General features: G+C 40.7%; 2 protein-coding genes across 3 annotated transcripts in view; both read right to left on the reverse strand.

Moving 5' to 3' along the window:
* Positions 1 to 4,874: 4,874 nt before the first annotated feature.
* On the reverse strand, positions 4,875 to 35,707 carry tagapb (T cell activation RhoGTPase activating protein b). Of its 2 annotated transcripts, none has more exons than XM_017695662.1 (14): positions 35,578 to 35,707; positions 27,593 to 27,678; positions 27,039 to 27,209; positions 21,524 to 21,688; positions 14,857 to 14,898; positions 13,438 to 13,522; positions 13,247 to 13,300; positions 12,986 to 13,052; positions 11,813 to 11,970; positions 9,798 to 9,959; positions 9,456 to 9,565; positions 8,072 to 8,252; positions 7,328 to 7,436; positions 4,875 to 6,533 (listed from the first exon to the last, which is right to left on the reverse strand). In XM_017695662.1, the coding sequence occupies exons 1-14, from the start codon at positions 35,620 to 35,622 to the stop codon at positions 5,386 to 5,388; spliced, it is 2,583 nt and encodes an 860-aa protein (XP_017551151.1). In that variant the 5' UTR covers positions 35,623 to 35,707; the 3' UTR covers positions 4,875 to 5,385. The 2 variants fall into 2 exon arrangements, with proteins under 2 accessions (XP_017551151.1, XP_017551150.1); XM_017695661.1 differs by having other exon boundaries at positions 11,813 to 11,973.
* A 12,432-nt stretch (positions 35,708 to 48,139) lies between these two features.
* Positions 48,140 to 72,089, reverse strand: part of ppp2r5a (protein phosphatase 2, regulatory subunit B', alpha isoform) — a 63,672-nt gene continuing 39,722 nt past the window's right edge. The window contains exons 5-13 of the mRNA XM_017695659.2: positions 70,928 to 71,058; positions 69,122 to 69,181; positions 64,531 to 64,639; positions 59,410 to 59,463; positions 58,582 to 58,632; positions 57,407 to 57,526; positions 56,874 to 57,001; positions 55,664 to 55,765; positions 48,140 to 52,695 (exon numbers count right to left, since the gene is read on the reverse strand). Of these exons, the coding sequence (XP_017551148.2) occupies positions 52,470 to 52,695; positions 55,664 to 55,765; positions 56,874 to 57,001; positions 57,407 to 57,526; positions 58,582 to 58,632; positions 59,410 to 59,463; positions 64,531 to 64,639; positions 69,122 to 69,181; positions 70,928 to 71,058 (981 nt within the window). The 3' untranslated portion in view covers positions 48,140 to 52,469. The remainder of the gene's footprint in view (positions 52,696 to 55,663; positions 55,766 to 56,873; positions 57,002 to 57,406; positions 57,527 to 58,581; positions 58,633 to 59,409; positions 59,464 to 64,530; positions 64,640 to 69,121; positions 69,182 to 70,927; positions 71,059 to 72,089) is intronic.

Below are 72,089 nucleotides of genomic sequence, written 5' to 3' on the forward strand. Positions count from 1 at the left end.
CAAGAGTCTGGGAGTGACCTTCCTCAAATCCTGTAGGGCCATTCCAAAATCTGCCACGTGGACCAAGAGGTTGCCAAGGTAGATAATGCATAAGGTGGGAGGCCAATACCACTGGCTAGGCCCAAGGACTGTTGGATGGACAGATCACTCCTCTGTCCACCATCTCCTGCACTTTATCCTAAACCTCCCACTGGAGCGATGCGGGAGTTGGCGGGATCACTGGCATATAGGAGTAGCTTCCCCTGTGACATGTCAGGGTGAGTATAATCTCTATCCCAGGATCCTCTCAAGCATGCTACCCCTTAGGAAGGTCACCTTGACCCCTCCCATGTAACCCCACTGGAGTGCTATCCACCAGCAGCCCAAGGCCCCTTCTACTGCAGTTTTATGGCATCTGGGTGCCTGCTGACCACCTCCTCTGCAGGCACTGGACCATTTGGTGCCCCATCCATCCATCCATCCATCCATCCATCCATCCATCCATCCATCCATCCATCCATCCATCCATCCATCCATCCAGTGTTTTTAATATATGGCAAAGCTACTATAACTGTAATATACTGCTTTGTCTATACAGCCCTGTTGGTGCTCTGAGGGTTAAGCTCTTGCATTTGGTCACATTGCAGTTACACAATGTTGCTAAATGTGCTTTACATAGGAGAACCCAAAATATACTCTCTTTAAACTCTCCTTTGTGCTATATTTGGGCCGTCCTCTTCTTTCATTCAGTGACAAAAAGCCACGATGGACAGAAGAACCTTAGAAAACAGTGAGGGACAACATTTGTTGCTATAATTTCTCACAGAATTTTTGAATGTTTAGAGTTTCTGCCGCCTGTCTAACATCATTAATGAAGAATAAAGGATAAAATATCCATCCAAACATTGCAGCTTGTTAGTGTTCATTACCAAATAATCAACAGCTTACGGAGCCAGTGCTGCTGACTTACATAACTCAGAGACATGCGTGCAAAAGTTACATAACTTTTTCTAACAAAGCCGGCACAATAACACCATCAGCTGGTTTCAGAGGCCCAGATCAAGCCTAAACCCAGACTAAAAAGGACTTTTAGTGGTGAATTGCCATTGACACTGCAATCCAGCGTCATATACAAATGAAAAAGGGCTCTTCTTATAGGTGAAATATTTTAGTATGATTTGAGTTGGATAGTTATTGCCTTGTTTTGCTATTTTTTTTTCAGACTCAGACCAGCTGACAGCAGGTAAAATGAATGTAAATGTTATTCATTACTGACTTGAACGTATCTTACAATCTGCTACTGTTATGGATTTATTTTTGATATCCAAACAAATGAAATTTATTCAAACCTGTTCATGCAGAATTAGAATGCATGTATGTAAGTGCACCTCAGTAATAATATGAGATATTTTAAATACATAGCAAAATTACAGCACATCTAGACTTCTAAAGAATAACACAAAGAACTCGCCAGTATAAATAAGCATTCTGACTACACAGTTTTTATACACTGTGCAAAACTAGCGCGCTCTTTGTGCATCTATTCTGAGGTGATATTTTTCACAGGAACATGACCACCACAGACCAGAGCCGCAACTTTTAGCACTCTCACTGAATGTCTTAAGTAGCTGCATGGCCAATCAGATAACAGCAAAGAAGAGTAATGAGCTCTTGTCTGTATGATTAGTGAGAAGAGTGACAGTATATATATATATAATAGAATGTATGTATGTAAGTGCACCTCAGTAATAATATAACATATTTTAAATATATATATATATATATATATATATATATATATATACATATATGCCAACCACAATCGAGCTATGAAGTCAGCAATGAAAATGACTGCAGTGCAGTGGCCTACAGTAGCCCAAAAAAGTATTGGATGTTTGCGTCGTGAATGTATTAAGTTTACTGTTAATCCAGCCATTCTAAGACTGCGATTATTTCTAAGCAGGTTTCTGCAGGTTTGCATCTAAAATATCTTAATACCTTCCTGTGTTCATGATCTCATCGATGACACAAACTCAACACCATTGTCCATAAAACAGCCTCAGACTTTGGGCATTTTTCAAATTCTGATTTTTCTTCCACTTGCTTGAGCGACTATAACTGCCAACCACCGTTAACATTTTAATTGTTTTAGGTCATTTTAAAGACACTTTAAACCATTTCATTCAGCTAATAAGCTACACTGCTTGGACACGTGTTCTGTGGGAGCTAGCGTTTAATGCTAACAGCGTTAGCCAGTGCGCTAACTAGCTTATGCTAGTGATCTTGTAGAGAGAATTTAAAGTCTTCTTTGTTATTTTTAGTGAAATACATCATTCTACTTTGTAAAATTAAAGTTCTGGGCGAGTGATTAGATTTAGCTTTTCGCTTGTAGCCGTTGAGCTCCATTTACTCCCATTCATTGAGGACTCACTCCCCGGCGCCCCCTGCTGCTTAGCAGTCCTGTATTTGATGTAACGGGAGGAATAGGGAGTGGCCAGGTGCCTCATAAACCGGCTCTGCTTATGCCACCTTTGTGAACTCCTTACAGAATACAACACACCGTTCAAATTTGCTTTTATTAGTGAAAACAGTGCTTAGAGACTTAGAGGACTGAGGAACAGCTTCTTCCCTGAAGCCGTAAGACTCTTAAATTGCAATTAGACGTCACTGCAATGGCACTTCACGTCCATTTATTTATCTCTGCTGCTGTATTGAACCAGTGCCCCCACTATATCACCCCTCCACTATATCACCCGTATACATGTCACCAGTATTAAGATGTACAGCTTCTACCTCGTACTCATGCTGCTGTGGTCCATGCTGCTGTTATTTGCACCTTCTATTTATTGTTTGTTACTTTGGGACTTAACTGGACCGTGAGTACAATGTTCCGTTCCACCTCATGTACCACATGTGATGGGAATGACAATAAAGCCTTATCTTATCTTATCTTAGAGACTCCTCACCTGGAAGAATTTACTAAATTTTCATCAGCCTCAGCTGAAAGTACCAGCAACGCCCTCAAGTAGCATTAATAGCAACAACCACTGGATATATATCCAATGGAGACAACACAGTTTCAGTTTTCATTTGTCAAAGGTTTTGGTACTTTCTGTGGGGGGAAAAATACCCTTTGACGTTTCCTCCTTTGCACTAGAGATGTCTAATAGGAGTCTGGCTGGAATTCCACTATGTTCACACAAAGACTTTTCACTGAAACAAGTTAAACATTTTATACAGTTGCCTGAACTTCATTACATTTTAACCAATAGTAAGGTGCCCAGATACTTTTTGAGTCCACTACTTATATTTCAATCAAACAAAGCAATAAATTCAGCATTTTTGTGCTACATTATTGCCGAAAAGGTTCCAACAGAAGCCTAACCTCTCATTTCGCACATTGTCATTGCTGCTCTCATCTAAGCAGGAGGAAATGGTGGCAGAGAGAGGCAGCAGACCGAATTCAGCGTAAAACCAAATCTGTCCTCATGATCACAGCAGACTTCCTCTCTCTCTCTCTCTCTCTCTCTCTCTCTCTCTCTCTCTCTCTATCTATCTATCTCTTGCCCCTCAACAGAACACAGTGTTCTCAATGAAGCTTTGTCAGCTTTGTTATGCAATGCACAGAGAAAAAGAGAACAGGGTGCCTAGACTGGCTTATACAAGAGCACTGCCTCTTTAGGCTGATTCTAATACTGTGTGCAAACCAAATGTAAGCAATTTTCACCTTTTCCCAAATGTAGTTGATCAGCTGTTACACCATTTGGTGTTTGACATTTGCTCTTTTAGTTTTGCAGTGGGGCTACAAAGCTCATATAGCTGACCAGTAATGGAAGTTAACATGATAGCTGCTGATAGCTGGGCATTGTACTTTTTCCCTTGTTTATAGAAAACAATATCTCACGGCGGAAATGAGCGTTCTTCGTCAGGTGGTGGGCTACACGTTATGCGATAGAGTGAGGAGCTCGGTCATCCGGGAGGAGCTCAGAGTAGAGCCGCTACTCCTCTGCATTGAGAGGAGCCAGCTGAGGTGGTTCGGGCATCTGATCTGGATGCCCCCTGGACGCCTCCCGGTGGGGGTGTTCAAGGCCCCGGGTCGTCCTGGGACCCGCTTGAGGGATTATATCTCCAAGTTGGCCTGGGAGCGGCTTGGGGTCCCCGGGAATGAGCTGGAGGAAGTTGCAGGGGACAGGGTCATCTGGGATTCTCTGCTCTCCCAACTGCTACCGCAACCCTATCTGGACTAGCGGTCAACGATGATGATGATGATGATGTCACACAGTGTCAGAAAACACATAGGCGCATCTAATAAGAGATTCAACATGGTTTGAGGCCGGTGTGATGATTTAGGCCTGCAGTTAGCAATTTTAGGTTTGCTTCATTGGCACTGGAGCTGTGGGGCTAATACCCAACAAGTAAGCTTATTCCTGTGATTATTGCCTTGAAGCTCTAACTGAAAAAGAAAAACCAAACATGTGGAACTGCTGGTCTAAGCTGGTCTATGCTGGTTTATGATGGTCTAGTGCTGTTTTAGCTGATCACCCAGCGTCGACATGCAGATTGACCAGCATACCAACTTTCAAAACACAACATATACTTGTACTGCTGGTGACCAGGAATGCTGGTCTACATTAGTTTTTTCTAGCAAGGACATTAGCCTCATAGCTCCAGTGCAAAAACAAATAAAGAAACTAATTTTAGCATCAATGTCTTGGTTGATTGATGACCTTCAGTTAGGGAAAAAATTACGGTTATTTTTATATTTTTGATGCTTAACCAAACTGTTGCTCTAAGAGCTCTGAGGCTTCAAAGAAAAGAGCACCCGATGATCTTTGTATGATCTTTCTGTGGGTGGAGGTGAGGTGTGAACAAACTCCCAAAGAAGACCTCAAAAATGAAGGCAATGATGTTTATTGTAGTGAAGGAAAGTGGGAGGAGAACATATAAAAACCACAGACAACTCTAATAATTATTGTACAAGTGCTATCATACAAGTGTCCAAAAAGGCCAGTAAAGAAAAAAAAACTAAGTACAAACAATTTAATTTGTATTAGATCTATTTACATAGCTTCACACTGGCAGCATCTCAAAAAAAATTATTATTATTTTTACATTAGCATATTAAATAGCTTTTTCGAAGAACACTGCACTATATCAAAAGGTGCCAACTTGATAGATGTGCATTGTGGAGAAATAATGTAACGCTATGTGCACACAATGTAAAGCTCTATTGGAGCTGGACGAGTTTGATTAGGGAGGTACTGCAGCTTTAGTGATTAACAACGAGACCCGCGATTTTAATTCCAGTATTAACGTGTTGTGCGTTATATATCCACAGTATATTACAAAACCTCCTCCAGGGAAACTAATTCAACTCCAACAGGGTTTTAGAAAAACACGCAGTTTTTACACGTAAGACTCCTTTGCATAGGAAAACTCCTCGAACACGGGTTGACTGCATCTACGGTTCACTTTTTCGAACCTTGAGCGGGCTACTGACTCAGACATAGCTCTCTGCCTGAATGACCCCTGCTGAACCACATTACTGTCTGAAAGCTCAAATGAGTCCAAGTCTGTAAACTGGGCAGCAGGGCAAGAGCTCAAGATGCAATCGTTCATGGAGATGGGACGAGACTTCCTGGCTTCATGCACAGTCATTTTTCGGTACTGGGGTGGGGCCGGCAAGGATCCAGAAAGCATGGCCTGCGTGTAGGACGGTGGGCAGTTAGGAATTCGACTGTCCACGTGCTGGAAAACCTCGATGGCAGAGAGTGGGCGCTGGCGCCTCACGAGCTCCTCCGGACCCTCAGCTTCGTTCTGCGAATCTTCCTGAAGAGTCTCGCATGAAAACCCAACATCTTTCTGACAGTCGGCTTTCTTAGCGCTTCCCCTAGTGGTGGAGAAGCTTCCCAGGCTTTTCGCTCTCTTGAAAGGAGAAGAGTGGCGCCTCAAGTCCAGATCTGCTTTATTTGTGTCTGCTCTGGCCTTGGACGAGGCTTGGCTCTTTCTTGCAGTGCCTGGGGATGGCACAGGGGAGCTAGCCACCATGAACACGGAGGTTTCGGACACATTCGAGGCCGCGCTTTCCAGAGAGCAAGAGGAAGAGCAAGAACAGGCCTTGGAAATTGGCGCCGACCTGGTGCCATTAATCATGGCATCCATGTTGAGGCTGCCGGCCAGCTTCCTTGTCAGTAGCCTATGGCAGCTGTGTGGGTGCAAGAAAGAGTCGTCTGAGATTTGCTTCTTCAGCGGCTGGTCCTCGTACTCCTCCCTGGCAGAGGAGCAGTCGTCTTGGCTACGTGCCAGGCCTCGGAGGCTCTTAATAGATGTTGGAGGGAAGATGGTGGGCTCCGAGCTGCGTCGGTTGAAGGGTTTGGGGTGGAATATGGTGTCTGAGGAGCAGGAGGGTACCGGAGTGCACTCTATCCTGATCTGGCAGTTACCCAGAGCCCCCTCTTCCTCCTCCTGTGGCCCCAGCGCCTCTCCGCTCTCTCCATCCCCATCAGGGTCAGTGCTGTCGTAAGCTGAGTCATGTTGGTGTGAAGACATGGAGTCTGCGTGAAAACAAAAGTCAAAATATAATTAATTTTTTTCTCCTCAGTTAAAAGTCTAAATATATTTCTGCAGATAAACGTTTGGACATCGGAACTGTTCACAGTGGTGGTGGTGGGAACCAGACATCCACCTTTAAAAGCTCTCTCACGGGACGTTATCACACAAGTACTTATGAATACATTGCCCATGTCTGAGACACTGTTTTAAAACAAAATGTATTCTTTCTGAAAATCCATTCATGGCAAGAGATACTGTATTTATAGGGTGTTTAAGGCAAAATAGTACTGCAAAGTCTCTACAATGAACCATTTCACATCAGACCACTCTAAATGACTTTGTTCGACATTTCAACGTCTGAATTATGCAGTTTAATTCCTCTTTATTTTCACAATTCCGTAGACTTTCTGATTTCTGATTTCTTAAAAACGTTTTTTTTAAATACTAAAAGATCTCGCACTGCTCTTCTGCTTTTATTTTTAAAAATCCCCACTGTTAATTATGTTGTTTACAAGTAAACAGCCAAAAAAAGTGCACTTATTTTGAAATGTACACATCCGTCATGATGTGACTGTGAGGGCGGACTCTAACGTTCAGAAACCTGTTAAAAACACCCAAGAGCAATCATTTAAAATTGTTCCACTGGGTTTTAAATGGACAAATCTTATGAGCAGGACCTTGAAGATCCTTTGTGTTTGTCTTTTTTTTTTTTTTTTTTTTTTTTTTTTTTTTTTTTTTAATTCAGGCCTGTGATTGAGTAAGACATCATGAAGTGGCTCCCAAGTGGCCAAGTTACCTGAGTTATCTCCCATCTCTTCTTCCTCTGGGTCCCCGAGAAGAGTCAGGATCTTTTCTCCAAAGAGTTCCACACAGTTTTCAATCAGGAACTGGGTTAACTTGGTCACCTAAAATAGAGAAAGGCAGAGTACCTTTAGGATAGTAATAGAGCTGCTGTATATGGTACACACTATATACAGTGCATCTGGGTGTAGTGGGGGGTTTTCCTGCTCTAGCACACCTGACATTCACAAAGAGCTGGAGGGAAAGCACTAAAATAAACCAGTCCCTGGAACTGAAACTGAAAACCGCTGCTGTAAATAGCACAGTACTGAACAGGCAGCGGGCCTGAAAGGCTGTTGGACTTTATTGTGTGAAAAGGGGCTGAATATTTCCACTGATGTGCTGAACATACAATCCTGAGGAGAGTTCAGAAGCATTTCACCCAGACAGGTGCCCGACTGTTTCCTGTCACGGTGAAAGTGTGCCATCTTTTAGTATTCTGTCTCAATTGTTCTCACAGCACACTTTCTCAGTATTTTTCGTGTTTTTGTCCACATACAGAGCGCTCATACCCGAGCAAACAAAAACAACCTTGTGCCATTTCTGAAAACAAGAATGCTGTGGGTTTTCATGCATCAGAAACCACTGCAGGCGCACTGCGCTCTCAGGCTTTGATCTGAACAGCTTAGTAATACTGAGACTTTGAGACTTCAGGTGATGTGAAATGCTTTAGTAATACTGAAACTTCAGGTCGTCTAACCTTTTCAACCTTGACGACGTCCAAAAGCTGGCTGTTGTCCTGCAAGAGGTTCGGGGCGATGCACACCGCCAGGTTCCTGATGTCCATTTTGTTTCTCTCTGAATGCTGGGCGATGTGGTGGAGCACACAGAGCAGATACTGCAGCAGGACGCTGTTGGCTTCAGGGAGCTTGCCGATCATTCTGGACAGATAGACAGATATGTAGATACATTTGTCCACATCTGGAAATTCGAGCACGTGCTATGATTTGAAGCTTTAATTTCCTGTGTTCTGTGTGATGGACAGGTGGATGCGCTGTATCCAAATCCACTAAGACATGTAAATGAAAGAGGAACTCCACTTAGGTTTAAGAAATGTGTGCATTACAACATCATCGAGTTGGAAAGTCATTCAGAGTCCTTTGGTGTGAAACTTTAAAGTTTGCAATGCAGATTTAGTCCATTTATTTACTAATTCGCTAAATTCGCCAAACCACCAGCGAACCTATATGTGTGTTTTATATTGAACGCTGATGATCGTAAAAATCTGATAGTGAATCTGAAAAAAAGCCCTTTTTGGACTATTTTGCTTCATGTACCACTGTGAAAGTATTTTAAAAATAGGCCTAAACTTTCATCAAACAGCATCTCAGACATCAGGCAGTGTATTCATAACCATTTCATGTAATAACTTTCTGTGAAAGAGCTTTTAGAGGTGGCTGTCTGCTTCCCATCACCACCATTGTGAACAACCCAGACTCTGTTAGACTCTAGAACAGAGCACTTCACACCAAAGCACTCTGAATCACTCTGTTTACATCTTAACCACTTAATTATGAAGAAATTATGTATTTCCTCTTTTAAGATTTAGTCAACAAAACTGCCTGTAGGAAAAAAAAAACTGACATGCTTTTCTTTAAAACATCTGATCTGGTTAAAGATTAAAGGCTAAAAAGCAGTAGTGGCTATTTGGTTCTTCCCTAATTTACTCTCTTTGAAAAAAAAGTCCACTTGAATGCCCCTCTTTCTGTTCTCCTTTTTGAATGTAGTGAAGTTAGGGGCTTTCTTGAAGTGTTTTGGCAGCTCACTAACTGCCATGTTTGCTGTGTCAGTATAGTTTCATTATGCGCCCTGGCCTCTTTATCGGAAACCCCTCTCTTGTAGCTCCACCTTGCTGGTGTACAGTTAGAGGCTGTAGCTCATCTGTTCATGTACAGTTTGCGTTGTCCGTGCATTGTCCGTTTTTGATCGCAGAGCCGCTCTTATGGGGTAGAGAGGCCTGATGAACTGCGCAGCAACAGTCAGACTTCAGTCTGTAACTGTACACCTACATAGTGGAGCTATAAGATAGATGCTTCTGATAAAGGTGAGAAGGTGAGTTCGGTAAGCGGATATTAACTGCCTACCTTCTCAGCTCATTCTGCTTCTCCTCTGGCTCCTCTTTCTCCAGAGCCTCCACCCACTCATCGGAGTGCTCAACCACCAGCAGGCTGCCTGGAAGTTCTTTCAGGAACGTCTGCCATTTAAGGAAGATCAGATGTAACTGGGGACTTTACTTACCCAGTAGTAGAACAGAGACAATAAAAACAATACTCCTAGCTAGTTTCTTCTTTTTTTGAGGGTTTTTATAAGAGAAATTTTATTCTGGTCAAACAATGAGTGAACATTATTAGCATCCATATTAACATCACAAAATCGATTCAGTTGAATTCAGCGTTTTAAGATCACAGCGCAGTTCTATCGCTTACCTTCAACAGCCCGACCAGCAGAGCCACAGGCAGTGCCTCCATGTCCACTTCAGCCCCAGAGTCCAGCTGTTCCCGGACTGCGCTGAGGTTCCTACTGTTACAGGCCTTTCTGAATATGCCCTCAGTGGCCGGACCCTTCCTCCACAGCAGCACGAGGAGCTCCTGAGGGAAAGCAGAGGGCGAAGAATGAATGAGAATGAAGTGATGTGTGAGCACGAGAACATAAATGGGTAAAGGTCATGTTTTCAAGATTCAGCATGGTTGCACTTTAGTCCAGGGGTCAATATAACGCCCTTATAATGCCCTTATTATGACTCATCAGCTCCGCAGTCACTAATTAACAGGCCACTCAGTGCTACTTCATTAAGCAGTGACTAGACTGAATTAAGAGCGCTTTTATTTCTGTATCATTCATCATCATTGATTCATATGAAGACATCCATTTAGTACTCGGGTGAGACTAAGAACCGTAAAGTTCTGATAATAATACAGGTCCAATGTTCAAATAAGTTTTATGCTACAGAAATTGTCTTCATATGGAGCTAAGTTTTAATAGGAATCAAAAGAAAATGGTTGTAAACCACGACTTAAAGGTTGTACACAAGTATTGCATAATACACATATAAGTGCCCTGAGAAATGGGAAATGCTTACTTCATTCTATTTATTGCTTGTGTAGTAATGCTATAATTGGCAGCTACTTAATTACACACTACTGGCTTCACAAAGCTGCAGGCCAATGCTTTGTGTTGAGCTGCTAACGAGCAATGAGGGGTGACACCCCCCCCCCCTGCTGTAAAACCAGACAACACAGCTGTAGTTTTCTTCACACCAAACAATCCTGTACAGCTGCCATAAACAAACAGCATTCCAACACATTAAAAACGCTTCCTCACCTACAAATGGAAAGGTTTTTTTTGTTTTTTTTTACAGTGAAATATAATCGGTCAGTGTGACTGCATTAAAAAAATGCCCAGTTCAACTGCGGGACATCCACAACACATGCACTCCTATACAGAGCTACTCAACATTCATTACTGCTGTTTAACAATGTTGGTGCTCTGTTCAGCTCAGCGCATGTATGTCAACCAGAAACAACAAACACAAGACAAATAATAGGAGCAAACCACAAAGCCATTACAAACATTACGTCATACAGTAGTGAGCAGGTTTGGGCACACCTTGTCAAAATCCAGGTCTTTGTTGATGTTCTACATGAAAACAGGCGAATACTATGTGGTCGACTGTCTGTCCATCTCTCTTTACTATTATTCTGTCTTCTTGCTTTCTTACTCTCTCTCCTCCTTCTGTCTCTCATCGTCAACCTCTCTCACCATCTCTTTTTTTCACCTTCTCTCACATTCTCTCTCGTTCCTAAACCATTCTCTTTCTGTTTCTCTCCTTCTCCTTTATCCTCTCCTCTACAGAGACTTCACAGTTTACAGTTCATTTGCTGAAATGTAAAATGTGGCCTGCGAAAAAAATGATGGCACATTTTACATCTTATGTTTTTCCATGAAGTAAAAACAGAAAGTGAGCACTGAAATGCAGAAAAACGCAGGTTTGCGCCCTGTAGAGCGCAGACAGCCTATCAAATGGAAAATCTCTCCTGTCGATTAGATCTGCGGTGAAGCTCCTGCTTATATTGGCAGCGCAAGAGACGCTCTGGCCTGACGACCCTTATCAGGCATCTCATCTCGAGTCATACGCAGACTAATTCAGTATTTCAGTTCAAAACATAAGCTTTTAGCGCTGAGAGTAAATGAAAGAGATCTAATCATCTCCTGACTCTCTTGCTGAACCTGAATCAGAGCCGTCAGTGCTAATGGGATGACTCTGTTTGAGGTTAGATGATACCAGAGGTCAGAATGTGGAAGATAGATGACTGCTTGATGCTCAGCTGGCCATGCTAGACGTGAAATGAGGAAATGGCTCAGGCCTACATTTCAGCATGAATGAGAAGAGAGGAACTAAAAGAGAGAAAAAAAAGGGTCTATAAAAGGCAGGCGGACGTACAGTGATGGGTTTGGGCGGCGTGGCGTGTCTGGCCAGTGGCTGGCCGAACAGCAGGCTCTTCCTGTTCTCTGAACGGGTGGGCAGGCCGCTGTGCGTGGAGCTCCGCTTCAGCTTGAAGGAGAATAAGCTCCTCTTAGATCCAGTGCTGCGTTCATGATCTGCTGGAGGAGGAATGAAAGGGCAGACGGATTCATTAGTGCTTCGGTACTGACGGGGAGAGAATCAGGTGAGCAGACGAGGCTGATGGTGAAGATTAAGTGTGAATTTTCTATCAGCCACAAGATGCTAATCACCTGGTTTAGAGCTTCAAAGCACAAAAACGCATCTTTGCACTTCAAAAAAAGACATGAACTTTTCTTTCTGATGAGCCTCTTCACTCTCTCTCTCTCTCTCTCTCTCTCTCTCCTTTATTCTCTTTCTCTCACACTGTTATTTCTTTTCTCTTTCTCTCCCATTTCTGTTTCTCTCCCTCTCTCTTTCTCTCTCACCCATACCTCTCTTATTACCTTTCACTCTTTTGCTCTCTCTCTACTTGTTTCTCTTTCATTCTCTCTATTTAGTGCACTATTTCACCCTCTTTCTCTTTTCTCTCTCCCTCTCTACTCACTTATCTGTTTCTCTCTCTCTCTCTACTTGTTTCTCTTTCATTCTCTCTATTAATGCACTAAAGTCTTGTTCTCCATCTTCATCTCTCTTTTCATCTTGTTCTATTTTTTCTCTTTTACCATCTCACTTTCTCTCCATCTCCCTCATTCTCTCTCTCTCCATCTCCTTCACCCCTCTCACTTTTTCTTTCTCTCCATCTCTCTTCTCTTATTCCCCGTTTCAGCTTTCTCCCTTTCTCCCTTTCCCTCTTTCTCACTCTCTGCTCCTTCTCTCTCGCTTATTGTCCATCTCTCTCCCTATCCCTCTTTCCTTTGTCACTCTATTCATCTCACTTGCTCTCTCTGTCTTGTCCCTCTACCCTTTTCCTTGCCATCTCCGTTTCTCTCCTTCTCCTCCTTTATTCTCTCTCATTCCCTCTATCTTTCCTCTCCTGTCCTCTTTGTAACTCTTTCTCTGCGTTCACCTTTCTCTCTCTTCTCTCCCACTCAGTTTCACTGCTGCTCTCTGGAGGGCCCCTAACCACAGGTATGGTTTCTAACAGCCGTGTTGAAACTGGTTCAAACTCACCCGTACTCGGCTCAGTGTGGGCCTCCTGCTTGCAGAGCTCCTTGGGCAGGGCGGAGATCTTGTTGCCCTGGAGAAGATTGAGTGGTGAGTATGTGGGCAAAGTGGGTGTGTGTATGTGCCATGTGACTAAAGAACACACACACACATAACCGCATTCACGTTGTTCCACACGCTGCACACGAAGGCATTGAAACACACGACTTAAACTCAAACAAACTGAACACAACTAACAAACAGAAAGAACACAAGCCTAGTACTCACATGAAGCGGCAACTCAATGACAGAGTCCATTCCACCTCCACTTAGAGTTTTATTCTAGAAAAGACAAACATAGAAGGGAAATATAAGCCGTGTGTGATGTAGATGCTGATAGCTATAACATCTACAGGTGACATGCAGACACAAAAGCTGAGAGACGAGTCTGTAAGTGTTGTGAAAGTCCCGGGACTTACAGTGGTGGTGCTGCTCAGGACCTTCATGAGGACACTGGGGGGTGGAGAAGTGCAGCCTGTCCTCTTTCTCACTTCTCTGACTTTCCTGTTATGATATGCAAGGTTTTACATGTAAACAAAGTGGTTTTACACGGGCGACGCTTGGAGTTTTGGTCAAATGTGACAAAACATCAAAACAACTCTCTTGCTTTCCCTCCCTTGTTTTCCTTGTCACCTTCTGTTGCTCTTTCTTTCTCTTACTCAGTCTCTCATTCTCTCTCCCTCCCCTTCTATTTATCTCAACATCTCTCTCTCTCTCTCTCTCTCTCTCTCTCTCTCTCTCTCTCTCCACTCTGACTTGCAGTCCAGTGATTGAATTATGCAGAATGTACAATTAACCCCTTAACAATTCAGGTTTATCTCATACTAAGGCTTATTATTCAGTAACTACAGGGACTTCAATGCAAACTTATGGAGTTATCCTTAGGTTATAGAAGTGTGTAATAAAACTTTGGGCTTGCCAGGAGTCCCATGGCTTGTTAAAGGGTTAAACAAAAATAAAGGCAAAATATGCATTGAAAGTTAAACATGTAAACACACACATAAGTATATGACCAGCTAAAAAATGTATATAATCTCCATATACAGAGCAGACTGAGGTGAGCCAACATGTCCAGTAATAAAGATCAACAATGACAACAGCAAGAGAAAATGAAAACTCTTTGGCTACTTTAAATTCAGGTTCTAATAAAAGTTTGTGCTGTTTCATAAAAGTTTGTGTTGTTTTAATGAATATGACATGGACATTGGGAAGCTGTGGAATCTGTCAGTCACAGCTACGGTGAACGGTGAACACTGTAAATGCTAAAATATCAAAACAGTGCTATAAATCTTTAATTTGGTAAACCGTATATGTTGGCTTCATGCATATCAAAACGTCATATCAAAATCATCTATCGCTGTTCTTTTTTTTTCCTCAAAGCTCTTTATATGGTGTTAAGATTTCATAATGAATGGAAATGAGAAATGTTTCAGAATGACCTGGAATAAAATATTTTACACTCATTTATATGAAAAGTTGAGAAAAAAACCCATTTTGCCTTCTTCTGTAAGGTTAGTTATACAGGAATATACCAGAAATCATATTCACTACTGCTTACACAATTAACCAAGTGAATACAGTCCTGAAGCCCTAGTCAAAGGACCACATGGTGCAGCCACAAACTTTCCAGCACTTCTCGATGATTTTAGCTGTTGTTTAACTCACGTTTATACTTTACATTAATCTGTGTGTTCGAATTTTCGCTCATGTTTAACTTTTATACTGATCTACACTGATCAGTTACTTTTGTTTGTTAATATATCACTTTAAAGTAGATTAAAACCCAAAATGTGCGAAAAAGCTGTGTAATCAATGAAGTATCGTAGATCAGTGCTTACCTGTGAAGAGTATCTAACCAGCGTTCTTTGACCTCAGGCAAACTGTAGGTAAAATAACAGCATGGTATGAGTTACTAGTCCACACGGCGACACGAAGCAGAAGTCACACCTCTGGGCCCTGGCGGCCCTCGCCCTCTTTTTAAACAAGAGGAAACTTCACCAAGTCGCAGGCACAGGAAGCAGCGTCATGGCAACACCACCACTTCCTCTTTTCAGAGAGAAACTCTGTCGACAAGTGGAAATTCTCCCTCTGTGATGCTGCCGCACCTGAGAGGTTTGAGGTTTTAATAAGGGCAGGAGGAAGGACACTCGATGATGGATGGTGAGGAGTGGGTGTGCAGATTTTGGAGATTTTCATCACGGTCAGTGTTTACTGGGGTCACTGTGTCTTTTGGCAAGAAAATAAAGGACATTTAGGGCTCCATAAAGCACTTGTGGTGCCTTTCACAACATTTTATACATACAAGCAGTCGATTGGCCGAGCATATAGGGATAGACTAAGTGGAGGACAGCAGAGTAAAACTCCAAACGGGAGGAAGGTGCATTATTAAGTGAGGAGAATAAAAAACAGGCTAAAAAATATGGTGAGCATGCGCTGCCGTCAGCCGCCTGTTCAGCCTGAAATAATCGTTTAGAAGTCAGAGGTGTTGGGAGTTTTTCACACCGCGTCATACGTCTATATTATATATGTCATATATTAACATCACACACTCAAAACGAAGGTCCGATCGATGTTTAGGCCTCAAGTGATCTCAAAATCAACACTATATTGATATTATTTATAGATTACATTATATAGATATACATTATTACATTACAAATATACATTATATAGATAATTCATTCAGATAATTCCTCGGAGGATGCGTTCTTCACCAAGTTTTGACTAAGTTCTCTTTGAACTCTCTTTCAATTATCAGATCAATCTGCTCAGGGAAGGGGGCCAAAGCACAAGCCATTCTACAAATATTCTTCTGCGCTTTGCATGCAATTACACATTTCTACCAGAGAGGTCCAAATCCCCAAAATTTTACAAGCAATTATAATATAATAATTATAAAATATATATGTATCCTCTCTGTGTGGAGTTTGCATGTTCTCCCCGTGTCTGCGTGGGTTTCCTCCAGGTTCTCCGGTTTCCTCCCACAGTCCAAAGACATGCAGTCAGGCCAACTGGACATGCTAAATTGCCCGAGTGAGTGTGAGTGACTGTCAGTGTCTGTCTGTCTGCCCTGTGATGGACTGGCGACCTTGTTCAGGGTGTATCCTGCCTTCCCGATGACTACTGGGATAGGTTCCAGCAGCACCCCCCCCCATATAAACAATACATATATATATGTTCTACCATATAAAGAAACATGCCATCATTCTACCATATAAACAAAGTTATTGGCATCATTCCACAAAAAAAAGGAACTCACAATTTCCTCTGAAACAACTTCAAACTGACAAAGTAACTGGTATCCATCATTGTTTATTCCATATTTAATAGAAATCAGACTTTGGAGGCTTCTATTTCTGATTCAACAGAATATTTTAAACTATAAATCAAATGAAAATGGCATGGACAAAAATGATTGGCCCTTAACCTAATATTTTGTGCACAACCTTAAGAGGCAATCACTGCAAACTAGCGATTTCTGCACCTGTCAACAGGTAGTTTGTCCCTTTCTTCTTGAGCAAACTGTTCCAGCTGTCTCAGGTTTGAAGGATGCCCTTCTCTAGACTGCATGATTCAGCTCTTTTCATAGATCCTCAACACAAATTGAACGTTTTGGTCTTATCCATTCTTAGGAGCTTTTATCTTTGTGTTTCGTGGTCATTATTCCTTTGGAGGACCCATAACTTGTGATTGAGACACAGATTTCTGGTAGTCTCTCCAGAATGCCTTGATAATCTTAGGATTTCATTGTGCCCTGCACAGATTTAACGCATTCAGTGCCAGATGCAGCAACGCAGGCCCAAATGATATCCGAGCCTCCTCAGTATGTTCACAGTAGGTGCTCTTTTCTTTGAAAGCTTTTCATCTGTGAACATAGAGCTGACGTGACTTTCCAAAAAGCTCCAGTTTTGCAGAAGCACTGTGGCTTGTCAATGTGCATTTTGACAAATTCCAGTTTGGATTTTGGATTTTCTTCTTTCAACAGTGGAGTCCTCCTGGGTCTTCACTGATAGAGCCTGATGTAGCTACGAAAAATGGACCTTGGAGTTCAGCTTGTATATCTTTGGAAGTTTTTCTTGACTCTTTATCTACCAGTTACATTATCCTTCTGCTCAATTCAGAGTCAATTTTCCTCTTGCTGCTGTGTCCAGGGAGATTGGCTACACTCGAATAGGCCTTAAACGTCCTTGGATATGGTCTTATAGCCTTTACATTTCACATGCTTGTCTATAATGCATAAATGTGTACATGAGACAACTGCTATTGTTTTCATCACTTGTCAGAAGGAATGGAGCGTTGTTTCATTGAGCTGTAAGGGTGCCAACAAATTTGTCCACATCTGTATCCAGACTCGTGTCTGAAGTTAGTTTCAGTACTGGAGCTACGAGACTAATGTGGCAGGTAATGGAAGCTCATACCCCAGCAATTAGCATCAGAATGAGTTCTCAAATATATCTCACAGACTTGACTATATGATTTCTGATACTGTATGACTCACTGTAATCTATAAACATGTAAACATATGTACCATAGCTAAAAACAGCAACAGCCAGAATGAAGCCTGAACTGTGTCTGTTAGGAGCAACCTAACACAGAGCGAAACGTAAGAGAAATTATTTTTATGTAGTTAAGCAGATTTAACAATAAGAGGAAGCTGTTGGTCATCTTATGTTCCCATAACAAAGCCACACCTGTATTAATTTAGTCACCCTTGTGGTGGCTGTAATGTAGCACCATTTTAAGGAATATAAACTTGCAGTGAGAACTAGCCAGGCCAAAGTACAGGGTAAAGTACGTCACCGTGCGGATGTTCACGTCAGTGTTTCAAAACCATAACATGCTGTGGGGATAGTATGTATACATACAGGGTGATTCAAAGAGATTCATCCAATATCAAGGCGTCATATTTTTATAACCGTGTTGCGCCTAGGACCCAATCACCATACCAAGCGAAAGACGGAGTCAAAGAGTTTCTGTCACTAGTAGATGGTTCTCTTCAGTCTGCGAGGGGACAGTGACCCCTGAGTAGAAAGCGCTCTGTGTTCTCAACTTCAATAAGAGTGAATCTGTCACAACTGTACAAGAAGATTTTCATTGCCAGTGAGCCTCTAACAGCTCAGAGCATTCGCCTTTGTTTCCACAGCACTGGATGTTCAGTGTCAAATCCAGAGGTTGGCTTCAAAAAAATAGATGCACAAGTGCTGCCAGCATTGCTGCAGAGGCTGAAGAAGTGGGAGGTCAGCCTGTCAGTGCTCAGACCATACACTGCACAATGCATCAACTCAGTCTGCATGGCTGTCGTCCCAGAAGGAAGCCTCTTCTGAAGCTGATGCACAAGAAAGCCCAGAAACAGTTTGCTGAAGACAAGTAGTCCAAGAACATGGATTACTGGTACCATGCTCTGTGGTCTGACGAGAACAAGATAAACTTGTTTGGCTCAGATGGTGTCCAGCATGTGTGGTGGTGCCCTGGTGAGGAGCACCAAGACAACAGTCTCTTGCCTACAGGAGCTGCACGAGTGCTGCCGGCACTGGGGAGCTGTGGTTCATTGATGGAAACATGAATTCCAACATGTACTGTGACCTTCTGAAGCAGAGCATGATCCCCTCCCTTCAGAAACTGGGCCGCATGGCAGTTTTCCAACACGACAGTGACCCCAAACACACCTCCAAGAAGACAACTGCCTTGCTGAAGGTAAAGGTGATGGACAGGCCAAGGATGTCTCTAGAACTAACCCCAATAGAGCACCTTTGGGGCATCCTCAAGCAGAAGGAGGATGAGTGCAAGGTGTCACACCCACCAGCTTCATGATGTCATCATGGAGGAGTGGAAGAGGATTCCAGTAGCAACCTGTGCAGCTCTGGTGAATTCCATGCCCAAGAGGGTTCAGGCAGTGCTAGATAATAATGATGGTCACACAAAATATTGACACTTTGAGCACAATTTGGACACGTTCACTGTGAGGTGGACTCACTTGTGTTGCCAGCTATTTAGACATTAATGGTGAGTTCTTTTCAGAGGACAGTAAATCTGCACTGCTGTATAAGCTGCACACTGACCACTTTAAGTTATATCCAAGTTTCATTTCTATAGTGTCGTCCCATGAAAAGATAAAATAAAATATTTGCAGAAATTTGAGGGGTGCACTCACTTTTCTGAGATACTGTATACATGGGGTCAACTCATATTTTCACTTTTTGGCGAATAATATGTCACCCCTACCCTGTAGCACTCTGCCTTATCCCTCCCTTTTGCTCGTTCATATCTAGGGGTAGGGTGTCCCAATTTTGTTGAGATGGAGGTTTAGGGCGAAGTATTAGGGCCCACCAAACAGAGGTATTTTAGAAATACACTCCGAACAGATTCTTATGACAAAAAAAAGAAAAACTGGCATAATGGCTGCGCAAGTGACCAAAGAAAATTTTTATCAAGGAAATGTTCACTATTAAAAAATGATGGTAACCATTGTATCATCTTAGTTTAACGTAATTTTAGTGTATTTGGGTCCTTATCTTCATAACAAGCATAAATAATTGCTAATGGTATATTAATGTCTCGTCAGCTAGCCAGCTAAATTTCCTGTTCCACCTTAAACAGTCCAGCAGTTCTGGTGCCTGAAATGCCAGGATGTAACTGCTGCTTCATTTAAGGCGGAGCAAGAAATTCGATTGAGGGGATGGCAAATATCTGACTTCAGCTTCATATCACTGAAGGATTAGGGGTGAGTGATGATGAATGATCATCACATCCAACCTCTTTAAAAGCATATGATGGATATGATGGCCAAGTGTAACTGAAGCCTAGCAGTGAGGTTGCTGCACTTTACCCTCCCCTCTTCCATCACTGCAGACTGGCAGGGTCACCAACAGAGCACTGCAAGTAGTCTGTTAATGAAGCAATGTTTTTGTTATTTGACAGTCCCATTTCATAGGGGAAGTTTTCAACCACTACCCCTTGTAACTCAGTTCCAAAGGGCAAGGTGACACTGGAAAACAGGGGGTAGGGGTAAAAATAAGAAATAAGAGCAGACCTACATTTGAATTTGTAGTAAATGTGTGTATATTGTTTGTGTAAATATATTACAAAGCAAAAACCAGTGCTTTGCCCAACTTTCCTCTACTACTGTTTATTTTCATAGATAGAAACGTCGGACCATAACTGACCATAGCCTGATCCAGTCAGTGTGAAAATCAGAGGTAAATGAAAATGAAAGTAAAAGAATTAGTATAAATATTCAATGTTTGGACAGAAAATGTAAATAACACAGATGAAACTAAACTAAACTGAACTCTGACCTTAACTTTTACGTGACATTTTGGTGGCATCTGGCAGAAAGTCCCCGTTTGTTTTCCTATACAAGGCTGATTTTACGCTAAGAGCCCTCATGTGATGTGGAATATCCCTTTATGGTTGGTTGGCATGTGACCTGTCCAGCATTTGGCTTCCTGTGGCAGAAATTTCAAATGTCTACTTCTTCTTTTTATTAACCGCCTTTCTGAAACTACCCTTTTACAATACGAGTAGATGCAATCAGGCTCTCCAGCTGGACGTAAATCAACAGCGATCTTATCTGAACCACAACAGTGCTCAGCGCTGTGCTGCGTATGGACTGAAAAACACTGTTTCCTGAAATCGGCTGAGAAAAGGAACGCTATGGAAAGTAGAATGTGGTTTCAGATCAATGACAAAGATCAAGCAGCTACCGAGTTACACAGTTACATAGTTATCCTACTGAATGTTTCAGTTCACAAAAACAGTTATAAACTCTTAAAAACATAAAACCTCTTTGTGTGATGCCGTAAAAGAACTACTTTGGATCCTGGATAAATCTTTCAACTGGTGAACGGTTTTTGTAAAAGGGATGTTGGAGTGTGAGGAACCTCCTATAGCAGACATGAGTGATGAGTGAATCAGGCTCTATATATAGAGGTAGTGTTGTAGACACCACTCACTAAAAAAATCGTTCTTCAAGGGTTCTTTAGTAAAGAAAATGGTTCTATATAGCACCATAAACACTCAAAGAACCCATTTGCATTATTAAAGGGTTCTTTGCTTTGGTTTTATAGCACCACAAAGATGTCAAGCTTGCAACAATAGAAGAACCCTTTTGGTGCTACATAGAACCCTTTGAAAAGGTTCTACATAAAACCATACACAACACATTCATCATCAATCTTAAGAACCCTTTCATGATGCAAAGAACTCTTTAATGGTGCAAATCTTCGATTTCTATATAGAACCATTTTCTTTACTTAAGAACCCTTGAAAAAACATCTGTGCATTTGGGATTAAAGGGGAAAGCTGGGAAGAACTGGGACTTCTTTAGGGCGCATTCCTTTAAAGGCTTTCCTTTCTGAGACTGGTTTGTTATAAATGGGGTTAATCTGTACATTTCTAAATATACTGGTGAATATAATGTGTTACTTTTTGTGTCTTCTTCTTCACATGGATGCATTTCTGCATCTTTCATTCTCCCAACACATGGACTTTTAGCTCCAGGCTCACCTGAAAGACACCAGACAGAGAGAGAGAGACCAGGCCAGAAGGACGGTCGTCTTTAGGTCAATTTCTCCATCTTCATCATCTACTTCATCGTCCTCACTTTTGAATCCAAAGACCCAGAGGTCCTCCAGGTTGACTCTATGCTTCAGTCTGTAACTAGCACAGGACCTGAGGAGGGAAAACATGAAGAAATTTATTAATCTCTTCTGCACCAATGTTACTATTGCCTTGCTATGTATTATACCCTGATTGTGAGAAAATGGGACTCTTGCGCCGCATTACGTGTGATGGTAAGATGATGCAGCCACAAAGAACGGTTTGGAGAACATATGGTGTCAGGTGTGGGTGAGGAAGGCTGACTAAGGTCAGAGACAGGTGTATGTCTAGGTCATGCACAGGATGTGAGCGGTTACGGTTGGCTGTTTACGTACAGGTGTGGGCAATCATTGATTTAGGTTAGCTTTAGGTTTTGAGGAGCTTTTTAGATGATAAATAAACTTCATGGTTTGTTGATTGAAGTGAAAATAGGTTCACATACTCTACAGGGATTACGTTTTGTGTGTTCGTTGTAGAGGATGTGTGTTCTTCTCCCAAACATTTGCATACAGAATGTAGAATGTAACTCAGAGTCATCAGCTCTCACCGTTTGGGTCTTTTCTAAAGCTCTTATGTCAGAGAAGATCTAATTATTCCTGGGAATAAAAAAAAATATATACATGCAATTTTAAGTTGATTGACTCAATAGAATTACAGCTCTACTCTTGTTTTGCTGTAACATTTTGGATGAAACAGAAGGGCTGAATTCTTGAAATGCCATCAGAAAATTGGCCCATCAGAAATACTTCTTCAGTAGGGTGTCTAAGTAGATGTAGCTAAGCGAGTTGTCATACTGGTGAGGACTTCAGGAGCTGAAGAGAAAGCCATGACAGGCATAAGCGATGTTAATGAAATGTTCCAGCTAAAGATTTTTAGGTTACAAAATTATGCTCTGCTGATCTTAGTAGGTTTATGCTGGTCTGATGCTGTTTAGCTAGTCATCCAGCATATTTTTAAATAGAGTCTTTCACCTACTGCAAGTTTGATTTGACTGTACTACAGTGCTTGAGAATGTTATGTCATGATGCAGTGTCTTATTTAGTTAATTAGTCCAGGCTGGTTCAGAATAGTTTAATGAATTTTCCTTTCCCACTTGCTTTCATAGTTTTGCCCAGTGGTGGACAGTAACTGAGTAAATGTAATTAGTTTCTGTACTTAAGTAGTTTTTTCGTGTGTCTGTACTTTACTTAAGTTTTTCCGTTCTGGGCGACTTTTTCCTTTCAGCCCATTACATTTCAGAGTCTAATATCTGACTTTTTCCTCCTACATTTTGAGAAATCTGTCGCTCCTTTTGGTTTCTGTGTGTATAAAAACGTAACATGTCAAAACGAAAGAAGCGCAAAGCCAGAGCACCAATCAGGGCCCAGCGGTCACTTTGTTTAGAGCTGGTTTTGACCTGTTGGTCATACCGACCCAGTGCAGCACGCGGTTCAACGTCAGCGCAGCAGCGTAAAACTTTGGGAGAGTCTGTTCAACATAAATGATGAACTAACCTAACTTTGTGTAAATAGAGCTCAATATAGAAATATGTCCACATATGCAGTCGAGACTGACGCGGCTTTTTTCTGAATTTCTACAAACACCATTTCATTTTATAGTAAATGAGTTTGGGCTGGTTTATGTTTATGAACAGACGCCTACAGATCAACATAGTAAAGGAGCTCATCTGTGATCCTGAGTTTAAAGCCAGTTTTTATTCAACTTAAACTTGGAACTAAGTTGTAAATAAATCTGAAACTGAAACTTTGCTTGTGTGTAAAAAGTGATTTCAGAGCCACTCGGTTCTCCCTGATGGAAACTGTTTACCTTCAGTGTTTTGTGCTTCTGATCATTTTAATAGACGTCAGCGTCACTAATTAATGACGTTCTATTAAAAGACTGGTTTACCAAGAGAGACGCTGGAGGACTTTCACCTGAAATGAGTTCATGAAGCCAGTCTGGTTATAAAAATGATAACAGGACATCAGAGCCAGAATTACTCTTTTAGTACTTTTACTTTATACTTAAGTACATTTGAAGGGAAATACTTTAGTACTTTTACTCAAGTGGAGTTCTAAAGGGAGGAACTTCTACTTTCACTGGAGGAATATTTTACCTTGGGTGTCTCTACTTTAACTCAAGTACATGATTTGTGTACTTGGTCCACCTCTGGTTTTGCCTGATCTGAAATCCCATGGACTCACCAAATATTGCTGTGTCTGCCATGGGCCGCATTGTGCCTATGACACAATACATTGGCAGAGCTGACTAGCATGTGGATCGAAAAATGTTTAAGAATGTGCCGTTTTCCAGCTAAACGTTACTAGGTGAAGGTTCGCTGTGGTTAGGCTAGTAAAGTTAGCAGAGGAGTCAAATGAATAGAATTTATCTTAAAGATTTTGTTTGCATATGATGTCTGCACATTCACACTTTGTGCTTTGTGTTCCTTGTTGCTCCGTGCTGCTCCTGGAGGAACGTAATTTCACTCCACTGTGTACTTGTACAGAGATGGAATGGCAATAAAAGCCTCTTGACCTTGAGATTTCAGTTTGACTGACTGCCCCTCGAGTGTAAACATATAGATGTTTGTGGAGTTTAGTATTGCATACTACAGTAATATTATCATTATTCTGCTAAATATCTGGGCAAGCAGTGTCTGCTAAAAGGTGACTACTATGAAATATGCAGGACAATGTCAAAAATGAATGAAATACTCCAGTAACTGCGTAAAAATCAAAGATGGTATGAATGCTTTCTGGTTAAATCTGCAGAGGCTATGCGAACTAACTAAAGTATGAAGTATGTGAAATACATGAAGTAACTGGGATGACGTAGCTGAATAAAATGTCAGTAAGTTAAGGCAGTTAAATATGCAGTAGCTGAGTGAAATATACAGTAAATGAACAAGGTTAAATCTTCCCAGGAATGTCAGTTTGTAAACTGTGAATGAGCAACTGCTCAAAATAACAGGCAGTTAAACACACCAGTAAGGAAAAAGTCAGTGAAAGAAAAAGGAGGTAATGTTTGCATATTGAGGGCTGCGCTGCTGTGAGGAGGGCTCCTGAGGGTCACTTTGTATGGCCATGCTCCTGGCTTACAGAGGGACTGTTATTATTGCTGTTGTTGCTGATGCTCATGTTGTTATTAGTGTAGTTGTGTTGCTTGGTGTAAATTGTATCAGAGGAGGGTGCAGCTAACTTGTGGTTAGAAATGTGTAGCCACCTCGAATGTTGTGTCCTCCCACGTTACCACTTCCCTGCATTATGTATTGGGTGAGCAGTGGACTGGGCATTTCTCACTGCTGTGGAAGTGCCTGTTTAAAATAAAAGAGCATTTGCATGTATGCACAATATTTTATGCATATGCTGACTCTACAATGTCATCGCTGGCAAAATAAAAATCATATATATATATATATATATATATATATATATATATATATATATATATATATATATATATAAATATAAAGTGTGTGTTAAGATAGATTCTTTTCATTTGATTCCCTTTTTAACATAAAAAGACTAAAAAAGGGTTGCCATTCAGTCCTGTACACATCCTGGAGTCAGTCAGCTTTTATTTATTTTTTTACTAAATTAAGCTGATAGGTCACTGTGTTCACCAGGCAGACGAAGGCAGATAAATAACGATCCAAATCTCCGCAGTTATCATGTTGATGTGCTGCCTAGGGCCTAAATGTGACCAACAGCGCACCTTTGACAAACAAATGTCCCTATGTTGAGAGTGGACATATCAAACCCACTGTTTCTGTAGAGGTGGCCTGACTGGGCAAAAAGAAACAGTTTAATCATCAAAAGAAATGCTAACATGCTAAAATGTTGTAGCACCTTCAACCCATTTTGCATGTCAGCTTTACAGTATTCGTTTTGCAGCATTTATTAGCTGGGTTGTTCTGAGAAGGACTTGTATTATGAAGGCAGGGATAGCTGTGTTCTGTTAGTTTAGGAAGTACTGAGTAAGTCTAACACTGAAGGTTGGAAAAGCAAGACACAGTTAGGCTCAGAGCGAATTGTTAGACAAAACTCTCCTTATGTATGGTGTAGATGTGGCCGGCGAACAATCGGAAACAGACAATCGAGGGAAATTCTACTGAATAGCATCATAAAACTGTGATCTCTTTGACGTCTTGGAGTGTATGTGAGTATCGGCAGTTTGTAAACAATGAAGCATGAGCCCTGCCAATGGTCAAACAATCCTACAATCCAGTGCAATGTGACATCAGTTCCCAAGCATGTGGCAAGACATAAACCCACTAAAGGCCAATGCAGCGAATTTTCCTGTGCTCTGCTGAATAGAAACAGACAGTAAAAGTTGATATAGCACAAGACATTTCACTGCATGAGCAAACAGTGAAATTACCAGCCTGAATCATCAGCTCAGCAGTCGAGAGAGAATGGAAGAAAAACGCACACTTCGGCACTGTATACACTCTCACACACCGCTGAGAGCGCCACACCGAGAGCTGAAATACAGTCTTACACTCTGATCAGATGAGAAGCGTTTTGGTTTGAGACGCATTTCCTGCATCTGAACGGGCTAAAGACATTCTGAGCAAATGTGAGAGACATGAGATGCTCACAGCTCAGTGAGCTCCAGGAAGAGACAGTGCAACTATTATTAAGATAAAAAGAGTCTCAGAGGGCTCCTGTCTGTACAGTGCCAGTTCAGGGGCACAGCTTTCAAAAATGTTTTTCACACAAATGAGCTTGTTTTTGAATTTTTGTAACTCAACATATCAAGTGCTAAGCAAAAATGGATTATTTGCTGTTTAATCCACTCTTCTTTAAAATTGTGAGTTCTTTCGCCTGTTTGTTATTAACATGGATATAACAAAGCTGTAAATATGTACTTCATGGTTCAGTGGCCGGTTGTCACCTTGATGATGCAAATCAATAATAAGCATTTCTATAGCAACGTGAATTGAACTTGAATATGTGATACTACCTCAGAGCATCCAACAATAAAGGCAGCACAACACTTCTTTTATACAGTGATGGGAAACACGAAAGCACACAGAAAGCTCCAATTACAGATACTGATCCATTTCACTGACCAGCATACACATGAATCAGTTAAAAGGGCCAAGGAACAAGGAGGTACAAGGTAGATGTTTCCAATAAAGTGGCCAGTAGTAGAAGTACAAAGTAGGTGTTTCTAATAAAGTGGCCAGTTAGTGGAGGTACAACGCAGTTGTTTCTAATAAAGTGACCAGTGAGTGGAAGTACAAGGTAGGTATTTCTATAGAGTGGCCAGACAGTGGAGGTACAAGTCAGGTGTTTCTAATAAAGTGGACAGATTATGGAAGTACAGGCACCGTGTTTCTAAAAAAGTGCCCAAACAGAGGAAGCACAAGGTAGGGGTTTCTAATAAGGTGATTTTGGAATAAAGTAAGTGAGGTACATCATTAAAGGGGGTAGCTTACTTCAGCTTAGCGATGACCAGCACATCACTGAGAAGAAACAGATGTCTCTCTCTGGTCTTCAGTCCTTCAGTCAGCTGAACAGTGTCATCCAGAAGCAGCTCAGAGTCCTCAGTGGCCAAACCGAGCACAAATGGGCTCTGCTCCACAGCCATGGGGAACGGGGCCTCCTCCCTGTACAGCACAGCAGCAACACGAGCCTTCATTCTCAGTTAAAAGCAAACCAATTAGGGCCACTTGTCTCACCCAGCACCGGGTCACTATTTCTCAAATGTATATCAAACGAAGAAGCTGCTGGTGTTCTCAGAACAATGGACCGACCACCCCAGAGTCCAGACCTCAACATTACTGAATGTGTTTCAATGGGAAAACGCTAAATCAACTTCTAAGACTGATCTTTGGAAGAGTGAAACTGAAAGTATCCTGGAAAAATGGAAGCTAGAGGACACGCTGAGCACAACTGACTCAGAACATAAAATGGAAACTGAAATTAGTCCTTTACAACGACTCGCCCTTAATCAGACTTCATAAAGACATTAAAGTGTTATGGTTCATACCTTATAGGGGACCAGGACATTCCCAACGCCTTTCCAAACATCAGGTTGGGCGCTGACCGTCTCCTCTGGGCCAGACTGCGCAGGTGCTAAATTAAAACAATAGCACACTGTGTTTATACTTCAGCAGCATTATAAAAGAGTTCATAACAGACTAAAAGGGTATCAGCCTTATACATATGCAGTGACTAACAGCTGTTACAAGCAGCTATAGTCAAGTCAAATCAAAGGAGATCTTGGGGTCTAAAAACCGTCTAGAGAAAGAAGAGAACGTAAAATATAAAATGTGCCATACCTGTTGCATATTTTTTCAAACAAACAGTAATTTAGTATTAAAATGTGCAGATGTGTGCTCTCTGTGGAGGATGCGTTAACTTACTTTCACTTAGAAAATCAACACGACATGTAGTTTGAGCAGGGGCACCCAGACGTTCGCATACGGCTGTAATGATTCACTGTAATTACTCATAGTAAAAGTTTTATCAACAACCTTCACAGTCCGATGTACTCACTTCAGTTGTCACGTCAGTAAAGCAGGCATTTTCTCTGAATTCTGAACTTCGAAACTCTCTGACAAGATTTGAAACACAGAATTTTGTGACATAAATGCCTATTTCACCGCAGCCAGCAGGCACCCAGTGTGTAAACAATGAGAATGGCCTTTAACTGGGCCGAAGTTTTCCAATTTCCCCAATTACCCACACTCGGGCATTTCTAACACATTACTGCCCACTTCTGGCTAAAGGGCTGATTTCTGTTTCACCAACTAAACAGCTAAACAAACAAAACTGTCTGCTTGTATTTGTGTTTGTAAGTGACAAACAAGCCCATTGAGTCTCATATCACTGCCAAATAATTACACTGGATGTGGATCAGCTGCTGATTGCAAAAGACTGTCGCACAGCTTAATTACAGCACATCCTGGACGGGGACCCCTCGTCCGCACCGTTGCATTCTGGGACAGTCATTCAACCCAAAACAATGAGCACTTGTTCCAGCACCGCCGTGAAAAACAATATGCCGTCGTTTGCATGGATTACAGCCAACTGAACACCAAGACAAAAGAGGCTTATAAAAGCAGACAATAGTATTTTATTCAGGATGTACTACATTAAATGGTATCAACAAAAGAAATGAACTGTATAAAATCTGTTGTTTGACATCATCACTGGATGGAGAAATTAGGTTTTCCTAAAAATGTTGTTCAAGGATTCTTTAGTGGTTCTTTTACAGAACCATGAATTAGACTTGATGGTTCGTCAAGGCTACAAAGTTCCTTGCACCAAGAAAGTGGTTTTCAGATTGATGGAGAATGTGTTGTAGAGCCTTTTTAAAAAATGGTTCTATGTAGCACAAAAAAGGGTTCTTCTACTGTGGCAAGTTTGACATCGTAACAATGGAAGAACCCCTTTGGGTGCTACATAGAACCATTTTCAAAAAGATGCTATGTAGAGCCATTTACAGCACATTCAGTAGAGCCCACAAGGGAGTGAGCTGTGAATAACGTCACGGCTGTGGTTCAGCTGCAGACACAAGTACCTCTAACATCTCATCACAGCTGCGATGTTATTCACAATAACACATGATCTGCAAAACAGTGGCTCACATGAACTTCACTACTGGCGACTCCCTCCGCCAAAAAAAGTAGTCCCTCTTTGCATAACAGATAGAGCCATGAACCTGTCACAATATCAGGTTCAGCTCAGCCTTTTTAGAGTTTGATGAACCTGAACTTAATTTTGTTCCAGTCAGTCTATAAAATATTCTGCAGCTGATCCTGTTTGCTGGATTATAATTTGTTTCTGGCCAATTCTAGTTTGTTTAGTTATTCATAGCTGCTGAGAAAAGATTGTTTAAGGGTAATGACTCGTTCAGAGTTTAAAGGGCAGTCGTGGGCTGGAGGTTAGGGAACTGTATCCGGAAGGTCGCTGGTTCGATCCCCACAGCCGACAGCACATGATTGAGGTGTCGTTGAGCAAGACACCTAACCCTCCAACTGCTCCCAGGGCGCCGTGGATAGGGCTGCCCACCACTCCGGGCAAGTGTGCTCACTGCCCCCTAGTGTGTGTGTATTCACTAGTGTGTATGTGGTCTTTCACTTCACAGATGGGTTAAATGCGGAGGTGAAATCTAAAATGACCATTTTCTGTTTTTGCATGTGTTAAAGCAACAGCAGCAGCGTCTACCGTATTTTTCGCATGACCACTTTATTTTGAGATTATGGCTGAACTATCTAGCTGGAGAAAAGACGCGTCATTCAATTCAATGTTTAGCTAAGCCAATTGATGGCTTAGTGAAGCTGTGTGAAGCTGAAAGTACAGAAAGCACATGAATATTATGAGCATTAACCTTTCAAGAAAGTGCAGAGCTTCAAATGACAATGTAGCCTCATAATTACCACTTGAAAATGCCCAGTTGTTATTGTTGAAATCTGTGCCTATAAAATCCAACCAAATGAATAATTGCCAGTTGAACATCCCCGGTTACTGCTAACAGACTCAATTAACTAGTTTAGACTTTCTTTATAAGTATATTTCTATATTATTTATGCATTTTACTATCTTATGTACGTGCTTCGCCCTGACTGGAGTTGGCTGAGCAGGTCAGCAGAAAACAAGCTAACGCTCCAATAATAAAAACAGAGTTCAATTTTCAAGTCTTAGAGGAAATTCTTAAAAAACAGAGAAAAAATAGCTCAGACCAGCAAGCAATCCACACTGGTTTAAGCTGGTTAGTGCTGGATTAGACCCAACATGGTCATGCTGGTTGGCCTGCATACCAGCATCCAAAATATATATAAAACATATGCTGGTTTTGCTGGTCTATGTGGTTTTTTCTAGTAGTGAAGGTAAAGAATATGGTACTTGCGTGTCTGTTACGATTAAAATATTTTATTTAAACTGAAGCTGACATCAAAATTCAACATAACACTAGCCAACTAATTTCTACAGTCTTTCTTCTATTTTTTTTTTTAATGTATTGCATCATAGGTACAGGCATGCTGTAACACAACAAATGTTGAAAACACCAAAGAATAAAGATGAGCAATGGAACCAAACAGGGTTATATGCCATAAAAGAATCACTTTTGGTTCTCTTTCAAAGGAAAGATGCAGATGAAGTAGCCAAAAGGAACATTCTAGGGGCCCCATATCATGGAAAACTGATTTCGATGTCTACAAGAGATTCAAATAGCCTATATGTGGAAACTAAGCTGCAAAATGTCCCATTCAGAGTTTGTTTTTGTGATTTCAGTTCATTTACATACACTGTATCCTACAGCAGTTTAGCTCCAACCTTTCACACTGAAGCTATAATGAGAGTTTCAGGACTGCTTTTTGAATCAGTCACAATACAGGGCCAATCAGAACTGCACTCATTTACATTTATCAGTCTTAATGGCACATTAACAAGAACAGACTGTTTAATACTAAGATATAATGATGTATTAGAAAATGGTCAATCAGAATTGTCCAGGCTGAGGTCTTCTCTGTGGTTCTTTATAGATGTAAAAACTGGACAGTAAACAAGTGAGACAGGAAAAATGTAGATGCCTTTGAACTCGGGTGTGAAGAGGACCTTTGAGAGAACCTTGGCAATAAAATGAATAGATCCTCAAACAAATCAAGCCTCGTCTCTCACTCAAAGCTCAGATACCCAAACTAAAGGTCTCATTGTAGAAGAACCGAGAAGATATATACTGAGAAGATCTTTCTGCTTGGAAGAGTTGGAGGTGAAAGAGGAAGAGAGACATTTAGAAACAATCAGAAAACAGGAAATTCTGGAGAAAAACTCCAAAGTCCATAGAAACTACTTGATGCTATTTAATAATTATAATAATAAAAATGATAACAACCAAATGTTACAATGTGTCTAATGACCCCTCACAAAAAGCTCAATAGATAAAAAAAATTAATCTTGAAGGAATTTTAATAAAATGCATTTTTGTAATTTGTAATAAAATACATTTTGTTATTGTTTTGTTATTAGACCTGTAATTAGGCTGTATGTTTTGGGGCTCTTTCACATCAAGAAAGGTAAGTACTAAAACATGGCTTATATTTCTGATGGCTGCTCATATTCACAAATGATTTGAGGAAATTATAAATCAATTACTTCACAGCACAGCTTCAAAGTTTTCTTTTTTACTGCCTACATTTACTATGTCTTAAGTTGCTCTACAGTGCCCTGCACCACTACAGTTCTTTCTCTTAGCATAATACAATGATAGCATTAAAAAAACTATTTACATAATTCTGCCCATTAACCAAATACAGTTAACCAGCCAAAGCATTGTTCCTCCAGCCATCATGGACACAGAACATAAAAAACACTTCTTCTTCTTCTTCTTCCGGCTGCTCCCTTTAGGGCTCGCCACAGCGGATCATCTGCCTCCATCTTGCCCTATCCACTGCCTCCTCTACTTTCACACCAACCATCTCCATGTCTACCTTCACTACATCCATAAACCTTCTCTGAGGTCTACCTCTTCTCCTTCTACCCGGCAGCTCCATCTCCAACATTCTTTGACCAATATATCCACTATTCCTCCTCAACACATGTCCAAACCATCTCAACCTGGCCTCTCTGGCTTTATCTCCAAACTGCTCCACCTTCACTGTCCCTCTGATCTGCTCATTTCTAATCTTGTCCAGCCTCGTCACTCTCAACGAAAATCTCAGCATCTTCATCTCCGCCACCTCCAGCTCAGCCTCCTGTCTTTTAGACAGAGCCACAGTCTCCAAACCATACAGAACTTAAAAACACTGATATGACAAATTTCTGTAATTCGGTCACGTCTGCTTGGCTTTAGTTTTATGCTACTCTACTCGTGCTGTTTTGTGCCTGGACAATTTCTAATAAAGACAGACAGGCGGTCGTGTGAGAGCTTGCCACTCCTTCAGTGAGCAAGCATGGGAAGCCATACAGTTTCAGAGTAAATATAGTTAGATATGTACAATTTAAAGCCCTTTTCCAACAACAATTTGAGTTTGTGCTTTTTCAAGATGGCAAACTACTTCTTATTTTTGCCAACTCCTTAAAGAATTGTGTATATAAAAGAGCCATAATCAATATATTTGTAAGGCTAACATTAATGCTACACTAAGTGGTTTTATTCTTATTTAACTCATTAAAAGTACTTCATTAGTGTTGGTGTTCCACAGGTGTCCATGTTTGGTTCTCTTCTGTTCCCTCTGTGTGTCGCTATTTGGTCAATCTATTAACAAATATGGTGTCATGTTTCGTAGCTATGTAGAAGATATCCAGCTTTTTATCTGTTGAGACAGATAGCACTGTCCTAAACACTTTGATTTATTGAATAGCCAATACGGATGAATAAAATTCTTAAATGTAATTTAAGGCTAAAACAGAAATCAGAACTTCTTGCTGGTCGGACCAATGCAGACAGAGAGAAAATTACGAGAGAAATTGTAGTGAGGAAATTGTGTGTACTTTTTGATTTTGAAGTCTTAAAGTACAAATCAACAATATTACTTGATATGTCCTCCTTTACCTGAGAAACATTGTTCAAATAAGACCATATATTAGTTCCCATGATGCTAAGAAGCTGTTGCTGTTTATTAGGTTGCCAAAAACTGACTGAACGACTGACTGAGATGAGTGATAATAGCAAAATTAATATTTTACCCATTCTTGTAAGAAGTGTTCAGTTAAAATCTAATTAAACATCACTAACACAGACTTATAATTCTAATATGTCAGTAATATTGTATGGCTAAGCTGCAAGCTACATTTTACATATATTAAGTTAATGAGACTCATGGGTGAAACAAGCTTACTAACCAGGACTGATCTACTGTCAGTTGATATGATGGCACCAGTCATGTTAACCAACTTGTTCTCTATGCTAGTATTAATACATCCCAAAGGAGATACATGACCTTCTCCCCATTTGAAAATAGGTTTGACTGTTAGGAAATGTTCTTAAAGTTATGTTCTTAAATAGTTTTAAATTCATAGAATGCCCCGACATTCCTTATGGTGTTCCACAGGGGTCCATCCTTGGTCCCCTTATGTTTTCTCCATTTATTGCCACTGTCCAAAGAAAAGCATGCATCTCCATTTTGCAGATTGTCATTTTTCTTCATTCAATCATTTGAGCGCAATGGATGTCATTTACACTGTTTCATCGTTTACATTAGCTTATATTACAAGTTTGAAAAGTTTGTGCCTTCCCCTATAAATTTACTTTTTTGGAGATACATGACAACAACAGTATATAACCACTTGGTCAAATAATTAATAAGGTATGAACTTCCATAGCTATGCAGACAACACCCACCTTTACATAGTACACTCTGACATACTTCAAAGCTACTGCCATGGCACCAAACATGGTAATTAACTTGATCTCTATGCCAATCTATGAAAATAACCTAGGCTGTTTGGAACATTCCTAAATTGCTTTATTCTTATTTAATTCATAGAAATCATGACATTGCTTATGGTGTTCCACAAGGGTCCATTCTAGGTCCCCTTCTATTCTCTCGTTATATGTTTTCAGATTATTAATAAATATGGCTTCAACTACCATAACCAGGCAAATGGCACACAGCTTTATATCTGTTGATCTGAACAGCACTACTGTCATAAATGACTGGCTGCATAACTTATGTTTTAAACAGATTAAAGTAATCGCACCCATGGATGAAGCAAGCTTACAAACTAGGACTGATATAATCTCTGTTGGTATTATGGCACCAAACATGGTAATGAATTTGATCTCTATGCCAATATCAATACGGTCTTAAAGAGATGTAATGCTCTCTCTCTATTTGAGCTTTAAGCATAAACATTGGGTGTTGTGACGGACTTTAGCAAAATAAAAGTGGATAAAGATCCTGTCAGAAGAAACTCAATCATACTAAGTATGGTACATAGGCCAATCTAAACACTGAAACCACTGCTGGTATTGTTTCTCTCAGAGGAAAGTTAGTGGATTTCACAACTTTTGCTATGTAGGCACGTAACTACGATTGTGCAAATTAGTCACTTCAACATCACATGCTCAGACTTCTAGATACATTTCTTCATACTACCTTTGAGATTCACATATTACACAAAAGATTTTGAGAAATATTAAACTTTTTGAAGAATCAGATACAGTTATTTTCCACGTAGCCTACTTGTTTAGAGCTTTTACAGCTTACAATTAAAGGGGGAATTCCATCAGTTTTTCAACTTGTAAATATAAAAAAAATAGGCATTAAATTTAATGGTTGAGATGTAAACAGAGGCATTCAGAGTGGTTTGGTGTGAAATGCTTTGTTTTAGATAAACTTACAAAATCCAAACTGTGGTGATAGGAACCAGACGATCACCTCTAAAAGCAGAAAGCTATTATTTGAAATGGTAATGAATACACTGCCTGATGTCTGGCACATCGTTTTTACGATAGTTTTGTAAAAAAATGTTTGACCTAAAACACTTTTTAAAACTCCACTCATAGTGAAGAACCATGTAGGGCAAACAGGCCCACAGAGCAAACGTATTTTTTCACATTTTCCACTATTTCACCATCATCATCAAGTATAAACCATATATAAACTCAGAAGACATGTTTCGGTTCACTGGTGCTTTTGGATAGTAACTAAAATGGTTGTAGTCATGGTGACCCCTGCTTCCTAACACCTCGGTTTCTCCACAATGAATCATTTCACATCAAACCGCAGTTTCCCCTTTAAGATTCCCATTTAAGTCAGGCAGATTCAACAATGTTTCTCAAAAAATCAATTACGTGAATCTTAAATATAGTTACTATGAAGTTATCCAGACTATTTAGATAAGAGGTATTTAGACAATAGGCCCAAACCTTGCATGTTGAATTCCCCTAACCTGTAAGCTGTAAATTAGAAGTTACAAAATATAAAATAAATCCAAAACTTTCATATTAATTGGACTGAATTCAAAAAGTGCTGATTGATTCTTCGTCTACCATTCGAAAATTAGCATATTAAAGCTACTCACTGGTCGTATTGGTGCAGCAGCATCATCGTAACTTCCCCTCCTCATTGTAACAAACAGATTGGCATAGCACACCAGAGCACAGCTCAGTACAGTCCGGCAGCACTAGAGCTTCTCAACACGCCAGTGACCAGAACGCTTCAGACTGAGCTCCTACTCTCCCCGGACTCCTCCAAGAGCTGCTAATGAGGCTGGAAACAATGGAGGCCCGGGGGGGGGCAGAAAGAGGAGGGGGTTCCGCTTGACCTGGTGAAAAATAATCTGGCTTTGAATGGGAGCAAAGTATGCAACATTTTTACAACATCTTATGTCAAAAGCCACTAGAGTTAGATTTTAAGCGCTGGCAGACATAAGCAGCTCAGGATGCTGGTTTAGAGGGTCAGTTTATTTAAAGTCAGGGTCATGGAAAGTCCTGGCTTCCTCAAGTTTTTGAAATGAGAGAGTTTGATGGTCAGTAAACACTGTTAGAGTTTAAAAACCTGCCAATCACTGCCCAGTCTGGAGAGTCTATGTGCTAAATTGATGCTGTAAAAAAACAATCTTTGGGTCAAATTCCACGTTATTGTTTTCTAAGTGAAAGTAAGTTACATGCTCTCACACTTCTGCACATCTTAATGCACAACTGCAGTTTATTTGCCGAGTTTAACATACTGGAAAGCAAAATAAAGCATAACGTGTGGCAACTTATGGCACATATTACACTGCATGTTTTTTTTTTCCCTGATATGTTAAACACAGCAAATGAACAGGAATTGTGCGCTAAAATCTGCAGATATTAACTTTCATTTTCGCTCAGAAAATCAATATTAGAAGGAATTTGATGCAAACCTTTGCGGGTGGCTGTATAACATCAGGAGCGATTCACTCTGAAATGCACTGCTCTGGTTTCCAGGCTGCCATTGATTCCATTATCGAGGGACAATGCAGAAAACAGGAAAGGATCACAACAGGGACAGGGCACAACATCATGTCAGAACAAGACATACAAGCTCCCCCAAACCACATAAACTGCAGGGGTTTTTTTCCTTTTCCATCTTCAGACTATTCAGTAACTACACTATAAAAACGGTTGGTCAGTTTAACATGTGGGTACAGGCAATTTAATCCTATCATTCAACTCAAATAAACACTTTCAACAAATATATACAAAGCAGAATTTTAGTTTGGATGAAAAAGTAATATTTTTATCAGTTTCATACTGTCTGTTGACTGCAGATACAGGAATAAATGATCATTTCTTTATATTCTAATGAATTTGATAAAAGCAGAATTATTTAAAAGTCTCACACAACAGCAGACTTAATAAAATTCAAATATATGAGAATAACAAAAAACAGCAGTTACACTGAAATGAAGAGGAATGTAGAGGACAATGCTGTGGGCATTAAAGTCGTGGCATTAAATCCATCCATCAATACTCCTCTAACAAATGCGCCCCATTAAACTCACCTCCCCACTGAGCACAGTAGAACCAGCACATTCACCACTCTGGCACAGAAAAATTACCTTGCAAATTTTCTTTGATGTGTGTCTGACGGAAGCACATTGACGTTGGTGCTACACCCACACACACTTAAATGATTCATGGCAGGTGCAAGTGGAGTTATTGTTGTATATCGTAAAGACTTACAGCTGTTTATTTGGACAGTAAGTCTGTTTTGGTTGTAAGACAATTATAATGAATACAAATGAACACGAATTCAGTAGAAAAGGGAGCAGACTGTATTAATGCTTGCCGTGGTCATGAAATCAGAGGCTTAATTCCAGCTCCAGTTGTTGCAGGATGGGATCAATTCCATCAGCAACACAACTGACCTAACTCGATGAAGGATGATTAAACTGAATTAACTCTGTGAAGGATTGATTAAACTAACTTGCCTAATGAAGGATTGATTAAACTGGTTTAACTCAAAGACGGTTTAAACTGATGTACCTAATGAAGGGCTGATTAACCCGATTTAACTCAATGTCAATTAAAGTTAATTAAACGGATTTAAAATTAAACGGATTTAACTCAATTAAGGATTGATTAAACAGATTTAACTCAGTGATGGATCGATTAACATGATTTAATTTAAGTAAGGATTGATTAAACTCAAATAAAGATTGTTCAAACTGATTTGCCTAATGAAGGGCTGATTAACCCGATTTAATTCAATGTCAAAAAAAGATGCATTAAATGGATTTAACTCAATTAAGGATTGATTAAATGGATTTAACTCAAATAAAGATTGTTCAAGCTGATGCACTTAATGAAGGGCTGATTAACACAATTTAATTAAATGTCAAAAAAACATGCATTAAATGGATTTAACTCAATTAAGGATGGATTAAATGGATTTAACTCAATGATGGATCGATTAACATGATTTAATTTAAGTAAGGATTGATTAAACTCAAATAAAGATTGTTCAAACTGATTTGCCTAATGAAGGGCTGATTAACCCGATTTAACTCAATGTCAAAAAAAGATGCATTAAATGGATTTAACTCAATTAAGGATGGATTAAATGGATTTAACTCAATGATGGATCGATTAACATGATTTAACTTAAGTAAGGATTGATTAAACTCAAATAAAGATTGTTCAAGCTGATGCACTTAATGAAGGGCTGATTAATCCAATTTAACTCAATATCAATAAAAGATGCATTAAACGGATTTAACTCAATTAAGGATTGATTAAATGGATTTAACTCAATGATGGATCGATTAACATGATTTAACTTAAGTAAGGATTGATTAAATGGATTTAACTCAATGATGGATCGATTAACATGATTTAACTTAAGTAAGGATTGATTAAACTGATTTAATTCAATCAAGATTTGATTAAATTGACTGAACTCAGTGTATGATTGATTCCATTGGTTTACTAAATGAAGGACTGAGTAAACTGATTTAATCTATTAAAGGAAGTAAATCATTTCCAAAAATGTCTGCACAGCACTATGAATGGCATTTAACTCAGAACAGCACTGCAGTCTTTCTTTCTTCCCTCCTGTGCCCTCTGCTAGCCAGAGTCTTCTGCTCTTTTGTGACCATACACATGCCCTCTGGTGTGGTTTTGTTATGAGATGTTTTGGCAAATTTTGCAGATTTAATCGTAATGAACAAAAGGCCATCTCCCAAGAAAGCAAGAGCAAAACAGCGACTCTGGCTTTCGTGAGTTTGAGATCATACCATCTGCGTAAACAAGTGCTCTGACCATCATACGTATCTGGCTTGGCTGTGAAGATTTCCTTTGATTTGTTGATAATATAGGCAATGGCTTTATGAAAAGCCCTGTACCCTGTTGGAAAAAAGTACAGTGCAGTATATTGTTCTTTCATCAAGTTAACAACGTCAATGCATCTTCCAATCGTTCATCTTAAATGAAGTGTATTCGGTGGAGAGGCAGATATTTATACCTTTTAATAACCTAATGTTTTAAAACCAAGCAATAAAATACAAAGCCTGGAGATCTCATCAGGTGTGCAGTGTCAATGCAATAATAAAGCAAAGGAAAGATGCAACACAAACCATTTATTAATATTAATAATAACAACAACTTGTCCGTGTTGTCTCAGACATTCACATGTTGGATTAAAATTTAAACAAGTTTTTCTATTCGATCATAAATCTAACAAGCTCGAAATGGACAAAGAAGAAAATCTCATATTTGATTAATACACACACACACAAACCCTCCTAAGCCACTTCTCCTTCTGGGTCATGGATATCTGGTTAATAATTGAATATATTTATTATTTATAAACATGATTTGTTATATTTATTAATATTTTGATTAAGTAACTGACCAATGAATTGACTAAGATTGACCATATTCTTATTAAAAGCCGGTCCTTTTGCCAGTGTTTTGTTTTGTCAGTCTATAGTTCTTTACATCCTTTTCCTGTATGAGTCATCTTACAATCAGAAGTAGCTTAACCCATTTACCTGGAAGTCTCCCCCTTTAAAGATGAAAGAAAAAACCCAAAAGAGTTTATTTTTCTCTGAATAAAGTTTGGCTTTACCAGAAGTGGAAACTTGCAAATGAGATATGTTTTGCTTGCTTCACACTTAGAGACTGTTTCTCTTTTTCACCTCATTTACATCATAACTAAAGCAGCAACAACCACTGTCTGAGCCCCGTTCCAGCTAAAGTCAGAGCAGTGCAGTAAACAATAAGCGAAGTTAAACCACCAGAGCAGAAAGCTCACTCTGACCAGGACAGACTGGGGGCTGGCACTATGTGTCTGAGCCAGTAAAAACAACAGCCATGACGCTGCACAATATGATTGGCTGTGATTTTCATGTTGTGGTGGTCAAAGGGAGTCAAAAAGCATTCATTGAAGTGATTAAGTGATACTTTTTTTGATCGCACAACCAGGGAAATTCCACCTCCGCATTTAACCCATCCGTGAAGTGAAACACCACATATACACTAGTGAACACACACACTAGGGGGCAGTGAGCACACTTGCCCGGAGCGGTGGGCAGCCCTATCCACGGCGCCTGGGGAACAATTGGGGGTTAGGCGTCTTGCTCAAGGACACCTCAGTCATGGACTGTCGGCCCTGGGGATCGAGCCGTCGACCTTCCAGTCACAGGGCCAGATCCCTAACCTCCAGCCCATGACTGCCCCCGTTATAGATTATATAACTAATGGTGCAAAATGGTCTTGTATGAAGAGACCTGTGATTTTGTAATCAGCAACACGCCTGAATAAGGAATTCTGGGAATTCTTCTTGGAAATTGCTGCTGTTGGACCACGCAGTAAACAAAAATGTTCTAAACCAAATACCTTTTGTTCTGTGTACACTTTCCCTCAAATATTACAGGGTCCTGATACCGAGTGTGGCATCATCTCAACCAAACACACAAGTCTATCTCTACCAAACTGTTAATAAGACAAAATCCAGCCAAATGTATGTTGATTTCTCATGTTATTGTGATATGTGATATGCTATCAGTGCTAGTTATCAGTGAATTTTGGTATGCTGGCAGTATGTTATGCATAAATAACACAACTTTAATTTCTCATCTAATCACTAATGTAGCCAACCACTGAGCTTATAGCCTAAACTGAGCAGCCACTGGAACTAGACTAAACCATAGTGATTTAGCTAGTATTTATGCCAAGAGTGGATCGAAATAAAAATAAATAAATAAATAAATAAATCGGTTAATTACCCTCAAAACTCTTCCATTTATATAGTAGTCAGGTCTTCTAGGCTATGTACTACATACTTGAACATCTAAAGAAGTTAAAATCGCTCTGGAGTCTCTCGCACAGGGATAAACACAGCGGGAAGTTAAGTCTATGGCTGAACCAGTCATTGCTGGTCCTTTCGTCGCCGTTTCCTGCGATTCCACCTCTGACTTGCAGCCCAGAAACTTTAGACAAGAATCTGGACTCTGACGTGCGCCTCAAAGCTTTTAGATTAGAATCTGGACTCTGATTCAGAATCAACCCTCAGAATGAAAACTTGACTTCTATTCTGACGCCATAGACATGAAACTTGACTCAGACTCATGCCACAGATGCAAAACTCAAATCAGATTGTTGATTCAACTTGGACTTGCACCCCAGAGACTTTGGACTAGAATCTCGACTGTGACCTGCAACCGCATTTGACAGAGTCAAAGCTTCACTTAGACTTGCACCCCAATAGACTAAAAACTCAGACTCATGCCAGAGACACAAGACTCAAATCAGACTGATGACTCAACTTAGACTTGCACGCCAAAAACTGCAGACTAGAACCCGGACTCTGACGTGCACCTCAAAGATTTTAGATTATAACCCAGACTCTGACGTGCACCTCAAAGATTTTAGATTAGAACCCAGACTCTGACGTGCACCTCAAAGATTGTAGATTAGAACCCAGACTCTGACGTGCACCTCAAAGATTTTAGATTAGAGCCCAGACTCTGACGTGCACCTCAAAGATTTTAGATTAGAACCCAGTCTCTGACGTGCACCTCAAAGATTTTAGATTAGAACCCAGACTCTGACGTGCACCTCAAAGATTTTAGATTAGAACCCGGACTCTGACGTGCACCTCAAAGATTTTAGATTAGAACCCAGACCCTGACGTGCACCTCAAAGATTTTAGATTAGAGCCCAGACCCTGACGTGCACCTCAAAGATTTTAGATTAGAGCCCAGACTCTGACGTGCACCTCAAAGATTGTAGATTAGAACCCAGACTCTGACGTGCACCTCAAAGATTGTAGATTAGAACCCGGACTCTGACGTGCACCTCAAAGATTGTAGATTAGAACCCGGACTCTGACGTGCACCTCAAAGATTGTAGATTAGAACCCGGACTCTGACGTGCACCTCAAAGATTTTAGATTAGAACCCGGACTCTGACGTGCACCTCAAAGATTTTAGATTAGAACCCGGACTCTGACTTGCACCTCAAAGATTTTAGATTAGAACCCGGACTCTGACGTGCACCTCAAAGATTTTAGATTAGAACCCGGACTCTGACGTGCACCTCAAAGATTTTAGATTAGAACCCGGACTCTGACGTGCACCTCAAAGATTTTAGATTAGAACCCGGACTCTGACGTGCACGCCAAAAACTGCAGACTAGAACCCGGACTCTGACGTGCACCTCAAAGATTTTAGATTAGAACCCAGACTCTGACGTGCACCTCAAAGATTGTAGATTAGAACCCAGACTCTGACGTGCACCTCAAAGATTTTAGATTAGAGCCCAGACTCTGACGTGCACCTCAAAGATTTTAGATTAGAACCCAGTCTCTGACGTGCACCTCAAAGATTTTAGATTAGAACCCAGACTCTGACGTGCACCTCAAAGATTTTAGATTAGAGCCCAGACTCTGACGTGCACCTCAAAGATTTTAGATTAGAACCCAGACCCTGACGTGCACCTCAAAGATTTTAGATTAGAACCCAGACTCTGACGTGCACCTCAAAGATTGTAGATTAGAACCCAGACTCTGACGTGCACCTCAAAGATTTTAGATTAGAACCCGGACTCTGACGTGCACCTCAAAGATTTTAGATTAGAACCCGGACTCTGACGTGCACCTCAAAGATTTTAGATTAGAACCCAGACTCTGACGTGCACCTCAAAGATTGTAGATTAGAACCCAGACTCTGACGTGCACCTCAAAGATTTTAGATTAGAACCCGGACTCTGACGTGCACCTCAAAGATTTTAGATTAGAACCCGGACTCTGACGTGCACCTCAAAGATTTTAGATTAGAACCCGGACTCTGACGTGCACCTCAAAGATTTTAGATTAGAACCCGGACTCTGACGTGCACCTCAAAGATTTTAGATTAGAACCCGGACTCTGACTTGCACCTCAAAGATTTTAGATTAGAACCCGGACTCTGACGTGCACCTCAAAGATTTTAGATTAGAACCCGGACTCTGACGTGCACCTCAAAGATTTTAGATTAGAACCCGGACTCTGACGTGCACCTCAAAGATTTTAGATTAGAACCCGGACTCTGACGTGCACCTCAAAGATTGTAGATTAGAACCCGGACTCTGACTTGCACCTCAAAGATTGTAGATTAGAGCCCAGACTCTGACGTGCAGCTCAAAGATTTTAGATTAGAACCCGGACTCTGACGTGCAGCTCAAAGATTTTAGATTAGAACCCGGACTCTGACGTGCAGCTCAAAGATTTTAGATTAGAACCCGGACTCTGACGTGCAGCTCAAAGATTTTAGATTAGAACCCGGACTCTGACGTGCAGCTCAAAGATTTTAGATTAGAACCCGGACTCTGACGTGCACCTCAAAGATTTTAGATTAGAACCCGGACTCTGACGTGCACCTCAAAGATTTTAGATTAGAACCCGGACTCTGACGTGCACCTCAAAGATTTTAGATTAGAACCCGGACTCTGACGTGCACCTCAAAGATTTTAGATTAGAACCCGGACTCTGACGTGCACCTCAAAGATTGTAGATTAGAACCCGGACTCTGACGTGCACCTCAAAGATTTTAGATTAGAACCCGGACTCTGAGGTGCAGCTCAAAGATTTTAGATTAGAACCCGGACTCTGACGTGCACCTCAAAGATTGTAGATTAGAGCCCGGACTCTGACGTGCAGCTCAAAGATTTTAGATTAGAACCCGGACTCTGACGTGCAGCTCAAAGATTTTAGATTAGAACCCGGACTCTGACGTGCAGCTCAAAGATTTTAGATTAGAACCCGGACTCTGACGTGCAGCTCAAAGATTTTAGATTAGAACCCGGACTCTGACGTGCACCTCAAAGATTTTAGATTAGAACCCGGACTCTGACGTGCACCTCAAAGATTGTAGATTAGAACCCGGACTCTGACGTGCACCTCAAAGATTGTAGATTAGAACCCGGACTCTGACGTGCACCTCAAAGATTGTAGATTAGAACCCGGACTCTGACGTGCACCTCAAAGATTGTAGATTAGAACCCGGACTCTGACGTGCACCTCAAAGATTTTAGATTAGAACCCGGACTCTGACGTGCAGCTCAAAGATTTTAGATTAGAACCCGGACTCTGACGTGCAGCTCAAAGATTTTAGATTAGAACCCGGACTCTGACTTGCACCTCAAAGATTTTAGATTAGAACCCGGACTCTGACGTGCACCTCAAAGATTTTAGATTAGAACCCGGACTCTGACGTGCACCTCAAAGATTTTAGATTAGAACCCGGACTCTGACGTGCACCTCAAAGATTTTAGATTAGAACCCGGACTCTGACGTGCACCTCAAAGATTTTAGATTAGAACCCGGACTCTGACGTGCACCTCAAAGATTTTAGGTTAGAACCCGGACTCTGAGGTGCACCTCAAAGATTGTAGATTAGAGCCCAGACTCTGACGTGCAGCTCAAAGATTTTAGATTAGAACCCGGACTCTGACGTGCAGCTCAAAGATTTTAGATTAGAACCCGGACTCTGACGTGCAGCTCAAAGATTTTAGATTAGAACCCGGACTCTGACGTGCAGCTCAAAGATTTTAGATTAGAACCCGGACTCTGACGTGCAGCTCAAAGATTTTAGATTAGAACCCGGACTCTGACTTGCACCTCAAAGATTTTAGATTAGAACCCGGACTCTGACGTGCACCTCAAAGATTTTAGATTAGAACCCGGACTCTGACGTGCACCTCAAAGATTTTAGATTAGAACCCGGACTCTGACGTGCACCTCAAAGATTTTAGATTAGAACCCGGACTCTGACGTGCACCTCAAAGATTTTAGATTAGAACCCGGACTCTGACGTGCACCTCAAAGATTTTAGATTAGAACCCAGACTCTGACGTGCAGCTCAAAGATTTTAGATTAGAACCCGGACTCTGACGTGCAGCTCAAAGATTTTAGATTAGAACCCGGACTCTGACTTGCACCTCAAAGATTTTAGATTAGAATCCGGACTCTGACGTGCACCTCAAAGATTTTAGATTAGAACCCGGACTCTGACGTGCACCTCAAAGATTTTAGATTAGAACCCGGACTCTGACGTGCACCTCAAAGATTTTAGATTAGAACCCGGACTCTGACGTGCACCTCAAAGATTTTAGGTTAGAACCCGGACTCTGAGGTGCACCTCAAAGATTTTAGATTAGAATCCGGACTCTGACGTGCAGCTCAAAGATTTTAGATTAGAACCCGGACTCTGACGTGCAGCTCAAAGATTTTAGATTAGAACCCGGACTCTGACTTGCACCTCAAAGATTTTAGATTAGAATCCGGACTCTGACGTGCACCTCAAAGATTTTAGATTAGAACCCGGACTCTGACGTGCACCTCAAAGATTTTAGATTAGAACCCGGACTCTGACGTGCACCTCAAAGATTTTAGATTAGAACCCGGACTCTGACGTGCACCTCAAAGATTTTAGGTTAGAACCCGGACTCTGAGGTGCACCTCAAAGATTTTAGATTAGAATCCGGACTCTGACGTGCACCTCAAAGATTTTAGATTAGAACCCGGACTCTGACTTGCACCTCAAAGATTTTAGATTAGAACCCGGACTCTGACGTGCAGCTCAAAGATTTTAGATTAGAACCCGGACTCTGACGTGCACCTCAAAGATTTTAGGTTAGAACCCGGACTCTGAGGTGCAGCTCAAAGATTTTAGATTAGAACCCGGACTCTGACGTGCACCTCAAAGATTGTAGATTAGAGCCCAGACTCTGACGTGCAGCTCAAAGATTTTAGATTAGAATCCGGACTCTGACTTGCACCTCAAAGATTTTAGATTAGAACCCGGACTCTGACGTGCACCTCAAAGATTTTAGATTAGAACCCAGACTCTGACGTGCACCTCAAAGATTGTAGATTAGAACCCGGTCTCTGACGTGCACCTCAAAGATTTTAGATTAGAACCCGGACTCTGACGTGCACCTCAAAGATTTTAGATTAGAACCCGGACTCTGACGTGCACCTCAAAGATTTTAGGTTAGAACCCGGACTCTGAGGTGCAGCTCAAAGATTTTAGATTAGAACCCGGACTCTGACGTGCACCTCAAAGATTGTAGATTAGAGCCCAGACTCTGACGTGCAGCTCAAAGATTTTAGATTAGAACCCAGACTCTGACTTGCACCTCAAAGATTTTAGATTAGAATCCGGACTCTGACGTGCACCTCAAAGATTGTAGATTAGAACCCAGACTCTGACGTGCAGCTCAAAGATTTTAGATTAGAATCCGGACTCTGACTTGCACCTCAAAGATTTTAGATTAGAACCCGGACTCTGACGTGCAGCTCAAAGATTTTAGATTAGAATCCGGACTCTGACTTGCACCTCAAAGATTTTAGATTAGAATCCGGACTCTGACTTGCACCTCAAAGATTTTAGATTAGAACCCGGACTCTGACGTGCACCTCAAAGATTTTAGATTAGAATCCGGACTCTGACTTGCACCTCAAAGATTTTAGATTAGAACCCGGACTCTGAATCAGAATCACCCCTCAGAACGAAAACTTGACTTATATTCTGACGCCATAGACATGAAACCTGACGCATGCCAGAGACACAAGACTCAAATCAGACTGATGACTCAACTTGGACTTACACGCCAAAAACTTCAGACTAGAATCTGGACTCTGACTTTCACTTCAGACACTCGAGACTCAAATCAAACTCACACCTCAGAAACACTAAACTTTACTAAAGGAACTGTGGATAAGATTTTCTCGAAAGTGACATACATACACACACAAATGAACTGCTGATAATGAGCACTGGCAGCAGTCCCAGAGCATAAGATCCACACAGCATTTCAGCAGGCCATTTGCGTCATTACATAATTACATTGCGCAGCGACAACCTTTGACTGCCACAACATGAAAAGAACAGGCCAGTGTAGAGTTCTGACTGCTGGTCAAAATGCTGAAATATTCAGCGCTGGGATAATAAAAACAGTCACTCAGAGAGATTTGGTGTGAAATGCTCTGTTCTGGAAAACTTACGAATTCAGAATTGTTCACAGTGGCGGTGATGGGAACCAGACGTCCGCCTCTAAAAGTTCCCTCACAGAGTTATTGTGAAATGGTTGGGAATACACTGCTTGGGACAATGGGCCTCATTCACAATGCAAACATTTTCTTAGGACTTTCTCCAAAACACATTTAAGAACAAACTTAAGAAGATATGGGAGAATGAAGCCCATCGGTTTAGGATAGGTTTGAGAGAAATTTAGGTCTGAAACTTAGTTATTTGGTTATGCAATAAATAAATAAATAAATAATGATGATGATTCATGTGAGGTATTCTGGCAAGGCTGCCTGAATCTACAGGAAGGTTAGCTTACATCCCTAGCAATATTTTAACATGAACATGAACTGGTGTATTTTGAAACTACACTGCATGGAGAAAAGTATTGGGACACCTAACACATTACACCCACAGGAGCTTTTGACATTCCATTCTAAACCCATAGGCATTAATGTGGAGTTGATCCCCCCCTTAGCAGCTATAACAGCCTCCAATCTTCTGGGAGGTTTTCTACAAGATTTTGGAGGGCGTCTGTGGGAATTTTAGCCCGTTCATCCAGAAGAGCATTTGTGAGGTCAGACACTGATGTTGGGTGAGAGGGCCTGGCTTACAGTCTCCATTCTAGTTTCATCCCAAAGGTGTTTGATGGGGTTGAGGTCAGGGCTCCGTGAGAGCCAGTCAAGTTCTTCAACACCAAACTCACCCAGTCTTAGTTTTGTGAACCTTGCTTTGTACTGGCTCCTTGCATTGGTTCTCAGTCATGCTGGAAAAGAAAAGGATCTTCCCCAAACTGTTCACACACAGTTGTCCAAAATGTCTTGGCGTCGTTGAAGCATTAAGAACTAAGGGGTCTAGGCTTTAACACCACCCCCGACTTTTTGAATGAGGCACAATACAGGACAGCCAATCAGAACAGAGGTCACTTGTGTGTATCAGTAAAGACTGATTAAAGACTGAATATGTAAAAAAGGGCTATTTTATGGGCTATTTTCAGCACACAAAACTACACAAGCCTCATAAGTAGAAGGAAAAAATGAAATGCAGGAAAGAAGTAGGAATACTGTGCTTTTCATAATCCAAGTAAGAAATGAAAGCCATTCCTGGGTCAAGCAGTAGAAACATAAGGTTGCCTTTATTTCAATGGTATTCAAAGTCCGTTAAGGTTGTCCACTCGATCGGATTTTACACAGACAGGAATGCTACCCTGACAGAGAAATATCAGAGAGGTCCTTTAACAACCGGGAAAGAAATATACTCACCTTAAAGCACACGAAGCCTCTGTTTAACCCACACACTGTGAGCAGGATCCACTTTAGTGAAGCTACAGACCAAGAGTGGTCCAATCAACCCTGATTTACTTCTCAGATACACTTACACTGAAAATATAAGGCTCTATTTTCTCATTCATGGAAAAATAACCCACACACGTACACAAACACCCCATTTTCTGCGCTAATACTGCAGGCTGCGTCTCTACAGACCACACAGCTCTCAGGTTCGGGTTCCTTTGGGCCAAACACTGAACCATATTTGACCATTTGTAAATATCTGAGGTGGCCTTCACCCCAGTACTGAAGTGAAAAGAACACAGTTAGTTCGCACGCTCAGTGTCTGCAACCTCTAAAGGCCCGACGTCTGCACTGCAGCAGCGGCAGCTGTGTGAACAGCACACGTATATAAAATAGACTACAGGTTACTTTCAAGTTTCTAAATCTAACATAATGGAAAAATATTCAAGTCATTTCACCCCTAAACCCACATTTATATAGAACTACACATATTAAGAAACTAAGATTAACCAGATTTAGATGTTCTTAGTACAAAAGCATGGTCTTAAATGTGTGGCAACACTTCAAATAAGTGGGGAAACGGTCAGTCATACCACAGGAAAGAGTAGAAATGACTGAACATAATACTATACCAACATGGGTTGGGCCTTTTTTCAGCTTCTGAAACAGCAATCTGATGGCCCAAGACTAAAACGTTATGACATATTTTCATTTTAGGTACATAAACACCCACGTCCTGGCACATTAGGGACTGGTCAGCAGCGACAGGAAACTTTGCATAACAGGACAGTTGACCAAAGTGTTCAAAGTGTTTGCTTTAAAATTTCGTGCCGAAGTAACTGAAATCTTGTTGTTACTTAGTGTGTATTCTGGCATTGTATATACTACTATCCGTACATGACGATGAGCGATTATCTGGTTAACCGCAGGGAAGGAAAAATGAACAAAAAAAAGAAAAACTAATTGCGTAAGGCCATAGGCTTACATCCTAGATGACAGCACTGGTTTTAGGAAGCTAAAATCTGAAAAGGTGTTTTATTATTCAAAAACAGCCAGGAGAAAGCCGTAGACTTTGGGCTCAGGTAAGTAACAAAGGCCTCTATGTGCTACAAGCTACTGCTAACACTACAGCTGAGTGGGTCTTGTACACAAGGTCTTTTCTCCTCAGTGGAAGACGTGCCAACCAGTTAGTTTGCCATAGAAATATATTTCCACTGTTTTTGGACCTCACTAACATGAGCTAGAGAAGTTGGCCTCTGTCTACAGACAGAGAAGTCTGTCTTTTCAGTCACAGGCGTCCTGTGGAACAGACTGGGCTCAAATACTTTATAACTATCTAACAGCCTATGATTCAAATGTTATGCCATTTCCTTTTTAGGTACAAAAAAAACATTACACCAACGTTTTAAGACAACTGGGACTTAAGCACCAACTGCTGCAGGGAGGGCTAAATCTGCGGTGGCATGGCAACAAAATGTAGTGAGCAAAAACAGGACGGCTGGAAAACTGAATGTTATGCTCAGTTACATATTTCCACCAGAGACGTCTCCAAATCTTTAAATCCGACACAGCGCTGCTTAAAGCAATGTCTTTGAAATTCACTGAAGGAAGTGCCGTTATCTAGTGTAGGAACGTGAGACTACTTTACAAATTCTAGTTACATTCCAGTAAGAATTAGTGTGATTAACCAAAAAATTAAAAATGAACTACAGCCAAAATAAGTCTACGGCATAATTTTTAGTTAATGGCACTGATTTCAGGAAACCAAAATATGAAAATGTATTATAATTCACAAATAGCAGAAAGAAATCTGTAGGTTTGGGGAAAGTCGTGAAGGCTGCCTCTTCAGATGAGCTAACACTAACAGTATAGCTAACAGAGTTGGTAGCTTGTGAAGACTCATCTGTTACACAAGGTCTTTCCTCCTCAGTGGACGATATGCCAACATGTTAGTCTGTCAAAGAAATATACTTTTACACTTTTTGTGGGCCTGGCTAACATCAGCTGGAGTGGTTAGCCTAGCTACGCTATCTCCACCGTCACATCTTTAACCACACGTCCTTGGCAAGGGCTCATGTTCAGGCACTATTTTACAGCCCTGTTAAAACATAAAACACATGAATCGTTAGCCGGTATATTTTCTTCCTTGTTCCATGATTAAACAAAATGAATACCTGAAAAGTGGTAGTCCGGTATCCTCCAGGATACCAAATCTAATGCAAATGAATTCATTATTCCAAACACATCAGAAGCATGAAATGACCTCGGTGAAATGTCACGCAATGTCAGCTGTTGCTTAAAAAGCAGGTTGGACTCGAAAGAAGCGGTGATTATTATCACACATAGCAAAAGAAAAGGCCTTACAGAATATCATGAGCTTAACAAACCAACTTCCAGTGAAAACAGCTGATGTTATTGGAAATATTATGCATTAATTAAACGAGCGGTGGGGACATTGTTGGTATTACTGCAAACAACATTGATAAACACAAACCGGAAAAAATACAAACAAACCAGATTCTGTAAAAGCAGAACTAACCCCGAATTTCACCACCGAAACAGCTCACTGGAAACCAGAGGCTAAAAATAACAATGAGGTATCTGCTATCATCTGCATAAGGCGGAGCCTAAAACATGCATTATGGAAAAGAGTTCAGTTACAACGCCTAATTAAGGCTGAGTTCACACAGATGCTACTGGGAAGAGGTTTGCATGTAAATGAATGCAATTATTAACTATAGGTCATCACTCACTGTTGTGCTTCAATAATCAGCCTTTCAAAATGTCAACAGGACAAATTTATCCACTACGAACATGCTGGGCCAGTCACGTGCTGGACTGGACAGGTGAAAAAGATGACCGCTCAATGTATCGTCTGTTGTAACATGTAAAGGTGCGGCATGGAGCAGACAATAGCCAAAACCACAAACAGCCGAAAGACCACAAACTAACCACCCAGAGATGTGTTCTTTTTATGGTTACTGTTACTAGGTTGGATAGCTTAATGTAAAACTGCCACATATATTGTGAGTTTTTGTCAAAAAACATGGAAAATGAATGGAAATTTCAAATATTTCAATAATTTGAAACAATATTTATTTTGCATGTGTGGTCACACTTTTGGGTTTTATGCCGCAAATGACTGGAAGTAGCCAGAAGTTTGTCCAATCTAGCAACAGTTGGAATAAAAGGGCGTATTTGTCCGGTCAACTGAGCCAAAAGGTCTGCCAAGCTGGCCCCAAAGTGCCATCAACTGTTTGAATGCTTCCTTTGGCACAGTGGTTCTTTCCTGTTAGAGATAGCAGTCCTTCCAGTCTAGCTCTGCTCGGTCATTCATAAAACCATGAAATCTTTTCACAAAGAGGTGACGCTACACTAAACATCCCATGACGCCATGTTGTGCACGCACCAGCCACTTTTTCAGAAACCCCTCTCTTCTAGCTCCACCCTACAGGTGTACAGTTGTAGCTGATCTGCTGATATACAATATCAGTGTTGTGCATCACAGAGCTGCCACCACCATGTGTCACAAGTAAGTGGATGTATAAGGTAGACTGGGGAGAGGTGTGTTATAATAAAGTGGCCTACCCAGTGACCTCATGTACACCGTCGTCAAGATAAGAATGACCAAATTAAAAACTATATAATAACTGCAGATTCTAGAAGAAACTGCCCAATTTCTTGTTAAAGCTTACTTATAGCTCTTTCAGGTGGCTGATTAATCACAGTAGGCTGAAAAACCAAACAGCTCACATTTCTAGATTAAATTTGAGCTGACACAATGCTACTGACTGTTTTTCTCTCTTTGGACATGAGTCACCCAACCCCAGTATAGTAAAGTGCAACTTTAAGAACATGCTCTTGTACTGTCAATCTCTAAAATAGGCCTTAATACAAGTGAGGAGGTTAAAATCTTTGATCAGACACAAAAAAAGTAATATAACGTGACCGCACTTTAACATCCAAAAATACTCTCATAGTCCAAATATATTATTTTCTGCCAAAAAAAGAGAATAAAGTACTTGTATACAGATCTATATAGCCTTTTTAATGCATTTTTTTGTTTTAAATGTCCCTACAGATCCCATCTTCCCATTTGCTGCTGGTTTTAAACCCTCATGGTTTAAGTAATAATGCAGTCCTGTGTCATTTGGCATATTGTGCGTTGAGTGTGTAGCTTTCGGTGTTAATGCTGTCCGTGGTGCTGATTCTGCTGTGGTCCTCTGGCTTGCTGCTGCTGTTGTTGTTGTTGTTGTTGTTGTTGCTGTTTTCGAGGCCATGAGTGTTATTCTGGTTTTTGGAAATTTCGCTCAGCCTCAGCTCCTCCAGCTTCTTCCACAACTCCTCTCTCTCCTGCTCCTTTTTCTTCTCTCTGAGGATAAGAGCGCACGACTTTAAAATGGCAAAACTTAATTCAATCCGGAACTGGAATTTCATTAATCTAATTTCATTTCCAGAACGTTTGTTTTTTTTTTAAATTCAATAAAAACAAGAATCTGTGATTTGTTTATTCTGAATACGAAGGCTTTGGCTGACCAACCTGGGCGTATTTTGTAAATATAACTACACTTTGAATTTGATGCCTGCAACACAGTCAAAAAAAGTTGGGACAAGAGCCAAATAAGAGTAAAAAGTTCATAGAATATTCAAATTACACCACTTTGAAACACTGCACAATAAACAAATGAATAGGTAACAGGTGGAAATCATGACTGGGTATAAAAGGAGCATCTACCAAAGGCTCAGTGTTTCCAAACGAAGATTGGTTGTGGCTCACCACTTTGTGCTAAACTTTGTTCAAAAACTGTCAAACAGTTTAAAAAGAACATTTTTCAACATAGGATTACAGGAATTTAGATCTACCATACATAATATTGTGAAAATCTCAGTCAGTATAGGGCAAGGGCGGAAACCACTGCTGAATGTGCGTGACCTTGGAGTCCTCAGACAACAATGCATGAGAAACCGTCATGTTACTGTGGTAAATGTAGCCACATGGGGTTGGGAGTTCTTCGGAAGGCTATACATCAATTCCATGCAGAAATGCCACAGAGTTCTCTGGACCTGAGCTAATTTCAGATAGTCCAAAAGACTCAGCTGAGTTCACGTTTTTGCTTGTTTTTGAGGACAGTGAGTTTTCTCCATGCCAAAGATGAAAAGGACCATCCAGACGTTTATCAGCAAAAAGGTGCAAAAGTCTGGGATGCATCAGTGCCCACAGCATGGGTGACTTGTATATATGCAAAAGGTACCACTGATGCTGAAGTATACAGTGGGGCAAAAAAGTATTGTCAGCCACTGATTATGCAAGTTCTCCTACTTAGAAAGATGAGAGAGGTCTGTAATTTTCATCACAGGTTCACTTCAACTATGAGAGACAAAATGAGAAAAAAAAATCCAGGAAATCACAGTGTAGGATTTTTAAAGAATTTATTTGTAAATTATGGTGGAAAATTAGTATTTGGTCAATAACAAAAGTTCAACTCAATACTCTGTAACATAACCTTTGCTGGCAATGACAGAAGTCAAACGTTTCCTGTAAGTCTAAGTACACTAGCTGGTATTTTGGCCCATTCCTCCTGCAGATCTCCTCTAGAGCAGTGATGTTTTGGGGCTGTTGCTGGGCAACACTGACTTTCAACTCCCTCCACAAATTTTCTACGGGGTTGAGGTCTGGAGACTGGCTAGGCCACTCCAGGACCTTGAAATGCTTGTTACGGAGCCACTCCTTCGTTGCCCGAGCGGCGTGTTTGGGATCATTGTCATGCTGGAAGACCCAGCCACGTTCCCTCTTCAATGCTTTCACTGATGGAAGGAGGTTTTGGCTTAAAATCTCATGATACACGGCCCCGTTCATTCTTCCCTTAACACAGATCAGTCGTCCTGTCCCCTTTGCAGAAAAACAGCCCCAAAGCCTGATGTTTCCACCCTCATGCTTCACAGTAGGTATGGATACAACTCGGCATTCTTCTTCCTCCAAACACGACGAGTTGAGTTTTTACCAAAAAGTTCTATTTTGGTTTCATCTGACCACATGATATTCTCCCAGTCCTCTTCTGGATCATCCGTATGCTCTCTGGCAAACTTCAGACGGGCCTGGACGTGTACTGGCTTAAGCAGGGTGACACACCTGGCACTGCAGGATTGGAGTCCCTCTCGGCGTTGTGTGTTACTGATGGTAGCCTTTGTTACTTTGGTCCCAGCTCTCTGCTTGCCTATTGTAGAGTCACTCTTCCCATCCTGGTGCAGGTCTACAATTTTCTCCCTGGTGTCCTTCGACAGCTCTTTGGTCTTGGCCATGGTTGAGTTTGGATTCCGACCGTTTGAGGCTGTGGACAGGTGACTTTTATACAGATAACGAGGTCAAACAGGTGCCATTAATACAGGTAATGAGTGGAGGACAGAAGAGCTTCTTAAAGAAGAAGTTACTAGAAATCTTGCTCGTTTGTGGGTGACCAAATAATTATTTTCCACCATATTTTACAAATAAATTCTTTAAAAATCCTACAATGTGATTTCCTGGATTTTTTTTCTCATTTTGTCTCTCATAATTGAGGTGTAGCTATGATGAAAATTACAGACCTCTCTCATCTTTCTAAGTAGGAGAACTTACACAATCAGTGGCTGACTAATACTTTTCTGCCCCACTGTATAGTGTGATTTTAGAGACACATGCTTCCATCAAGACAATGTGTTTTCTCAGGAGGTCACTACTAGATTTAGAAAGACAATGTCAGGCTTCATTCTACACGCGCTACAACAGTGTGGCTTCATAGACACAGAGTGGATGTGCTTGACTGATCATATGATAATGTATTACAATTAAAGAGGAGAATCAAACGACGACCACAGATTGATGGACAGCTGATGTCTAGTATCAAACTAGAATGTGTAAAAATTTCACTTGCAAAACTAAAATGCATTTTGACATGAAAATATTTTAAACGAAAATAAAAATACTGCAACTAAGAATGATACAGATCAAAAATACTGCCCTCCTTAACACAAACCATAGGCGTGAGACATTTACCCAAAGTTTCTCAGAGCTAGTTCTAAAAGCAACACTCTTGGCCTTATTTTCACTCTGGGGAGACACTAGCTCGGTCATTATTCATCCGGGTGTTAAATAATGTCCTTTGAATTCAGTCTAAATCTCAGAGTTTCTCCACAAATCTGCTTTACTGATGTACACAGACTGCCTTGGCTGGCACTGACTGTGTTACATAATTTAGCTCTAAAAGCTGATTGTGATTGAGGCTTTAATACATAAATAACATGGTAGAGAATCTTTAACTGAATTTTGAGGCCTGGCAGCCCTCAGTCCTGGGGGAAATTCTCACCGTTGTCTTTCGGCTTTATATGAGGCTGTGAGCTCATCGAACAGTTTGCTGTTCATCTCCATAAGAGTTTTCAGCACGTTGTACACAAGAGCTACAATCGTCCTGGAAGATGTGAGAGAAAAAGACATTGTGTTAGATATCAGTACATATTAACTCCATAATAATCCACATGCTTGAGTGGATCACTGCCTTTATACAACAGCAATAAATTACAATCAAACAGGCCAATGTTCAATAACTATGAACAACAATATTCATATGTAATTCATGAACAGTGGACTGTATGTACCAAACAACATAATGGTTAAAGGATATTCTACAAACAGCACAGTGGCGTTTATTAACTTGGAGCATATATAGAGAATTCACTTAACATGTGGTCATAAATCACTGGGCAAAAGTCAGAGACCCCTCATTTGTTTAATTTCCAGTCAAAACAGCCACCAGTACAAGTTATTCATTATTCAGGAGATGTTTCTATATCTCTCATATATGATTAGATATAAGACTAATTCACTTGCATAAGGAAGGTGAAAACATCTAAAATGTCCTCATCAGATAAACAGCACTTCAAGCTTTCATCTCTGAGAGAGAGGAGAAAATCAAGCTGCTTCAGATCTGAAAACATCCACAGGTGTTGCTGTCCATCCTTCTGCTCTGAGAAGACAATCCAGCGCTGTGGGTCTGGAAGGATGTGTAGCTGTGTGTAGTCTCACTGAGAAAAGCAGAGCCATCAAACAAAGAAGCTGAACAATGGACTGACCACCCCAGAGTCCAGACCTCAACATCACTGAATGTGTTTGATTACTTCAGAAAATGATCAACCAGCTTCTCAGACTGAACTTGGTGTGTCTGAAGATTGTTTGAGAAACTGAAAGTGAGTCTCCTGAAAAGAATGGAAGCTGTAATAAAGGTAAAGAGTGGCACACTAAACACTAAAAATAATTATGCTTAGTTGTTGAAAACCTTTCTGTCCATTTTCTGTTAAATATTAAAGTTCTGAATAGTTTTCTGAAAATGAACAACTTGTATGAACGAGTTTGCTGTTTTTGACTGGACATTGAATAAATGAAGGGTGGTATATCCGTCGGTTTGATCTCTGAATCGTTTACCAATGCTATACATTAACTTTCTCTTGCGTGTTTATTTTCTATGGAGAGGCTTACATTGTATGCATCACGTCTCTACAGTCATTCTATAGAATACATACTGGTTCCAGTGTTCTTTAGAGATCCGGTACAGGCTGCCGAACATTATGGGTAGGATCTTGTCAATGTTTTCCTCAATCAGACTCAGGATGTACTCATTGTTCCAGTAATACAGCGACCGTTCTGCAACCTGCGGGAGACAGAGTGCTGTTCTGCACCAAACTCCACAGGACGCAGTCTGACAGTGAAGCTATTGGGATTAACCCCTTCAGTTACTAGGTTTTACATCCTAAGGCTTATTCGTCAGTCATTACATGCAAAACAATGCAAATTATGTGGAACTATGCAAGATATGTGGAATTAAAGCCTGGACCTGCGACAAATGTACAGGCAATGCAGAGTAAGTACCTTCTAAACAGGCAGGAAAAGTGCACAGACTAGAAGATTTCTGCTTTTTTTTAGCAGTGAAAGCACTAAAAGTGAGTTTTCTGCTTGATACTGAATTATGCAGCATGAGTAAGTAAATGTAGTTGGTAGTTAAGACAACTGAAAGTTTTCCCAATACAATACCTGCCAAATTTTAAAGACTCCGTACCTGAAAGTGAGGACTGGCCACACACTTAGAGATCTGTTTAAACAGAGGCTCCTGAACCTTCTTAAACTGAGTCGGCTCGATGACGTCCAAAATCTCCTCGATTTCCCCCAGAAACATAACCTGAGCAGATAAAAACAACATAATACAGCAGCTTTACAATGAAAAGGAAGAGCTTATTTATTTCTTCTTCATTATTAGCAAGACACCTAACCCCCAATTGCTCCCCGATAGGGCTGCCCACCGCTCTGGGCAAGTGTGCTCACTGCCCCCTAGTGTGTATGTGGTGTTTCACTTCACGGATGGGTTAAATGCGGAGGTGGAATTTCCCCGTCTGTGGGATTAAAAGTCGCCGGCTCGATTCCCAAGGCCAACAGTCCATGACTGAGGTGTCCATGAGCAAGACACCTAACCCCCAATTGTTCCCCAGGCGCCGTGGATAGGGCTGCCCACCGCTCCGGGCAAGTGTGCTCACTGCCCCCTAGTGTGTGTGTATTCACTAGTGTATATGTGGTGTTTCACTTCACGGATGGGTTAAACGCGGAGGTGGAATTTCCCCGTCTGTGGGATTAAAAAAGCATCACTTAACTTATTACGGGTGGGCAGTATGACAATATTTATCACTATTGTGCTAATTTACATTTTCTAAGTAAATATTAGATATGATCAGTTCTTAAAGGGTCAATATGTTATGTTAATGTATTTTATTTTTTCCCCTAAGGCCCCCTCATAAAATTTGGCTTTATGCATCAAAAACAGTCATAATTAATTTCTACATGACCATTTCCAACCACTGTTTATCCCTTAGAATTAAACAGCCTGTTTTTTGTTTTTGTGGTTTAAAGACTTATGTAAATGAGCACCATTCTGATTCGCTCTCCTGTACTGTGCTATTCAATAAAACAGTCTGGCCGATGACTTGAGTGGGTGCGGCTCAGATAAATATCATGATGCATACTGTGTACTGTGAAAATGTAAGTACTGTGATATTGTATTTTTGCCATATCGTCCACCATGTAGAAACATGACTGATGATTCACAGACAGAATATAATGCTGTTTTAATAGATTTGGTGCAGCACATCGGAAAGTATCGGTATAGTCTGAAATCTTTTACTGTACACCACATTAAGATGTGCTCTGTGTCTTGCACACAGCTGAACATCACATCACTCCTACCTCTTTCTGGCTGCAGGTTTTAGGCCAAAATTTCAGAAGCCCCCGGATCACCTGCAGCGAGACGAACAGGGATGCAGTGACGAAAATAGCAAAAAATAAATCAAAGAATAAGTAAATTTACAAGAGACAATTATGGGACACATGCAATCATATAGTTGGTTGGTTAGTGTAGAGGTTAACACCTCAACTCCCCACCTGGGCAAGCACCCTACACTATACCAATAAGAGTCCTTGGGCAAGACTCCTAACACCACCTTGGCCTCTCTATGTAAAATGATCAAATTGTAAGTCGCTCTGGATAAGAGCGTCAGCCAAATGCCATGAATGTAAATGAATGAATGAATATGCAAAAGTTTAAATACCCCAGTATTGTTTTGTTGATGTTCTGAGTGAGAATAAGTTAACATCTTAAATATGAAACGACTGTACTTTTTCTACATTCTGTATAAATCTTAAATCCTTTTTAAGCATTTCTTATTATTTATTTTCTTCTTTTTTTAAACTCAGATATGTGTTTGTGTCATACCCAACAGTGTAGGATCTTGAAGCATATGCTGCTGTTTTCAACACCTTTTGCCCCCTAATTTAGTCATAGCCAATCGGAGTAATTAATACTTCTGTAATGTTGAAGTGATTCATTTCGCAGCAAAAGACTACTGAATTTAAATGGCTAGCTTTTAGTAACAACCTTGTTTACACATTCATTAGTCTTACGATTAAATTTCGATCCAACCTTATGTGTTCTGTGCTCTCTCCTCTCATTGACCTGCTGGATCAGGTCACCACATGCTTTACTAATTAAGCCCCGGGTGGGACACGGGGTCTTACCGGCTCTGTGAGTGTTGGGTCCTTTTCCAAAAACTGAACCACACAGTAGGCCAGCTGAGAAAAATGAAAACAGCAAACGAGCACAACATGAGCACAAAAGATCATACTTCTCCATCAAAATAGGTTGCTAAGAATCATTTTTGCTTTATTTACTTTCTTAAGCATCACCTAAAGAGGTTACACCTGCTGATTATAACATGACTAACACTTATTAAAACATGCAGAATATTATATATCGTTGCTGTCAGAAGAAAACCTTGTATCTCCATTTTTGGCATTTTTTTCAGTTGTTGACATAATTTGAAAGTATCTGTCACTCTTTACATTGTTTGTAAATTTTATGATGAATGGCCTAAAAGAAATGACCCAAAATGACACGGGAGAAATTCTGGTTCCATTGACTTACATTGAAAGTGAAGTATGTTTTTCCTTCTCCTGTAAAGTTACTATTTTGGAGATACGAGGTTTTCTTCCGACAGCAGTGATATATTCTATATATATTCTATAGCATATCATGTATGTAAGTAAAGACTGTTGTGTTTTGGTTACAATTAAATGCTGCCATCTACTGGGCATGTAATACCAGCAGTTAAAAAGAATTAATTAAAAATGCTTGATTTGTATTAATATTCACATAATAATAATAATAATAATAATAATAATAATAATAATTCCAAAAAAGTTGGGACGCTGTGTAAAATGTAAATGAATGTAAATAAAAACAGATTGCAATGATTTGCAAATTTCATAGACCCACATTTTACTCACAATAGAACATAGAAGACATAACAGATGCTGACATTTTACCATTTCATGAAAACTATTAACTCATCTAGAACTTGCTGGCAGCAACGCATCTTAAGTTGGAACAGGGGCAACAAAAGGCTGGAAAAGTAAGTGGTACTAATACAAAACTGCTGGAGGACCAATTACTGGGTATAAAAACACAATTGGGTATAAAACGAGCGTTTTTGAGTCTCTCAGAAGCAATGATGGGCAAAGGTTTACCAATTTGCAAAAAATTGTCTCTAAAAACTGTGGAGCAATTTCAGAAAAATGTTCTTCAATGTAAAATTGTGAAGACTTATGATATTGTGCACTGTAGATGGTGGGATATCCAAAGAATTCAGAGAATCTGGAGAAATCCCTGTGCGCAAGGGAGAAGGCACACTGCATGGGCTCAGGAGCACTTCCAGAAAACATCGTCTGTGAACACAGCTCGCCGTGCAATCCACAAACGCAAGATAAAGCTGTCTCATGCCAAGAAGCCATATATATGTCAAGACGATCCAAAAACACTGCCGCCTTCTCTGGGCCAAAGCTCATTTAAAATGGTCTGAGGAAAAATGGAAAACTGTTCTGTGATCAGATGAATCAAAATTACAAATTTTTTTTAGGAAATCATGAAGGTGTCCTGCGGACTCAAAAGGAGAGGGACCATCCAGCTTGTTATCAGCTTACACATCTGAAAAGGCACCATCAATGCTAAACAATATATCGAGGTTTTAGAACAACACATGCTCCCATTCAGACAGGGTCTCTTTCAGGGAAGGCTTTACATATTTCAGCAAGACAATGCTAAACCACATACTGAGTTCATCTCAACAGCATCAGGCTTCACAGAAGAAGAGCCCGGGTGCTGAACTGCCTGCAGTCCAGACCTGTCACCAGCAGAAAACAACTGCTGCATCAAGAAAAGAAAAACATGGCAAAGAAGACCCAGGACTGCTGAGCAGCTAGAATCAGAAGAATGGGAAGAACATTCCTCTCCAAAAAAATTCCAGCGATTGTTCTGCTCACTTCCCACACATTTACAGACTGTTGTTAAAGGGGAAGGGGAAGCTACACATGGTAGACACGGCCCTGGCCCAATTCTTTTGAGATGTGTTGAGGTCAACAAGTTCTAAATAAGGGCGGTGGTCTGGTCTAATTTTCTAGAAGCTTCCCAGAACCCTGATCACCAGTTACTTCATTGGAACTACATACACAGAACCTACCTCACTCCTCACAAACGTTCCTTTATGAATATTCTTAATAACCCTACATGCACACTGTTCTACAAAGGCTTGCGGTACTTTTCTTCACATGTATTGGGAATGCCCTCCTGTAACATCATTTTGGGACAAGGTTGCTTCTAGGCTCTCAAATCTTGTTTTGCTGGAGATGCCCACCATCATACCTCCTCTACTGTTTAATGACTTTTCAGAACTCTCTTTATCCAAAAGTGAAAAACGCATTATTATGGCTGGACTCACTGCGGCAAAGAAACTGATCGCAGTTCGTGGGAAACCTCCTCGTTCTCTCTCGATTACAGCCTGGACTTTTTTCTTTCTTGGACATAATGTACATGGAACTCTCCACTGCCCGAGTTAATGGTGCTAATGAAGCTAATATTAATATTTGGTACAATGCAATTGCAACCCTGAAAAATATGTTGTAAACCCCCCCCCCCCCCCCTCTTTTTTTTCCCCCCTATTTTATTTTATTTTATTTTATGGTCTTGTTATGTCCTTTGTTCTATCTGTGCTTGTGTGATGTGTGTTATGTGTTTTTGCAGCACTGGTTACTGCTTTCGTTAAACATAATAAAGAATTGATCGCAAAAAACAAGTTAATATTTGATTTGAATACTGAATTATGAAATGGTAAAATGTCTCACTTTCAACATCTCATATGTTTTTTTATTCTATTGTGAATAAAATGTGTGTCTATGCGATTTGCAAAAATCACTGCATTTTGTTTTTATTTCCTGAACTCCTGAACTCTGCCTCCTGACATCTAAATAACAATGGACTGTACACACAGACTTACACACCACTCAACACCACTTACCGGCACTTACATCTGCTGTATATACTGCCCATTACTGTATATACTGTGTAAATACTCTACCTGTTCATAAGTACATACTTACCCCCCTTCATATTTATAACCTGTTCATAGTACTTTATACCCCCTCATATTTATAACCTGTTCATAGTACTTATACCCCTCATATTTATAACCTGTACATTCTTGTTTATAACCTGTATAACCTCCTTCATGTTCATACCCCCTCATATTTTTTTTTTTTTAACCTGTATATACTATAATTACTGTACATTGTAAGATATATATTTATATTGCTGCTAAGCACTTCTGGATGGATGCAAACTGCATTTCGTTGCTTTGTACCTGTGACATACGCAATGACAATAAAGTTGAATTCTATTCTATTCTATTCTATTTTGCACAGCTCCCCAACTTATGTGACGTGCTTATATTTAAGCTGAGTCACCAGTTACATAGAGAACATGGCTGTTATACAGCTGCGACAAAAGAAAGAAAATACAGAGCTTGTTAATAAAACACTACTAAAATAACTAAACTGTAGTACATAATTCAAAATACACCTACAATTCACGTGTACTTTCCTAGCACAATGACGGCGGTACTGGGGTTTGCTAGGGGTAGGTGAACTGTGTAAAGAAAACAGCGGGTCAAGCAGACTGTGCCCAAATCTAATACCTTCCCAATGCCTTCAGAAGCCAACACGGTTTAATACAGAACTTATTCCAACCCATGGGAGAGAATCTTTATTATTTCTGACAAATAAAGTCAACGGCAGAGCCACTAGATGGCAGCACTGTCCATATATCTTCTCTGATGCAGGCGCCTGCAGAGTGAGAATGATTTGTGAAACTGAAGTAGATTCTCCTCCTGCTGATAAATTCGATGACCTTTCTTTTTTGGGCTTTAAACAAATGACCATTTTCTGTAATCACATCAGCTAGTGTGAGCACATTAAACCATCATGTTGTAGCTCATAATATACAGCGCTGTGCAGAATTCAGAGGTCACCCTTCCTTCATATTGAACATCCATCCATCATCTTCCGCTTCTCCGGGGTTCGGGTCGCGGGGGCAGCATCCTAAGCAATAAGGCCCAGACCTCCCTTTCCCCAGCCACTTCCACTAGCTCCCCGGGGGGGATTCCGAGGCGTGCCCAGGCCAGCTGGGCGATATAGTCACGCCAGCGTGTCCTGGGTCTTCCCCGGGGTCTCCTCCCCGGTGGACTTGCCCGAGGGAGGCGTCCAGGAGGCATCCTAACCAGATGCCCGAACCACCTCAACTGGCTCCTCTCGATGTGGAGAAGCAGCGGCTCTACTTTGAGTCTCTCCTGGATGACCGAAATTCTCACCCTATCTCTAAGGGAGAGTTCAGCCACCCTGCGGAGGAAACTCATTTCGGCTGCTTGTATTCCCGATCTTATTCTTTCGGTCATTACCCAAAGCTCATGACCACAGGTGAGGGTGGGAACGTAGATCGACCGGTAAATCGAGAGCCTTGCCTTATGGCTCAGCTCTTTCTTTACCACAACAGACCGGTAAAGAGCCCGCATCACTGCTGACCCAGCACCAATCCGCCTGTCAATCTCCCGCTCCCTTGTACCATCATACTGAACAGAACTGAATATAATATCAGATGTTTGAGTGCTCAGTGTGTCCAGTGTGTCTATTACAGCTTCCGTTCTTTTCAGGAGACTCACTTTCAGTTTCTCAAAGAAATCTGCAGACACGCCTCCAAAGTTCAGGCTTAGAAGTCGGCTGATCATTTTCTGAAGTAATCAAACAAATTCAGTGATTAGGTCTGGACTGTGGGGGGTGGTCAGTCCATCGTTCAGCTACTTTGTTTGACGTGTCTCCTTTTCTCAGCGAGGTTCTCGATCAGCTACACGTCCTTTCAGACCCACAGCGCTGAGTGGTCTTCTCACAGTGGAAGGATGGACAGAAACACCTGTGGATGTTTTCAGATCTGAAGCAGCTTGATTTTCTCCTCTCTCTCAGAGATGAAAGCACCACTTTATCTGATGGGGCAGTTTTAGTGTCTACCAGGTCTTCCAGGTTGTTGCTAGGACCCCCATTTTCTCCGTAGCTTTTATTCATTTTTTGAACATCAACTTTGGAAACTCCCGTTTTTCACTTCGACTTTCGCCTTCATTACTGAATTCAACTCCTAACTGAATTGTCTCATATCTTAATTATACTGCTGCGCTGCTCTTTTCTGCTGGAAATCATATAAATGGTCTCTGACTGCTGCTCAGTGCTGTACGTACAGTGTCATGTGTGTCGAGTCTACGATACCTGTGCATGAAACAGTGCCAGCCCCTTGGCCGTGTGCATCGGAATGAGCACCTTCATCAGGAACTGCTTGTGTTCAGCTTTCAAAGGCAGAGCGAACCCATTGATGATGCTGCAAGAGCAGAAATAATGATCACATACAAATGCAGCAGAGAGATCTCCAGATAAGCTGAAGGATTTATAGTTACACTCCAAGTTAAATGTTTTGTTGATGTTCTAAATGAAAATAAGTTATCATATCCTGTACAGAGAACATGCTTAAATATGGTCTTTTCTGCAAATATTAGGGCACAATTTCTATTTATTAACTGAATATAACAGACTGGCAAAACAAATAAAATCTCATTTTATCTATTTTTTCTAATACGTTAGCATCTGTAAATAAACAGTAACTGTGCCTTACAATGTGCAGAAGTGCACCCTCTGTAGAGTGTGTGTTAACTGATTTTTGCTTAGAAGTCATTTGACATAGGGCATTAGATTTTTGTGAAAAAAATGACTTTTAATTTATTTAACATTTAAAAACAAGTCTACCCAAAACAGTAACTTCACAGGAGAGGGCAAAAACATTCCTTATTGTCAATGTAAGTGGATGGAAAGAGACTTTATTCTAAGAAATTCTGGAACATTTCTACTGGTCAAGTCATCATGAAAGAGAAGGTATGGAGACCCTTTAATATAAAGTACAAAAAACCCCACAGATCAACAAACAAAAAACACACTAAATAAAGCTAATTAAAAATGGGAGATGTACACTGTGGGCCACAGCAATAACAGACCTCCTTGCTCTTGGTTAAGGATTCTGCAGCAGCAATTCTGATAAAGCAGTGTGATATCAAAGCAGTGTGATATCAAAGCACTGTGATATTACAGCACTGTGATATTACAACACTGTGATATTACAGCACTGTGATATTACAGCACTGTGATATTAAAGCACTGTGATATTAAAGCAGTGTGATATTACAGCACTGTGATATTACAGCACTGTGATATTAAAGCAGTGTGATATTAAAGCACTGTGATATTACAGCACTGTGATATTACAGCACTGTGATATTAAAGCAGTGTGATATTAAAGCAGTGTGATATTAAAGCAGTGTGATATTACAGCACTGTGATATTACAGCACTGTGATATTAAAGCACTGTGATATTAAAGCACTGTGATATTAAAGCACTGTGATATTAAAGCACTGTGATATTACAGCAGTGATATTACAGCAGTGTGATATTAAAGCACTGTGATATTAAAGCACTGTGATATTACAGCACTGTGATATTACAGCACTGTGATATTACAGCAGTGTGATATTACAGCAGTGATATTACAGCACTGTGATATTACAGCACTGTGATATTACAGCACTGTGATAGTACAGCAGTGTGATAGTACAGCAGTGTGATATTACAGCAGTGTGATATTAAAGCAGTGATATTACAGCAGTGTGATATTACAGCAGTGTGATATTAAAGCAGTGATATTACAGCACTGTGATATTACAGCAGTGTGATATTACAGCAGTGTGATATTACAGCAGTGTGATATTACAGCAGTGTGATATTACAGCAGTGTGATATTAAAGCAGTGTGATATTAAAGCACTGTGATATTAAAGCACTGTGATATTAAAGCACTGTGATATTAAAGCACTGTGATATCAAAGCACTGTAATATCAAAGCACTGTAATATCAAAGCACTGTGATATTACAGCACTGTGATATTACAGCACTGTGATATTACAGCACTGTGATAGTACAGCACTGTGATAGTACAGCACTGTGATATTAAAGCACTGTGATATTAAAGCACTGTGATATTAAAGCAGTGTGATATTAAAGCAGTGTGATTTTAATGCACTGTGATATTAAAGCACTGTGATATTAAAGCACTGTGATATTAAAGCAGTGTGATTTTAAAGCACTGTGATTTTAAAGCACTGTGATATTAAAGCACTGTGATATTAAAGCACTGTGATATTACAGCACTGTGATATTACAGCACTGTGATATTAAAGCACTGTGATATTAAAGCACTGTGATATTACAGCAGTGTGATATTACAGCACTGTGATATTAAAGCACTGTGATATTAAAGCACTGTGATATTAAAGCAGTGTCATTTTAAAGCACTGTGATATTAAAGCAGTGTGATATTAAAGCACTGATATTAAAGCAGTGTGATATTAAAGCACTGTGATATTAAAGCACTGTGATATTAAAGCACTGTGATATTAAAGCACTGTGGATTCTATACATTCTGATTCCATGGAAAAATGCATTCATTGCACATCTACACTGTGAAATAGGTAAACTATGAAAAACAAAAACGGTAATTTGGTAATGTTACTGAGGTGCCTTCAAATTCTTGATCTTCAAATAGTAAGCCACAAATGTTAGATACAGGTTCTTGGTCTTTTAAATTAGTATTAGTAATTCAGTTAATTCAAAATTTTAAAGCGGCCCGAACACTAAGTTTCTAAAGGAGTCATGTCATACTAGTTTTTTCTATTTTTTTATTTTTACCCGTGTTCCACTTAGAACACGTTTTATGTAGCAAAAATAAGTAGCGAACAAAGCTCAATTGGCACAAATGAAATTAGCCACTTCTAACATTTCTAACTCCAATCAGAATTTGGCTACAAATATTCAGTAATTAAACCTATTGTCCAGTGAAGTGTAGGGTCTACTTACAAATCAATAATTTGGCAAATGGGACAAACATTAAAATTGAAACTTTTTTTTTTCAAGTGCACAGAAACACCATCGAAAAAACAGGCAGAACAGAATCAGCACAGTCAGGCTGTAAAGACCAGCAGGAGACAAATAATTCCTCTCAAAACTTAATGATCCCACATCCAAGAGCCTCTCAAATACAGAGACCTGACTGCACCTATTAGGGGAGCACAGACAGTGCTGCACTCACAGATCAATAAGCCCTGACCTGCCAGTATAGGAGGGGCAGTGAGTGACCATATCACACATTAAAACACAGACAGAGTCCAACTCATTCAGTTTGTTTACACTACATGTATGGAGGGAGAGAGAGAGAGAGAGAGAGAGAGAGAGAGAGAGAGAGAGAGAGAGAGAGAGAGAGGGAGAGAGGGAGGGAGAGAGGGAGAGAGGGAGAGAGGGAGAGAGGGAGAGAGGGAGAGAGAGAGAGAGAGAGAGAGAGAGAGAGAGAGAGAGAGAGAAAGAGAAAGAGAAAGAGAAAGAGAAAGAGAAAGAGAAAGAGAGAGAGAGAGAGAGAGAGAGAGAGAGAGAGAGAGAGAGAGAGAGAGAGAGAGAGAGAGAGAGAGCGCACGTGTTTATGGTCTCAGCAGAGATCTGGTTTAGATCTGAACTAAATACAGTGGCGCTTTCTAAAAACAGGACTTCCTGCAGCCGGCATCTGCTCACTGGAAAGAGTCAAAGGTCAGAGCTCAAAAAAGCTTCCCATGATCCTTTGTGTTGTTGTTTTCAGTGACAGTGAATGTTGTTTACATTTACCTCTCAGTCTATTCAGCCCACAACAGTTTATCCTCGCCTGTTCACACTTTAGCTATAAAGAGTGTTTCAGCCTGGGCTGCGTTCTGAGTGAGGTGTAAAAACAGGGCAGCCAATAAGAACAGAGCTTATTTACAGACAGTAGATCAGTCTTAAAGGCAGAGTAACAAAAACGTAAATGGCTGAATCTAAAGCACAACTTTCATTTTCTCTTCTGTCCACAGGCTGACTGTTCCATTACTTTACATTGTTTCATGAGTGCAGTTAGAGGGAATTTCTGTGCAGGGTTTGCATGATTAGCTGCAGCTTTGGCGAATCAAACATTCGTTACAGACCCAGTGATCCTCATTCGTCAAAGCGGCATAAAAACGAGCAAATTTGACTGCTCTGATTCACGAAACTGTGGAAATAAGCAGAGATTTGAACACAAACGAGGACCAGTGCCTTCTGCCTTATTTACTTCTCATTTACATGGAGCATTCAAAGCTTCAAAACTGCGCCCTCTACTGACCAAACTTTGCGTGTTAAAATTACAAGCAGTGGTAAGATTAAAACATGGGGGAAAAAATCTTAAAATCTTAAAAAAAAATCTTTAAGAGTGAAAAAAGATTGTGTTGTGTGATTATTGTTATAAAACACCACGTGTTAATGCTGCTTTATTGCAGTGTATGAGATGCTTCTGGTGTGTTTTGTGGGTGGAGTGAGTAGCATAAAACAACAGCACAATAAATGTAAATGGCTTTACATGCTACACAGAACAGTCGCACCACTAGTTTACATCAATGTGCATGTAAGTGTATCCACTTTCGCACTGAACATGCACAAATGATTAGTGCTGTTTTATTCTATTCTTACTTCTATTGTTGGTATTAAAAACCAATAATCTTGATAACAGTTTTGGTTTGTTAACAGCAAATCAAACATTATTTCAAGTGGTTAAACTACCAGACGAGCACAAAAAAATCAAAGACAAAACTGATTAACAGCAAAACTGCGTATCAAATGTGCACACTTGTTGATGGTGTACGCAACTTTTATAATCAAGCGCCAATGTAAGCACATTTTGTGGTCACATCACACAGTTAAACACAGCACAGGTGACAACTGACCTGCCCAGTATCTCCAGAAGTTCAGCCACTCCGTTAAAGTGTTCGGTCTCATAAATGAACCTGAGGAGTAAACAACAACAACAAAAAAAAGCAACTTAATAAACAGTATTTGATTTTGTCATTACGAACTCCTCACTGCCTTTCTAGTAGGTAAGCTGTAATTCTGCCTGCGCTCTGTTAGAGCTCGTCTCCTCGCCATCACTGCAGCTACAACCCTGAAGGTGGATGAAGACCAAACAAAACGCACTAGAATGGCTACAAAAAAAAGACGAGAAGATATGTGAACACTCTAGATGCAGTCTCCAGAAAACTCTATGAGAAGATTAGACTGAACTCTCCAGTTCTGATAATTCCAAAGGTGGGAGACTTCACAAAAGCTAGTAACCGTGGCTACCAAAACTCAAAGCTCTTGGCTTCTTATTCACCAGCTTCTTGTTCAAATTTTCCATTCCACCTTAAATGGTGCAGCTATTACATTCTGGCAGCTCATACAGAAAAGTCCAAAAATCCACTTTATTTTAACACAGGCATCATTCATCAGAAAATACCTCAAATGCTCTCCTGGAGATGTTTAGTGAGCATCTAATGAGCAGCACAGCAGAGCGATAATCAGACACTGGGGCTCCTGGACTGTTGAACGTGTCTTGCTGGCTGATCCAACATCCCAAACCACACATTTCTGTACTTCACCTACCACACTAATAAGGGACTACACTACTTTTTACACACTATTTATTGTGCTTCTATGTGGTTTAGGACAGCTGCAGCATCAGTAACACAGCAGGACATCTCAACCGTCCAGATTTCAGCTTTCATTTGTTTTTCACTACAGCAACAAATCAAATAAAATCAAGGCAAGACTTAAAAATATCAGTTACTACACTTTAAAAATTAGTTTTAAATGAAGGATTCCCAAAAATGTGTTTTACTGGTTTCACTGGATTGATTATGGCCAAATGAAATTGACTCCCAAAATTGTAGAAGTGCAACTGCGTGACGTCACTGAAAAACTAAGAACAGAACTTGAGTGGAACTTCCTGTAGCACATCCAGCTTCTGTCAGCACAGGAACTGAAGCCTGTAAGACTCTGTTTATCTCTTTGTGGGGAAGAGTTGTAGTGATGCAGAACTGATCAGTACCTGATCAACATCAGTACCTGACCTCAATAATGCTCTAGGTCTAGATTGCTGAATGCAATCAGATCCTCACAGCAATGTTCCAATATCTAGGGTAAAGCCTTTCTAAAAGAGTGCAGCCTGTTACTGAAGAGGGGCAGACTCCCTTGATTTAATACTGTTCATTTCAGAAGAAAAGCTGGTGCCCACACACTTTTGGACATACAGTGTACACTAACAGACACATCATCATTCCTTACACACAGCTATTTTCTCCCTGCAGCAGATGGTCAGAGTGGAAATGTCCACTGACGTACAGAGGGAGAGGGAGAGAGGGAGAGGGAGAGGGAGAGGGAGAGGGAGAGGGAGAGGGAGAGGGAGAGAGAGAGAGAGAGAGAGAGAGAGAGAGAGAGAGAGAGAGAGAGCAATGAGATGTGTTGGAAAAAGAAACAGGACACCTGCATCCACACCGCATCACGCTCTGCGCTCACAGCTAGCGAACAGAGTTTCTCTGATTTTAATGGGAATGTTTTGGTTTCATCACAGCTGCTCGTCACTTGCTGTTCGGAAAAGTTTAGATGAGTTTTGTGTTTTCCTTCAGTGGCAGGGGCACAAGCTGTTCATTTAACAGTTATTTCTTTATCTTTAATAACAGAGATGCTGAACCCGGGTTTTCCCAGTGTATCATTACCGTAAGAAAATGTTGTTTATTTGTTTGCGGATGAAGGCACGCAAACCCAGGAACTTTCCATAGATCCGATGGAGGATGGTCTTCAGAAAATCTCTCTCACGGGGGTCTTCACTGTCAAACAGCTCCAACAGCTGTGAGAGAAAGAAAGAGAGAAAGAGAAAGACAGAAAGAGAGAGAGAGAAAGACAGAGAGAAAGAGAGAGAGCGCGAGAGAGAGAACGAGAGAGAGAGAGAACGAGAGAGAGAGCGAGAGAGAGAGAGAGAACGAGAGAGAGAGAACGAGAGCGAGAGCGAGAGCGAGAGAGAACGAGAGAGAGAGAGAACGAGAGAGAGAGAGAGAGAGAGAGAGAGAGAGAGAGAGAGAGAACGAGAGAGAGAGAACGAGAGAGAGAGAACGAGAGAGAGAGAGAGAGAGAGAGAGAGAGAGAGAGAGAGAACGAGAGAGACAGAACGAGAGAGAGAGAACGAGAGAGACAGAACGAGAGAGAGAGAACGAGAGAGAGAGAACGAGAGAGAGAGAACGAGAGAGAGAGAGAACGAGAGAGACAGAACGAGAGAGAGAGAACGAGAGAGACAGAACGAGAGAGAGAGAACGAGAGAGACAGAACGAGAGAGAGAGAACGAGAGAGAGAGCGAGAGAACGAGAGAGAGAACGAGAGAGAGAGAGAGAGAGAGAGAGAGAGAGAACGAGAGAGAGAGAGAGAGAGAGAGAGAGAACGAGAGAGAGAGAGAGAGAGAGAGAGAGAGAGAGAGAGAGAACGAGAGAGAGAGAGAGAGAGAGAGAGAGACAGAGAGAGAGCGAGAGCGAGAGAATGAGAGAGCGAGAGCGAGAGCGAGAGAGAACGAGAGAGAGAGCGAGAGCGAGAGAGAACGAGAGAGAGAGAGAGAGAGAGAGAGAGAACGAGAGAGAGAGAGAGAGAGAGAGAGAGAGAGAGAGAGAGAGAGAGAGAGAGAGAGAGAGAGCGAGCGAGAGAGAGAGCGAGAGAGAGAGAGAGAGAGAACGAGAGAGAGAGAGAGAGAGAGAGAGAGAGAGAGAGAGAACGAGAGAGACAGAACGAGAGAGACAGAACGAGAGAGACAGAACGAGAGAGAGAGAACGAGAGAGAGAGAGAACGAGAGAGACAGAACGAGAGAGACAGAACGAGAGAGAATGAGAGAGAGAG

The sequence above is a fragment of the Pygocentrus nattereri genome, chromosome 4 (assembly GCF_015220715.1).
Source record: "Pygocentrus nattereri isolate fPygNat1 chromosome 4, fPygNat1.pri, whole genome shotgun sequence".
NCBI lineage: Eukaryota > Metazoa > Chordata > Actinopteri > Characiformes > Serrasalmidae > Pygocentrus > Pygocentrus nattereri.

Excerpts from the sequence above, each read along its gene's own strand:
- tagapb (XM_017695661.1), bottom strand. The coding sequence starts at position 35,622 with ATGAGGAGGGGAAGTTACGATGATGCTGCTGCACCAATACGACCA. Across the intron at positions 27,679-35,577 it reads CTGCTGCACCAATACGACCA|CACCTGCGCAGTCTGGCCCA; the intron begins GTGAGTAGCTTT and ends GTTTTAATTTAG. Across the intron at positions 27,210-27,592 it reads ATGTCCTGGTCCCCTATAAG|GGAGGAGGCCCCGTTCCCCA; the intron begins GTATGAACCATA and ends TGTGCTGTACAG.